The sequence below is a fragment of the Pyrus communis genome, chromosome 7 (assembly GCF_041283825.1).
Source record: "Pyrus communis isolate YQ-2024b chromosome 7, ASM4128382v1, whole genome shotgun sequence".
NCBI lineage: Eukaryota > Viridiplantae > Streptophyta > Magnoliopsida > Rosales > Rosaceae > Pyrus > Pyrus communis.
Window position 1 is genome coordinate 6,462,735 of NC_142571.1, and position 56,210 is coordinate 6,518,944.

The 56,210-nt window shown below is 37.1% G+C and overlaps 5 protein-coding genes, 1 long non-coding RNA gene and 1 pseudogene across 29 annotated transcripts in view; 3 read left to right on the top strand and 4 right to left on the bottom strand.

Annotated features, from left to right (window-relative positions):
* LOC148695529 (putative LRR receptor-like serine/threonine-protein kinase At3g47570) overlaps nucleotides 1–7,828 on the bottom strand; it is a 10,106-nt gene extending 2,278 nt beyond the window's left edge. Inside the window, exons 1-9 of one of the 21 annotated variants that reach the window (XR_015964629.1) lie at nucleotides 7,592–7,816; nucleotides 7,378–7,484; nucleotides 7,141–7,213; nucleotides 7,014–7,038; nucleotides 5,555–5,619; nucleotides 4,536–4,631; nucleotides 3,137–3,823; nucleotides 2,980–3,044; nucleotides 2,108–2,674 (exon numbers count right to left, since the gene is read on the bottom strand). The gene's annotated coding sequence lies outside the window, so the exon portion shown is untranslated. Of the gene's footprint in view, nucleotides 1–2,107; nucleotides 2,675–2,814; nucleotides 2,897–2,979; nucleotides 3,045–3,136; nucleotides 3,824–4,535; nucleotides 4,632–5,286; nucleotides 5,818–7,013; nucleotides 7,039–7,140; nucleotides 7,214–7,377 lie in introns of those variants that run through there. The other 20 variants (XR_015964631.1, XR_015964635.1, XR_015964630.1 and 17 more) reach the window with 20 other exon arrangements.
* Nucleotides 7,829–11,918: 4,090 nt separating this feature from the next.
* On the top strand, nucleotides 11,919–15,468 carry LOC148695530 (uncharacterized). The gene is made up of 5 exons (XM_088697341.1): nucleotides 11,919–12,023; nucleotides 14,275–14,543; nucleotides 15,093–15,102; nucleotides 15,224–15,307; nucleotides 15,367–15,468. Exons 1-5 carry the CDS (start codon nucleotides 11,919–11,921, stop codon nucleotides 15,466–15,468), a joined length of 570 nt encoding a protein of 189 aa, XP_088553467.1.
* A 2,053-nt stretch (nucleotides 15,469–17,521) lies between these two features.
* LOC148695531 (uncharacterized) lies at nucleotides 17,522–18,186 on the top strand. The gene is made up of 2 exons (XR_015964652.1): nucleotides 17,522–17,635; nucleotides 17,788–18,186. It is a non-coding gene; the product is annotated as an uncharacterized LOC148695531 (long non-coding RNA).
* A 425-nt stretch (nucleotides 18,187–18,611) lies between these two features.
* Nucleotides 18,612–21,909, bottom strand: LOC148695532 (putative LRR receptor-like serine/threonine-protein kinase At3g47570). The gene is made up of 2 exons (XM_088697819.1): nucleotides 19,238–21,909; nucleotides 18,612–19,095 (listed from the first exon to the last, which is right to left on the bottom strand). Exons 1-2 carry the CDS (start codon nucleotides 21,261–21,263, stop codon nucleotides 18,719–18,721), a joined length of 2,403 nt encoding a protein of 800 aa, XP_088553945.1. The 5' UTR covers nucleotides 21,264–21,909; the 3' UTR covers nucleotides 18,612–18,718.
* Nucleotides 21,910–28,294: 6,385 nt separating this feature from the next.
* Nucleotides 28,295–30,684, bottom strand: LOC148695533 (receptor kinase-like protein Xa21). Its single transcript, XM_088697707.1, has 2 exons — nucleotides 28,835–30,684; nucleotides 28,295–28,694 (listed from the first exon to the last, which is right to left on the bottom strand). Exons 1-2 carry the CDS (start codon nucleotides 30,582–30,584, stop codon nucleotides 28,318–28,320), a joined length of 2,127 nt encoding a protein of 708 aa, XP_088553833.1. The 5' UTR covers nucleotides 30,585–30,684; the 3' UTR covers nucleotides 28,295–28,317.
* A 1,433-nt stretch (nucleotides 30,685–32,117) lies between these two features.
* On the bottom strand, nucleotides 32,118–32,844 carry LOC148695534 (putative LRR receptor-like serine/threonine-protein kinase At3g47570 pseudogene; annotated as a pseudogene).
* A 9,609-nt stretch (nucleotides 32,845–42,453) lies between these two features.
* LOC148695535 (protein TRIGALACTOSYLDIACYLGLYCEROL 4, chloroplastic-like) lies at nucleotides 42,454–54,509 on the top strand. 4 transcript variants are annotated; one of them, XM_088696419.1, is made up of 9 exons: nucleotides 42,492–42,800; nucleotides 49,991–50,363; nucleotides 50,732–50,840; nucleotides 50,956–51,264; nucleotides 51,632–51,771; nucleotides 51,864–52,433; nucleotides 52,608–52,985; nucleotides 53,393–53,709; nucleotides 54,076–54,509. In XM_088696419.1, exons 7-9 carry the CDS (start codon nucleotides 52,814–52,816, stop codon nucleotides 54,229–54,231), a joined length of 645 nt encoding a protein of 214 aa, XP_088552545.1. In that variant the 5' UTR covers nucleotides 42,492–42,800; nucleotides 49,991–50,363; nucleotides 50,732–50,840; nucleotides 50,956–51,264; nucleotides 51,632–51,771; nucleotides 51,864–52,433; nucleotides 52,608–52,813; the 3' UTR covers nucleotides 54,232–54,509. The 4 variants fall into 4 exon arrangements, with proteins under 4 accessions (XP_088552546.1, XP_088552545.1, XP_088552544.1 ...); XM_088696420.1 differs by lacking the exon at nucleotides 50,732–50,840 and having other exon boundaries at nucleotides 42,454–42,800; XM_088696418.1 differs by lacking the exon at nucleotides 42,492–42,800 and adding an exon at nucleotides 43,399–43,776 and having other exon boundaries at nucleotides 49,991–51,264.
* Nucleotides 54,510–56,210: the final 1,701 nt, after the last annotated feature.

Sequence of the window (56,210 nt, forward strand, 5' to 3'; positions counted from 1 at the left end):
GCAAACAAAGCTCAAGTCATCGATTTCCCCCCTTCCAAGATTGTTGTAAGCAATATTCAAGGACTCAAGATTAACTAAACTTTTCAAAGAAGGAACTTTCCCCTGAAATTTGTTTCCTTCCATCCAAAGATAAGAGTTGAGGCATTAGATAACGAAATGGGAAGAGGTCCGGTAAATTTGTTGTGGCCGACCCCTAAATATTCTAGAGTTGGAAAGACAATACCTAGGTTTGAGGGAATTTCACCGGTAAGGGAATTATTCTCCCAAACTATATCTTGCAATCTTGAGAGACGGCCGATTTCTGGAGGAATTTTGTGGCTCAAGTTATTGTTGGTGAGAGAAAGTACTCTCAAAAAGCTCAAATTCCCAACATGTGGTGACAGAGAGCCTGAAAGATTGAAGGACTGCAGGTTCAACACCGTGACCCTCTTGTGACGACGACCACATATGACACCACGCCAATTGCAAAAATGGTTGGTTTCGTTCCATGAAGTCAAGGCTTCAACAGGGTCATAGGTTATCCTCGCCTTGATTTCAAGCAAGGCCAATCGATCTGTCTCATTTCCACTCAGTCTCAAGGCAAGGCATGAGTGAAAAATAAGGACATGAAAGCAAAAATATGAGAAAAGCAAAACTGAAAAGAACTTGTTCATCCCCACGGTGGTTGCTACTTGTTATATGCTTACAGCAGCTCTGAGGAGAATACATCTAATTTATAAGCAACCTGCCGCATAATGCAAATACGTTGAGGCATATTCATCCCCCAAAACACGCAATTACTGTCCTAGTTAATGATGCCACAGTATTGGTCACTTACTACGGTCTAGTGATATTTCTCTTTCACTTGTAAGTGAGAGGTCTCACAACAAAAAAAAAAAAGAAAAAAAAAAAAAACCACTCAGCACCAGATTATAGAATGGAATAAGCATACACCATGTGGGTCAACTATATTGTCTCTAGTGTTGGAAAATGTCATGATACACTGATATATAGTGGTTAGGAATCAAGATAAGGAGAGTGCAAAGTGCGGTAAGTAATCAAGATAAGGAGAATGCAAATTGAATCCAAGGACGACCCCTCCACGGGTCCATTAGGTTTTAGAAATTAAGATAAGGCTTGACTGGTCATTAGGAAATTATCATGGTTTGGGGGCTAGGGTTGAAGGATGGGGGGAAATTTTTTGGGAAATACTAGAAAAAATGTCTGCGTTGCTACAGGACTTGAATGCACCAGCCTTAATAAAACACATTTTAACCTGGAAAAAAATTCAACATAATCATGAACAAACAAAAGGGATAGATGAGTTAACGGTGTCGGTAAGATAAGCAGTTTGGCTTTTATATAGATTCAACCGAGCTGATTACAAAAGATATGGTTGCAAAAAATGCTTTCTTTGTTTCCCTGAGAAACAGAAGCAACATGCATTTTACACATATATTGCCCTTGAAGTTAAGATGGCAAAATATATGTCCTACAGGCCAGCCACCTATTTTAGCAGTTAAACAAAAAAACATAAAAAGTGTTTCGTTCTTGTTTTAGCAGCTAGGCAATTAAGTAGAAGAATGTTTATTCAAGTTGATGCAAAGAGAGTTCACCTTATACATCAACACTAAGCAAAATTAACTGGGTTAGTTTGTTGATATGCAACCCAAAATTAACACTAACAAAAATAGCACTTGAATCAAATGCATAAACAAAAGAATATGTTAAGCATGAGAAAAAATTACATGGAAAAGAAAACAATGTTAAATATCCTAGGTGCTCCAATTATAATTATTCTCTATTTCTATATATTTAAACTACCAATTATCAGCACAAACATTTCATTTCCTTCCAACTACCACAACCACATATAAAACATACTTGATAGAGCATGTAATTGCTTTAACTACATCTTTATTAAAAAATTCATCGGGTGGGAAATGCAGAGCGTTGCAATGGAAACATGAAGACCGAATATAGTAGTGTGAATTAAGTGTGCCGCATGATATATCAATGTCAACATTTCATTTTTACTTAAAATAGCTCCAAAGATTATATGATAATACAGAACTCGCCAAACCACTTACCCTAACAAAAAAATGCCGAGAATAAACTTGTGACAATATGTAGCCAAAGGGAGACATAAACTACAAATCAACAGTGACTAAATACAAAATCTCAGAGACCAAACATGCACAAACATGCAGCAAAAAGAAAAGGAAAAATTGTTGGAAAAACTGACCTTTAATTGTGATTCTACAGATCATGCGCAACCCTCTCCTAAAACCAAACTAAACACAAGATAAGCTAAATAACAAATGACTTCATTCAATAAATTTACAAAATTAACTGCAAATCACTAAATTAGCCTCTTGAATTCGGCCAGAGTACTCATCAGGAAACCCAACATTTTTCAGAATATGATTAGCATTTTGACCAGTCATTTTCAATGTGGATTTCACACTTGGTTTCGACTCTAGCATTGTCAACCACTTTTGTTCCAAATCTCGTATTCCAGTAACCGGTCCCAACATCTTGCACTTTAATAAAAGAGCATTGTAAGATTGTAGAGATGCATAGAACAGATAAAGTTAATGACAGAGAGCTAAGCTACTTCACCTCTTCTATAAGTCCACGTCTCCACCCAAGCCTAAACATCCCGACATTACCCCAATAGGTGTGTCGTCCTGACCTGCAAGATTTACAAAGAAGCAGAGAAATCGATGTATAAGCACAGAGCCTGTCATCCAAAATTCAACGCTGAAAACAGACAGAAGAATTAAAGAGTTGTGCCTATGAAAAAAATGAGAGAGCAGGTACCAGAACAATCTATGAAGAAAAAGAATTTTGAGGTGAATGAGTGGATAAATTGCTACATAAAAAGCTCATTTCAGATCGATGATCCCTTTCTCACCTTAATAACATTTAACAATTACAATTAGTAAAATTTTCTTAATAAGGGGAAAGGCGGAAGGAATAAGGATTAGAAATGGAAACCTTATATAGTGATTAAGACCCTTAAATTAACTTGCGAAGCTTGAATAGTCCGTCCCTTCACGCAGCTGCAAGAACCAATTGTTAATTTGGAAATTATTCAATACGTGTTAAAGCATGAATCAGAAAAGGCACAAAGCAAAAAACAAAAATCATTTACCTTAATGACAAAGCACTCTGGAGTCTAAACGGATACATTATCTTATTGTTTAAAAACTGAAAATCTACAAAGTGTTAATATTTGCAGATATATCAGAAAAAGCATTATCGCTTGGAAAACTGACAACTGTAACGTAAACTACTAAATACCAAATTAAATACTCGAACATGACAACCCCAAACATAAACAAAATTCTATATGAATTCAAAAAAAATATTAATTAGGGAAAAGAATCCCAAACATAAACAAAATCCCAAACCAATTAAATAAAACTCAGGCCAACCCATGCATTCCTCATCTTTCCCTCCTTCCCTTGTTTTTTTTTTTTTTACCCTCATGCCATTAATCTCTATCCTCTTAGAATTGTATAAACAACGGCAGAAAACATCAATACAGTAATGAAAATAAACAGAGACCTCAAGGAAAGAAAAAAAAAACCCAATTACGCATCAACTTCATGTTTCTATAAAAGAGATGAGATTATTGGAGATACAGAACCTTGGTTAGAGTGCAAGAGCAAGACTGAATGAAATGATGAATCTTAAAAGAGAGATATTACATGGATCAATCGTCATCATAGAAACATGGAAACTGGTAGTGCAGATGGATGCCTCAGGATCCTCAGCCCCACAAAAGTCGTAGAACTTGGCAGCATATGGTGGATTGTTGGGTCCCAATTCATAGTACCTTAAATTGATAAAAAAAAAAAAAAATTAAAAAAAAAAAAAAAAAAAAAAAAAAACCGTCAATCAAGTAAAGCTGTCATTTCTAATTAATCAAATACCAGACCCTAAGAAATATATAAGCATAGTTATTGAAGAGCAATTTCTCTCTCTCTCTCCCCCATCAATATTTCCAGTCGACTGGGAAATAGAAACTACAACCCAAAATGCCCAAAAAGCAGAAGCTCAAAGACAAAAATAGAAAATTAAAAAAGGCATTCGAAAAGAGAAAGTCGTTGAAATTTACCCGAAATGTACAGAGATCCAGGACTCACAGATAAATTAATTTCAGGCTCAAACACTAAAGGGATGCGAAACTTTACCCTTTTCACATTTGCAGGTACCAAAATCAATTTACAAAATTAAGGTTAGGGTTTTCATAATCTGAATTAGGTAATGAAAGTCATGTGAAAAGTTCGGAAATAACCAAACTAACATCCAATTTAGTACACACCTAATAAAAACATAAGTAAGAAACTATTTCCAATTCATCATTCATTTATCAAACACAGTAATACAATCATAGAAAAACTCTTAACTCACGTACCAAAGTTGAATTAATTAAATTGGATGTTGGGGTCAAAATTTTGTGTCCGCCTAAGGATATTTGAGTCAAAGAACTCAAATTTCAGAGATACAAAACAGAGAAGCTTGTGTAAATCATTTATAAAGGCTACCTCCTTTTGGTTGAAAAACTGAAGGGTGACGCCAATTCTTCTTCTGCTTCCACCTCCTTATGGAACTTGACCCGCTAGTCATCTTTGTACGTGAAGCTGAAATCAGCAACCAGTCAGTACCTTTGGCAAGCTCATGGGGGTATGACAACATCTATGGGAAGATTATTGCAACTCTAATTAACAAAGAAGCATTCATTTGAGGATGTCAATGAGGGAGAGAAGAAGAAGAAAAGAAGAGCTAGTTGAGGAACAAAAGAATTTTGGTGCTGTATTCGGTTTGGAGGTATGGTCTTAAGAATTTACAAACTGCCTATATGATTCACTCGCTTTCTAATTCTTTTTTACTACCTCTTCTTTCATGAAGGTATAATCATCACATTATTTTCTAACATAAAATATACAGTCAAGAGACGTTTAAAACATTGCCCATAAGTTAATTGAGATGGGTTTTGTTTGAGTAGTTGGTGACCTTCACAGTTGACCAATTACGGCTGACATGTATGGTATAGGAATATCTATTTAAAATAGTTAAAGGATTTCAAGGATGCCTCTAGACTTATTCTGTTTAGAAGATCGGATTGAATAATAGATTTTGACTCCAACGGATTTCTTGCATAGAAGACTTCACAAAATGATGTCAGATTTCAAATTTACGGCATGTTTTTAAGTGCACTAAGATATCTCGAAACGTATCCTGAAGTGATACTAAAATTTCATAGAAAGAAGAAGAAAGAATAGTCCAAAATTTTACCCGTCCAGTAACTCCATCACACTTATCTCCAATCAGAGCAATGATATCCTCAACAGACATAATTGTTTTATTTTGCGTACATATTTAAACACAAAAAGTAAACATTTTCGCATCAAATTCACATATAAAATCGTCCAAAAGTGCAGGCAATGGTCGAGTAGAAACTAGTGTTACCTTGAATTGATGACAATTAGTGCTTATCCTATCCAATTAACAAAGATGAGCACTATTTGTCGTCAATTCAACATAATATAAAAAGAAACTACACCTGAGCAGTGGTCACAGGAACCAATCTTGTGCGATCAGTCAAACAGTGTTTATCCTCTCAAAGATCTGCATATCCATTATAACCCAATCTTTAGTGTTGCAAAAAGTGATATGCTAATTCCAAATTCCCATAAAAAGCCATCTTTCTACAACTTGAAACCAAAATTTAAGTGAATGGCCCTCCAACTAAGGTTATTGAACATGATTAACTATCCACATATGACAAGTATCCGCAACCCTCTCAACCTTGTAACCTGAATCAAGCTGGTTTCACGCATACCAATAGAAAACCAAAATGTCAGTGTTTGGGGAAGTTACCTTATTTGAAATACCACTAGAAAACAGAGCACACTTTTAGGCAAATATTGTTTAAACACCCAAACATGATGTATTATCAAGAAGAAATGATGTATTATCATGAAAAAATTAGAATATCAAAGTCCTCAACAAAACATGAGGCACAATTATCACAATTAGAAAAATCACTTCTTCTGGTTATAAATATTCAATTCGAATCATTTCAAATAAAATGCACATAAATTCAAACCAGTACATGCACACAAAGGTAGGGAAAGTCATAACTGGGTCAAACATAAAAGACAAATTTAAAGAATAGCTCAAAGAAACACTTTATCGATGAAGATTCAAGAAGGAATATGGTCAAGAACGAAACTATGAGGAATACCAAATACCTCACAGGGACACAAAACTACTTGAATGTACCCAAACGAATGTAAATCCAGCATTCTCTAAAAACTATCTCCATCCTACATCATCTACCCTTAAGCACAACCACTAAAACTGTAAAAGACCTGAAAACCATGATCTACACGACAAATCATACAACTAATCCATAAACCAATCAGTCATCAAGCATAATCCTTTATCTTTTCCTAATTTGTTTGTGTATTCAATTTATTTGCAATGTTCCAAAACAGTGAAATGTACATGATTTCTCTTTTCCTCCTAATCTGGAAAAACAAATCAGTAGCAAATCCCAATTTAAATTAACAGAAAGGGGAAGAAAAAAAAGACAAATTGAATTCAAAAGATTCTACATGATGTACCACACCACCATTTAGATTCACCATTTCTCGCTTTCACCATTTAACGTATTTAGAATGGTTATTAGGGTGATTTGCTATCTAAGACTCACTTGGGAGTTGGGAGCGAAGTTATAAGTCGCAAGCTCTTGAAATGTAGTAATGAATTTGGATAATATTGGACATGGAAGAAAATATCACATGCACAGCAAGCTACAGCGACCATAAAAAAATAAAAAAAATAAAAAGAGAGAGATCTTAAGCAAAAACCATGAATCCAACTCAAAAATGAAATCTTCCAAATAACATCTCAAACCATAACCCAAATCAAATGCACCAAATCCCACATCAAAAAATAAATTATACAAATTGACATATTGGTAGAAACCCAACAGAGATTTTAGAGAGAGAGAGTACCAGAGGGAGTGAGATATGGTTGTACCTGGAAAGCAAAAAATCAATTATATAAATTGACTCTAACATTTGTTGACTCTAACAAATTGATACATAATAACAGTTGTTTGGGATATAGATATGGGTGTACCTGGAAAGATTAAAATTCACCATGCAAGCCGTATTCGTGGAGGACTTGCTCTGGTTCTTCCATAGTGATATACCTGATAATCAGAATGCATTTTGGCAACATTGTTATAAATAAGATGTTGATGATGATGAGTTATAACCTTACTCCATGCTATGTATAATTAACATTTAAGAGCATTATGTAAAAGATAAAAAAATAATAAAAATAAAAAGCCCATCTATTATGATCTCTGCATACCCTTGCTGTTTCGTAGGAGAGGCCGATGAACAGTGGCAGTAGAATTAAGCAACCAAGTTATGAAATACGAATTTAAAATGTACTTATTTACTGTGTCTGTAATGAATCTGTGAAATCAAATAGTTAAACCCTAAAAAGCACCGCTGCAAACAGCATAAGAAAATTGAAATTAACCCTAAAGAAATTGGGAGAGAAGAATATGAAATGGGAATACCTTTCGGCCCTTTGAGTTATTGGTAAAAAAAAAAAAAAAAAAACCCAACAGAGCAAAAGCCTCCAACTCCAAACACTGTTGTGGGATTTTGAAGAGAGCAAGAGAGAGAGAGAGAGAGAGAGAGAGAGAGAGAAAACATCGGAAGAAATAAAGCAAGAGAGGGGGAACCAAAAGGGGGGAGAAGAAGAAGCAGCAGCTAAAGCAAAGCAGAGGAAGAAGAAATAAGGGGAAAAAAGGACGACTGAAATGAAGTGGGTATATTTAATTGGAATTTTGAAAGATTTTACTGGATGTATAAATTTATGAAATTTTATAGAGTTTAACTGATTTTTAGAGATTTCATGTAAAATTTTGATTTAATTCTCTCTAAATCTTAATGGAAGAGTTGAGACTCGTGGATACTTAAAATAAACTATAAAATCTCTTTAATTCCCTCTAATTCCTCAACTTTTGCAAATTCTTTAAATTCTAATTCTAATTGAATACACTAGAATGTTATAAACTTCTTTAAAATTCTAATTGAATACACCCAGATATCTAAGGATTTTAATAAATTATCTTAAAATTCTGGTTGAATACACATTGAATTTCAGTTAATCAATGAAAATCCTGATTGAATACCCCTGAATTTATTAAAAAAAATTAAAATCCCTTAAAATCTCAATTGAATACACTAACTAAGTACGCAACCATATACTTATAACAACAACTAATCAAATAGAACTAAAAAAATATGGGGGATCATATCAATCGCACTTACCAAGTATTGAAAGATATCATTTCGAGCAACAAAGTCAGTCTCAAAGTCAAGTTCAATAAGACCATCTCCAATGGAACAAACCTTTTAGCCCTCTAAGATATTAATATTTTAATGAACAGTACAGGGTCATCTTTACCTTCATCTCCAACCGAAGGCCAAAGGGTCATAGGGTTCGTTTTACCCCTACCACAAAAAACCGTCTCCAACCGAGGATTAAAGGGTTATAGGGCTAAACATAATTTATTATTTAAATTTAAAAACTATAACAACTTAAATTTAAAAACTACAAACTTATGTTTAAAAACTACAAACTTATATTTAAAAACTACAACTTAGTATCTACAGCAGGATCTTGTTGCACATCTTTGGTCCAAAACAAGCATAGAGTTGGTGTTTAAGTTTTATATTGTTAAAAGTTTTTAAAAATGTTGTTTAAGTTTCATGTTGTTAAATGTTTTTTTTTATGTTGCATAATTTTTATATTGGTTAATGTTATTTAATGTTGTTTCATATTGTTTAATGTTGTTTCATGTTACTTAATTTAATTTAATATTGTATAATGGCTTAGGAAGTTATAGGAAAAAAATAGAACTTAAAAAATATATGAAACAAATTTTGTAAAATAGAAGTTATAGGAAACAAATGTTGTCAAATAGAAGTTACAGGAAGTTACAGAAAAAAATAAAATTTAAAAAATGAAGTTATAGGAAGAAAAAAAATTTGTAAAAAACAAAAAAAAACATAAAAATTAAAATTGTAAAAAAAAAAACAAATAGAAGTTACATGAACTTCTTTCGTTGCTTCGCACTAAGTGCGAGGGGGATGTCGTTCTGCGTGCTATGGCTCCCTTCACTCCCCATGTTGGAGAAGGGTGCCTGGTCAAAAGAAAGTGTACGAATGGTGGAAACCAGCTTGACAAAGCTGGAGAGAATAGGAATAAGTGTGATTCCCACAGACGGCGCAAAATGTTGATGCACAAAATCGGCGAGGACTTTGGTACAACATAAAGTGTTAAGTTTGTGACATTCGCTAGGTTGCTCTGGTCATTAGTGTGGATAGGTATGTAAATGAATGGAGATAGGGAAGCAAACAACACAAGATGTACGTGGTTCACCCAAATTGGCTACATCCACGGAGTAGAGGAGTTCTCATTAGTTGTAAAGGGTTTACACAAATACATAGGTTCAAGCTTTCTTTTAGTGAGTTGTAGTGAATAGTTTAGTACAAATGACATTAGGGGTTATTGTGGGAGAATGATCTCCTTTTATAGAAGAAAGTTTCTAGCTTTGTTCTAACATTGACACGTGTCCTGTTGTGATTGACCTCTGATATTGACACGTGTTGCGCTATGATTGGCCACTGATATCGACATGTGTCGCGTTGTAATTGGCCTCCTGGTTGGAGGAAAAGTCTTGTGGGTCCTTGACAGTATACTGTTGACCGGTGCATAGTAGTTTTGGGATTGGTCAAGTATGGTACAAACATATTATTTTATAACTTTTCGGATAATAACACGTGGCGTAACGAGAACGATTAAAAATCTTATCCGAAATTAGAAATAAAATTATTTTGTATTATTTTATAAATAAAAATAAAAATAATATTTTATTGCCTATTGTCAGGGTGCAACGGTGAAGATGCAAAAGGCGATTATTGTTCATTAAGGGCAGTTACTGTTCACTGGGTGGATAGCATAGTATATTACCTGGGGTTCCCATGTTGGAAGTGCTCTTAAGTTTTTTACTTTACCATTTCCTGATGTTTGCACCAGAGAAGACCAAATACAGAATTCTATAATTGTAAAAAATAATGGGTAGTCAACCTAGTCATTGTTAGTGATATAGTTCCCTTTTATTCGCAAAATGAAATTGTAATGCCATTTCCCACTTTTTCTTCTGGTCAATGGTGGCATTACATTTTTGGTGGAAGCTGCACTGCCTGGTTTCAGGATGGGTACAACCCAGTGGCGGTTGATATGAAGGGAGACGAGGACAATTCTAGGAGCAATAAGAAGAGAAATCCATTCAGTGCTGATTTTTTCGGCTCTCTCTGCTATACTTTCTAGCACGGGAAACTTATAGAGCTCTACGGTGATCTAACCAGGATTGATTCTCGTCTCGATATTTGTTTAGCTTCAGCTTTGGCTAAAAGGGTTATTTATGGTTTGAAAAGTTCCTCTGCTAATAGTGCAAAAGATCTGGTGTCCTCCCCTAGGATCAATATAATCTTTCAGCAGCAGGTATTTCTATTTATACCTTAATTGTCTAAATGTTGTGCACCTTAAGTTGGAAGAGAAATTTTAAATGCAGTTATGCACAATATGTTACAAAATCCACATAGTCATTTGCTAATTGGTACTTGTGGAAGCGCGTATGTAACATCCCACATCGACCAATAGAGAGAGGGTGACGTGCCTTATATGCACATGTGCACCTTCATATAGCACAAGGCCTTTTGGAAACTCACTGGCTTCGGGTTCCATTGGAACTCCGAAGTTAAGCGAGCTCGGGTGAGAGCAATCCCAGTATGGGTGACATACTTGGAAGTTCTCGTGTGAGTTCCCAAAAACAAAACCATGAAGGCGTGATCGGGGCCAAAAACGAACAATATAGTGTTACGGCGGAGTTGACACTAGGATGTGATAGTGTATGCCCTGTCTGATTTTGATAATTTGCAGTCATTTTTCTGCTGACGTATCTGTACAGTCGTTTTACTGCTCATGTGTTTTAATGTACGACTATTAGATCAGCGTAGAACTTTAAAATGAGAGGATGAAAAGCTGAGCTCCTTTATATGGCTATTAACATGCGTGGCTGGGGTGAATGTTTTGGTTACTGGGATGAAAATCCAATTGTTATTGACACATTACGTTTCCTTTGTAGATTTAAGGGCCAATTGTCTTTCGAACGGATTCCAGGATTGCACTTGACTGTGTTAGTATCGTGCCACTTTCACTTGAAGGTTGAAGAGAGTTTGAGTAGCAAAGCTTGGAGATAAAATTGCCTACTAGTTGATGAGTTTTGTAAGTCTTTTCGTCCTCATTTGTCCTGACTTGGGAGGGAGCCCGAGGATTTTCCTACGTCTATGTGTAAATTTATTTGTTTATTATGTAGGATATTTCATATGATGCGAATGTGAAATTTGAGAATCGATATTAACATTAAATTTATAAATTGGAACCTATTCACCTCCCTTAAACTAGCATCTTCCTTCATTAAAATATAACATATGAGCACTCTATCACCACTATCTCCTTTCACACCATGGTGGATTTTGCGGATTTCCCAACCATCAATCTCTTTCTTGCAAAGTACTTTTATGACAATGATACATCGCCATGGTAAAGTCTCAAGCCAATGAAACAATTATAACTCATAAGTTTTTCTCCACTTAATATCATTTCATTAGCACAAATGCGATAGAAAGGATACACCATGTTCAAACTCATTTCAAGACAGATGAGGACCCAAAGGAAGAGACAAATAAAACCTTCACAAACCCACCACTTGAACCCCAAAACCGAAACCAAAAAGAATTCGCGCTTCCTCACTCTTTCGACAGCCAACAATGGCGAACCTGAGGACGGCGATGGACTCAGCCTTCTGGGACTTGAACGTTTCTTCGCCTCAGACCCTTGAGGGCTCGGCCAAGGCCACCCCTTTCCTCTCGACGGTGCTCGAGCCAGCCGAGCCCTTATGATTCAGCAACTCTTTCTTCTGGGTGTTATACCTTCCTACAACCCCAATTCTTACAGGGACTTGGGTTCTTTCTCTCACCAGTCCCTCTGCTCAGACCAGCTACCTCTAACTGGTACACGGCTACAACTTCTTTGCTTAGCTATTGCCTATTGGGTTTTCTCAAATTTATTTTATTTTTCGTTTAATGGATATTCTTTTTCGTTTTACGTGTTTCTGTTGATTGGTTTGTGGTTTGTATGGTTACTGAGAAAATGATGGGAAATGGGTGTGATTCATTTGTTGTTTGTTTGGTTGCCGGGAAAGTTTGGAGAGAAGAACAATTGAAATTGTTGTTATGGGGTTGAATTGGGTAAAGGAAAAAGGTTAGGAAAGATAATTTGTCTCCTGTTTCCTGAGAAATGAACCTTTTTTTTGTTCTCCAAATTCGTATTTTTGTAAACAAGTTTTATGTTACTAATTGCTAAGGAGCCTCTGTTTCTAGATTTGGTTTGTTCTTTGTTTGATATTTAGGAAGATGTTGGTTTATTGTATAAACTTTGGGTTATTGGTGAATTACTTGATGTGAGAAAGAGAGATTGAGTGGAAAGCTTGACAGTCGAACAAAGCTTGTTTGCCTAGTTCTAGTGGTATAGCACATAAAACATGAATTTTTTGTTGCCTTGTTATTTTACTGATTTGCAAGCGGGTTCTTATGTTTTTCCAGAGCATCAAAGCTTTATCAGGTTTATCAGAGCACTGGTTGGGATTATCCAATTTTTTTTTTTTATGGGATTTCTTAGGTGAAAAAGTTTGTTTCGATGTTTTGAAATCTGAACAATATCGTCGCTAATGAATGTACTGTGTAAATGCATTGTATTTTTGAAATTACTGTTCCAAATGTGTTGAGTTTAATGTCCTAATTCCTTGAGCATGTTTTCTGTTGGAGGAGTGAATTAAGAGTTACTATGCTTATGCTTAGACCAAAGTCATCTCACATTAATCAAATCCGGTTAGCATTCTTAGTTGTCCGACATACTAATTCCCTTGTTACATGATCTGCGTGAAAATAGGTTAGCATTCTTAGACCAAAGTCACTTTATTCGTTTGGATTATGCAATATGCACACAGCTTCTTTTGTCTCTGTCATCATCCATAAAGTTGAGCACAGAAGGGCATGGTGAGAAAAAAGGACCGCAACAAATTGATGCTCTTTCATAAGGCATGCATTTACTTTCCTGTTTTGACCTTTAATCAAATGTTTAAACAGTCAGAATTCCTTTTGTCCCTTGTTTGCCGGGTTTTTGAAGCTAGTTTGAGGGATTTATGGGTGTCAATTTCTTCATTTTTTGTACAATTACTATGGCTAGGTGGATAATTTGTTTACTGATTGGAGTTGTTAGGTTTAAAGTTCTTTTTTGGGTTTGTTCATGCCAGGTTGTAGTATCATCCAACTGCGATTTTTTTCTTTCTTTCATATGACAAATTTCTCTTATAGGAATTGAAGTTCAAAATAAGTAATTATAGGGATGTATCACTTGAACTTTACCAGATTCTGTCAGCATGTATAATCTTAAAGTATTGTTTCCTAATTTCTTAATTGTTGAAAAGTAGGGCCTTGTTTGGTCTCTAGGATTGGAATGGAATGGACAAACTACTATATTGAGGGTATATTAAAGATAGGGGTGAATGATTTTTCATATTGAGGTGATTAGAAGAGGGATATGGAAAATAATCCCTTCTGATCCTTACCATTTTGGTGGATTGGAATGGAAAATAATCCATCTCCTACCTTCAAGTAAGCCACAATTTTTTCATTTCTTTCGTCAACATACCTTGAATATAGTGGGTTGTCCATTTCAATCCAATCTTAGAGACTAAATGAGGCCACAATTTTTTCATTTCTTTCCTGAACATACCTTGGATATAGGTTCGTATATATCAACATGCTTCAAAAATCTTAATTTACAAGTTTCTTCTGTTTACCACTTTTCTTTATAGGTTACATGACTTGATAACATTGCACATATGCACTGCAGGGAACATAGATAAAATTGGAAAGTTTCATGTCTATAAATTAAGAGCCATGTACTGACAAAGTTAATATCAGTACCTTTAACATTGCACATGTGCTGCCTAAGCTGTTTGAGTGAAAAAGTTCATGTCTGTACCTTTATTTCCTTTATTTATCTTCCTGTTTAAATTATGAGCCATGCATTAAATTTTCTCAACCTTTAAGGTGTTTGCAGCTTCCTTACCATGATATTACACTTGAGGCTGCATGGCCTGAACTGTTCGTTGACCATAAGGGAAAATACTGGGATGTGCCTGAGTCAATTTCCTTAGATATGTCATCACTTGTCTCCAAATCTGGATTGCGGTACCACATTGGTGTACATAAAAACAGTGGTCATCCCCAGGCAGTTAATTCCATAGATGATGAGGCACCTCCTTCTCTAATGCCTGGATTCTGCGCAAAGGCTGCCTTTTCTTATGAAAAAAGCCAAGATCTTTGGAGGCAAAATGAGACACGAAAAGACATCATGATAACATCATGATACAGAAAGAAAAGGGTTTGTTTTGGCGGCCATCTTATGATGCGTGTCTTAAAGAACCTCATGCTGCAGTATATGGAATTTTTGGTAATTTTACACGTTACTCATATTTTCTGTGATAACTTGTATTATCTCGTTACAGTTTTTTGGAAGTTTCCTACCAATACTCAGGTGTATATTATAATTTTTTAGTTTATACATTTGCATGTTTTTATACATGTATACGTGTTTTGGTACCTGTTAGTTTCATTTATATTGTATGTGTGTAGTTTTCTACTTTAGTATATTAAAAGCCAGTAGACTTAAGGAGTATGTCACCTCCCTTCATGGTGTTCCGTGGTGGTAGGTGTGACTGCAGTAAAAGAAAATAATAGTAATAAAAATAATTCTAGAGACAAATTCTAACAGAACAATTCTATATTTTTATTTTGTGTTTACGAGTCCAGATCTGTTGCCGACAGTATGCAGTATCTTTAGTTTTTACTTTAACTATTTCCTGATGTTTGCCCCAGGGAAGGCCGGGTACGAAATTCTTTAATTGTCAAAATTAATCATTGTTAGTGATATAGTTCCCTTTCGTTTGTAAAATTAATTTGTAATGCCATTCTCACTTCTTCTGGTCAATGGTGGCATTAAATTTTAGGTGGAGGCTGCACTGCCTGGTTTCAGGATGGGTACAACCCAGTGGCAGTTAATATTGGGGGAGACGATGGCAATTCTTGGAGCAGTAAGAAGAGAAGTCCATTCAGTGCTAATTTTTTCGGCTCTCTCTGCTATACTTTCCAGCACGGAAAATTTGGAGAGCTCTACGGTGATCTGACCTGGATTGATGCTCGCCTGGATATTTGTTCAGCGTCAGGTTTGGCTAAAAGGGTGATAATGGTTTGAAGAGTTCCTCAGCTAATAGTGCAAAAGATCCGATGTCCTCCCCTGGGATCAATCTAATCTTTCAGCAGCAGGTATTTCTATTTATTCCTTAACTTTTTAAATGTTTCACACCTTAAGTTGTAAGAGATATTTTAAATGCAGTTATGCACAATGTGTTACAAAACCTGCATCGTCCCCATCAAATCCTCAAAACAAATCTTCCTCAAAATATTCCATCTTCACCTCCAAAATACCCACAATGTTCAAAAACGTCAATCTGGGAAAGCTACGCGCTGTGCCTTCTTTTCTTCGCCGCTGTTAAACGACTTGGTAGAAAAATCTGAAATTTTGATACAATCATCTTGAAAGACTCACGACCATCCTTCAATTGAAATCTCTAAAATTCATGCGTTTGATCACTTTTTACTCAAGAGGAAGTCGAATGCCCTACATTTAAAATACATAACAAAGTATCAAAATTCTACCAAAATAACCAATAAATTATAACTAAGAATAGGGTAAAATAGATGAGATAATATGTACTCATCAAATACTCCCAAACTTAGCTTTTTGCTTGTCCTCCAGCAAAACAAAACTCAAAAACAAAAAATAAAAACTAACAAACTAAAAACTTTAACAAAACTTGACCAAGACAATTTTCACTTTCAAGTTGCAATCCATAAAAAATGTTAAAATTAGAACATCTTTTAAAAAATTCCAACCAATACCACCACAGAGTCTAAGCCATTTAGAATTAATTAGAAAAGAACTCATGAACTTCATTTGGTATAAAATGAATCAACATGGTTAAAAAGACTCGACTAAAACCCTTACCACTTGTCCATTTTAGTTAATACTTACTAACTTCAAACATAACTATTTTGAAGTTAAAAAGACTAACCCTTACCACCACAAAGTCTAGTCCATCTGAACTCCGAAGTTAAATGACTTTGGACGAGAGTAGTACTAGGATGGGTGACCGTCTAGAAAGTCCTCATGTTGCATCCCTCGCAACCGACCCCACATGGTGGGAAAAGGCTTAAGAAAAAGAAGAAGAAGATAGTAATAAAAGTGGTTGTGCAATGTTAGTTCACTTAAACTTTCGATCCAACCCATGTAATGAGTTTTAGGTCAATGACTCCCAAACCACAAGGGCTTTAGGACACTAGGTGTAGAATGCCCCTAAGGACTTACTAACTCGAGTTGAAAAGGCTACGAAACCAACTAACCACCTTGCCCCATGCCAAGACTCTACTATTTGACGCGAGATCACTACTGATTAGGCATGAATGACCTGGTTACTAAGCAAAGTCTCGGTGGAACAATTATTACTTTATTTATAACAATAACTAAACTTTATTTTTTAGAACAAAAATATAAAAAATTAACTAAAAGCAAGTGCTTCAATCTCACCCCCACAAATCATGTTGGTGTGAATGTGCTAATTGTGAAAGGATAACTCATGAATTAGTGCCAAAACAACAATAAATAGAAAAGACTCTACTGTGGAATTAATTTCCACCATGTCCATTTGTTCAAATGTTTAAAATAATCTATGAATATTAACTTAAAAAGAATGAAAAATTTTAGCATACTTAAAAATTAAAAATCTAAAAATTTTACCTTCCCACCCCCAAACTTAAATCACACATTATCCTTGTGCGGAAAAAATAAAGAAGGAAAACAAAAATATTAAAACCTTAAAAACTGAAAAATACCTAACAAAGACAAAAGAAAATAAAAGAAAGAAACAATAAAAGAAAATATAAAATAACAAAGGAAACAGGAACAGAAATAAAAGAAAAGACAATGAAACCGACACACCTAGCATTCGAAGTGGTGACCTGCTGACAAGAAAGAAACAGATGCGCTGGAAAATATTGGAAAAGGAAGCAAAATTTCAGTGCTCTGGAGAGTTGAACCCGTGCCAGGAAACATGAACTAGAGGCCCGTTTCCACATCTCTCCTAACTAGCGCCGTACCCGCGAGCCCAGAGCCGTGAAAGCTATCTCTTTCATTTCCTCTTTCCCTTCATTTCTCATGGAACTGAAACCCTAGTTTCTATCATCAACCTAGAACGTCAAAACATGAATCCATCTCCATCTCTGTCACAAACGGAACCCAGCCATGGCGATCTTTGATTCTAGCCCAGATTGTCACCATCGTGCATTCCTCTGCGAAAACCGAGGTAAAGATCTCTCATTCTCTCTGCGATTATGGTCTCCACTTGGCGATATCTGAAATAAAAATGCATCCAACCATTTCTCCCTTTCGTTTTCACAACCGAAGCTCAAATGGAAACGAAATTCTGACTCATGCATGTATGTTTTCTGTATGTAGACTTGGGGATCCGAGTAAGGCCAAGGGGAATAGGAACTGCAAGGAGCAATGGCTCACAATTGAAGGTGCTGTACACACAGCAAAGATGGCTGCAAGAACTCGGATCTACAAAATGAAAGGTAAATCAAATCCCTCCACTGCGTTAAAATTAAGCATGGTTTAATATCTCTGAAAGTATACGGATTTGTGAAATGTTTCTCTCATGCATTTATAGACCTAAAATTTCGTCAATGCTCATGTAATTTTCTGTGACATGGCTTTGATGAATGCCCACCTCTGTGTTGCCTGGACCACCCCCAAACTATATGTAAAACAATATTTTAATGAAATATGAGAGTGAGCGAGCGAAAGATAAATGTTGATGAATGGATGATGAATGCTCACATAAATGTTGATGAATGCGTATTTTTGTATCTTTATTGTTTCATTTATAGAAGAGTAAGGCTTATATCCCCTTCTTTTTCATGTATTTGTTTTCTTTTTTCTTGTATTACGAGGAGTTGGGTTTATGTTCCCTTGACTAGGTGTAACTTACTTTTTGTTATTAATAAAATTCTCCTCGTACCGTCTAGGTTTTCTAAAAAAATAAAATAACAAAAGCAATAAACTACTATGGAACGCTTCCCATTTTCAACCAGGGATAAGCCTCTCAACAGAGAGCAGGAAATCCAACATAGGTTTGAAATTTGATGAATACTTTCCAAAACTTTGTTTTTTAATTTTTAATTTTAATTCTTTCAGAGTGTTAGTCCTGTAATGTTTGGCAAAGCCAGAATGTCATTGTTCAAGCATAATTCGATGCAAATAAGTTTGTTTGGCAAGCATTGATCAACTAGCCATTTGCACTGCATTTTTTATCTAACAAATACGAGAACGCTTTCACATAACATCAATACTATTACATGCTATACCACATATTAACAATAAGCTTCTATTCGCATATACCATTTGCTCGAAGTTTGTTTCTGATCCGACACATATGTGCCACAACATCACAGATGTTCAATCTTTCTCTAGGCAACTCCGCTGAGCAAGCAACACCAATTTCTAAAACAGAGATTAAACTTTCTATGATTAGGACGCGATTCCTTGCCCTCCCTTCATTAGGATGATTGCTCTCTTGAACAAGAACGGGATCCAAAACCTCTTCCACTTGCTCAGGCAGAGCTGCCTTCACAAAGCTATAAAGGTTTGAAGTTCCCTGAAACATGTCATCGGTCGGTCTTTTTCCTGTAACTATTTCCAACAGGAGGATGCCAAAGCTGTACACATCACCTTGTGTCCACACTTCATGTCCCATGCCATATTCTGCATTCCACAATTCAGAACATTAGATTCTAATTTTCTAGTGAAATGCTAAAAGCTCATTTCATGTTTGAAAATTTTAAAATAAATACTGCACAATTTTAAAATACTAGCTAGGGAAAAATAAACCACCAAGTGTATTTACCTGGAGGAGCATAACCAATAGTTCCCTTGATCCCTAAAGAGCTTGATTGATTTCCCGAAGAATTTTCAGCAGCTTTTGGTAGGAACCTCACCATCCCGAAGTCACCTACATGTGCAACCATGTCCTCATTGAGAAGAATATTGCTGGGTTTGAGGTCGCAATGAACTATTGGCGTCTCACAATGATGATGAAGATAATCCAATGCCATAGCAACATCAATAACAATATTCAACCTCTGAGAAATTGTTAAGCTCCTTGGCCTCTCATTTGTCTCACCAATTGTATGAATTGGATACAGCCATTCCTCCAAGCTCCCGTTAACCATGAACTCATAAATTAAGGCCTTGAAGTCGTGACTGCGATAATCAAAACCAGAACATGCTGAGAGTACCTTGACAAGATTACGGTGTCTAATATTTCTGAAAGCCTCGCACTCAGCAATAAAACTTTTGTAGGCTCCGCGACGAACGAGGTTGAGTACCTTGATGGCAACTGTAGTTTCACCTTGCTCAAATACTCCTTTATAAACGGACCCAAAACTGCCCATACCGACCAAGTTGGTTGAGGAGAATCCATTTGTTGCCTTTAGCAGACTTTGGTAAGACACCTGGGGAAATTTGTCTGAATCAGTTGCAGCTTGACCCTTTTTGTCCCTCCGTGAGCAATAAAGGTACAAAAAGGTTAGTGCAAAAATGACTCCAAGAATCCCACAAACGAGGGAGAGAACCAATTTCATGGTTAAGCTCAATCCTTTCTTTTTTGCATGCTGGAGTTTGCACTTTGGCAAATGAAACTCAGGTATGCCCCCACAAAGCTTGCTATTTCCTTCAACTGATGTCGCCGTTGCATTCTTGAACACTCCTTTGATCGGCAACATGCCCTCAAAATTGTTATAAGATAGATTCAGAGATTCCAAAAATACAAAACCTTCTAAGAATTCTGGAATGGTGCCTGACAAGTTGTTGTGAGAAAGATACAATTTTGAAAGACCTCTTAGTGAACTCAAAGTTGATGGAATTGTCCCATTGAAGAAATTTCCATGCATGTCTAGGTACTTTAATTTTATACAACTAACAAGACTAGCCGGAATTTTACCGAATAACATGTTATCAGAGATATCTAAATACTCTAGATTTATTAAAATTCCTATGTTCTCTGGCAGGGAGCCTATAAACTGATTTTGTCCTAAACTCAAATTATACAAGTTTAGCAGACCAAAGATTTCTTGCGATATGATACCGCTGAAATTGTTGGCACCAAGAGATAAGATCCTCAAATTCTGACACTCTGCTAAACTCGGCGGGATATTGCCTTGAAGTTTGTTGCCGTCTAAGTATAACTCATTTAGTTGACTTAAATTTCCGAAAGAGGATGGAAGATTGCCACAAAGAGAGTTCATACTCAAATTTAATTGATATAACTTGTGCAGCTTTCCTACACCAGGGGGAACGTGACCTGATAATTGGTTCTCAGACAACAACAAAACCTCTAAGTTAGCCAGATTTACAATCTCATTCGGGATACTTCCTAATATTTTATTTTGAGCTATAATGAAGATTTGAAGAGAAGAAGACAGGTTTCCTATGCACTGAGGTAACGTGCCCCAAAAATTGTTGGTAAACATTGAGAGAATTTCTAAATGGGTGGCGTTGGTCAAATCGCAGAGAAAGGTCAAGTCATCAATTCCCCCACTTCCGAGATGGTTGTCACCAAGGTCTAATAACTCAAGCTTATGCAAATTCGTCAATGGAGGGACTTTTCCATGCAGGTGGTTACCTGCGATCCCCAATCTAAATAGATTTGAGGCATTTGATAATGAAACAGGAATAGATCCACTGAATTGGTTATGGGAAATAAAAAATGTTTGGAGACTCGGAAAGACCATACCTAAGTTTGAGGGTAGACTCCCTTGGATTTCATTTACTAATATAGAAAGGAGTGTGAGAGAAGAGAGATTAAAGATTGAGGGAGGAAGCATACCCGAAAAGCTATTTTCACCAAAAGAAAGAAAGCTAAGATTGGTCATTCGTCCAAAAATATCCCCCTGTAAGCTAAGACAGTGCCACTCAAATTATTAGAAGCTGCGGAGAACACTTCAAGAGATGATAAATTGCTAAAAGAAGTAGGGACTCCCCCTGTAAAGTGGTTATGGTGGATGGCAAAACCTCTTAACTTTGACAAGAGGCCAAGCTCCTTTGGAATCTTTCCCATCAGCACATTGAAACCAATACCGAGCCTGAGGAGCTGAGAGCAACGCGACAAGTTAGTGGGAATTTCTCCACTCAGTGAATTGTTGTTTAACCGCAGTCTTCGCAATCTGCGTAGGCGGCCGAATTCTGGAGGAATTTCGTGGCCTAAGCTGTTTCCTTGGAGATCAATGACTCTCAAAAAACTCAAGTTCCCAACATGCGGCGACATAGATCCTGCAAGTTTCAAGGACGGCAGGCTCAAGCTTGTGACCCTCTTATGACGACGACCACATGTAACGCCATGCCAAGAGCAAAAGTGGATGGTTTCATTCCATGAAGTCAGGACTTCAAAAGGGTCATGAGTTATGCTAGCTTTGATTTCAAGCAAAGCGAGTCTATCTGTCTCATTTCCCGGAAGGGCGAAACAAGGAAGGCAAGAGTGAAGAATGAAGGCATGCATAAAAAAGGATGACAAAAACACTGCAGAAATGGAGTTGTAAAACCCCATCCCCATGACGATGATATTTGTTTTGTGCGAAAGTAGAAATGGAGTTGTAAAAAAGTTGAGCTGTATTGATTGTTTGTCTAGCAGCTTTAGCAGCATCCAATTTATAATCATAATCAGAGTGCTCTGTACGTAGTGGATCAGCCACCCCAATCGCTATCGTACTCGATGAGGGATGTCCTGACAAAAAAAATATATCTTTTTCTCTTAATTTGATGAATAAATTCAATATAAATATAATTTTGTGAACTAATATTAGGAATGTTCAATTTTTGAAGTTATTGTATTCATTCTTTTAACTTAAAACAATCTCACGAGTTATAAGTTGAGTGAAATTATAACATCATATGATCGTATTCGAATAAATAAAAAATTGCTCGTTCCTGTTCATATCGATAGTACGCCAATAAAACAATAGTTAGCTTTGGTATTGTATAATGACAATTCCTAATTTTGGTGTATTATCGTGTCATTTGTTTATGCCAACAAGTAATGTTCGTCCTCACTCCTCTAGTTCCAGATTGGGCGCATGCTTGCGTCTTGTGAATGGATTGAGGATATACACAAAAGAATAGGTAATGGGAACTTAGGTATGAGCAAGGCTGAGATCGAATAAGAAACTACTTTATGTGGAAGACATGACACCCCATTTGACTATGACTAGTTGTAAAATCATTGTAGCTAGTTATGGTGTGGAAAAGCTGAATAAGTCTTCGCCATGATCTTCATTCAAAGATTTATGCCTGAAGCATGGGTCATCCTGTGGTGGTTGAAAAAGATCCAACTGAACCACCTGAAATCTAATTCTTTATGTTTGTTCGAGCAACTTGTATAGGGAAAGAAAGACACATGTGGCTATCAAAGTCTGAAATACTAGTAAATAATAACATAACCAACTTCCGTAAATAGCCAAACGAGGCATGCCCAAGTCGCCAATGCCTTAACTAAATCTTCTAAATCTTGTCACGATTCCCACTGCGTACTTGATTCACTCTGCTAGGAGCTACATCGTCGACATAATACAACCCCCTTCTCTTAGACCATCTCCAACCCTGGGCTAAATGCTATTTTTTAGGCTTTATTCTCCCCCCAAATCCAACCCAATTCATGCTAAATGTGTGGGCTAAAAGCTAAAAGCTAAACAAAAGCCAGATTTAGCCCATGATTAGTGGGGCTGGCCCACCATATATATGTATTTTATTTAGTTTTATATTTATAAATTCATTGAATCCAACGGTTAAGATCTAATTTGATGAAATTCAACAGTAAAAAAAATATTTAACGGTTCAAATTTAAATGTAACGGCTAAATAATTAAAAAAAATCTTTTATGTGTTTCATATTTTTTTCATAGCGTTTAACGAGTTTCATGGTGTCTGTTTGTGATTTTTCAATATTTATCAGAATCTAAATATTTTTAGGTTAAAATGTTCATAAAAATTAAATTATGATGGTCTACATAATTTTTTCTTTTAAAAAAGTTACTTTAAGAAAAAAAAAATAGCCTAAATTCATTATTTAATAATCTGAGGCTAAAAATTTAGGCCAGAAGTAGTGGAGCAGAAAAACTGTTTCTAGACTAAAAATTCTAGGTTTTAGCCCAAAGGTTGGTACCTTTTAAAAAATGTACTAGAAACATTAGTACGATATAACCTAATCGATCGGTAATTTGACTGACTGATAAAAAGATGATTTGATAATTCTGGAAGAAGCAAGGTATTGTGTAAGGATAAAGATGGGGTAAGTGCAATTGGATCAGGCTCTGTTACTGAGATTATAGTTCCATTGACAGTGACGACACTCTCTTTTGGAGGATAAATCATGGATGAAAGAGAGACTCGTCATGCGTCATGTAGTCACGATCTCTAGAAGCAATTTAAACTCTTCCCGAATTTCCTGAATTATCCCGATCAACAGAGAGAGATACTTGATCAAAAAAAGACAATATTGTCTTTTCTCCCATGGTTACAGTAGGCTTAGGTAGTTAGGTTTAAGATTTTCAGTGTCAATTGCCAAGAACAAGCCACACGACAAGAATTAGGATTATTGTGCTACTTAAAGTTGATGGAATCGTCCCATGGAAGAAATTTCCATGCATGTCTAGGTACTCTAATTTTATACAACTAACTACACTTTGCTGGAATTTCACTGAATAACATGTTTTCAAAGATATCTATATGCTCAAGATTTATTAAAATTCCTACATCCTTTGGTAGGGAGCCAAGAAAATGATCTTGAGGTAAACTAAATATATACAAGTTCAACAGACCAATAATTTCTTGCGATATGATACCGCTAAAACTGTTCTCACCAAGATATAAGAGCCTCAAATTCTGACACACTATTAAACTTGGCAGGATATTGCCTGGAAGTTGTTGCCTTTTAAGCTTAACTCATTTAATTGACTTAAATTTCCGAAAGAGGATGTAAGATTGCCAAAGAGAGGAGTTCCTACTCAAATTTAATAGATATAACTTGTGAAGCTTTCCTACACCAGGGGGAATGTGACCTGATAATTGGTTCTCAGCATCCCCAAAACCTCCAAGCTAGCCAAATTTACAATCTCATGCGGGATACTTCCTAATATTTTATTTTGTGCAATATGGAATATTTGAAGAGAAGAAGACAGGTTTCCTAAGCATTGAGGTAACGTACCCCCAAACTTGTCGGTAAACATTTCGAGAAATTCTTGACCCAAAAAAAAAAAAAAAAAAAAAAACATTTCGAGAAATTCTAAATGGGCGGCATTAGGGATTGGCAAATACTCATTGGTTATGAGTAATCGCGGTTACCCGCCCATTTAAATTAAACGGTTACGGTTATAGGTAACCGTTTAGATAAATAAACGGTTATGGGTATAACCGTTTACCCGCGAAATTTAAATGGGCAGTTATGGGCATTAACCGTGGTTATAAACAGGTAACTGTTTACCCATTTATTTTATATATGTAAAATTAACACAAATCATGTTCTCGATCCAATAATACTTAGCACCCAATAAATTAGCAAGGAATTCATCGGTCCTTCTCTCAATAACACTACTACAGGAATGATGATTCTCATCATCAAGGAATTCGCCAAATTAATTTAAATTCCTTGCGAGTAACCATGAAATTGACAGAAATGCTTTGACAGAAATGCCTTCTAAACAATTTGTGTAACCCAATAATGCTTACCAAATATTATATTTACCTTCATTGGTAACAGTTAAAAATATCGTCCTTAAACTATTATTTCAATTATTAGAATTGTATAAGGACTTAAAAAATTAAAATACGGAAATGTATGATGAATGTACCTATAACGGTGTTTAATTATTAAAAAAAAGAAAATTATGAAATTTTTTTTTTAATTTTCAAGTTGTTAAAAAACATGTAGACGGGGTATGTGTATAACCGTTTAGACAATTACCCAACCAGTAAACGGTTATGCACGTATGAGCATAAACAGTTATGGATAAATAACCGCGGTTACTCGCCTACCATAACCGTTGCCCACCGTGGCATTGCTCAAATCACAGAGAAAGGTCGAGTCGTCAATTCCCTCACTTTTGAGATGGTTGTTAGCAAGGATTAACCACTCAAGCTTATACAAATCTGTCAAAGGAGGGACCTTTTCACGCGATGATGGTGGGTGATTTGGTCCTGCATGTAGGATGAGTCCCCTTAACTTTATATGGTTGTTGATTTGTAGATCTTTTACGTGTGATTCACTAATTGGGTCTCATGTGAGGGAGCGTGTTGAAATGTCCTACGTTGACCTTATCAATGACAAAAGAAGAGTTTAAGTATCATTACCCCATTCTAACTAACACCGAGGTTTTTTATGATAAAGCCCAACAACTGACAAATTATGCAAATAATACTTACTAAGTTGAAAACAATACCAATGTTGTTAGAAGTGGTTATTCAATCCGTCACTCTAATAATTCTACAAGACCAACTTTAAGGTAATCAGCTTTTGTGCATCAACACTTTGGCTGTAAATTATCTGATTCCAAATTTTTAAATATTTGGACTTGACTCGCCAAATATGGGTCAAGTATATTGTCTCTAGTGTTGGAAAGTGCCACGGTAGATTGGTAGATACATAGCTCTAGCATTCATCAAATATTACTGGCCGACCGGCTTGTCGGAAAGTAGCTTCTAAACTGTCTATTTTCTAGCTTAGCTTACAAGTTAAGTTGGAGAAAGTGTGCTAGTAGACTTTGCCATGGTCAAGTTAGGGTTGGAAATTGCCCATCCATACAGATTTAGCAGACTTTTCTCTTTCTTAACAATTATTTATTTAATTCACAGTTTTAATATATATATATATATATATATATATATATATATATATATATATATATATATATATATATATATATTATGGACTTGACTAGATATATATGGGTCGACCATATTGTCTCATTGCACAGTGCCATGGTAAACTGGTAGATATATAGCTGGCATTCATAAATCATTACTGGCCGACAAGCTTTAAATAAGGGGTTGGTTTTCTTTCTATTTTCTAGCTTACCTTACAAGTTAGGTTGGAAAAAGTGCGCTCGTAGACTTTGGCAGGGTCAAGTTGGTGTTGGAAATCGGCATCTAAATAGCCCTAGGAGTCTGGATTTCAAATTAGAAATATTTTTTTTTTTTCAAAATATCAAACTTTTTCACCGACCCCTTTGCACCTAACAATTATTTGTCTAACCCACCAACTTTATCGCATTATTAAATAAATAAATAAATATATATATATATATATATATAACTTTCTAATAAACTTCTTAAGGAAAAATATAGAAAGTGAGGGTAGGAAAGGGACGGTAAGAGAGAAAGCGCTCTCAACTTTTTATAATTGCTTATTTTCTCTTGTAGCCTTACACCTTTAATTATACTAATTATGTGGGCTTTACTTGCCTTACAAGTAACACGAGTCCTCCAAATCTTATTGGAATCCTACTTCTAGATTTACAAAACCACACTCTTAAATAATATTAACTACGATACTTCCCCTTGATATGTAAAGCTTAAGAAATAATTGTATCAGGTTTTTTCGGAGGATTGTTGGAGCCTTCAATTGGCATATAGAGAGTCACACATGCAATCTAGATCAAGGTTGCTTAAAGGAAACATAAACTCACAAAACTAACAATGGTATAACAACTGACGGAGGCACATAAGGACTATAGTAGTCCAAGGCCTACCCTGACTTGAAAAAATAAGATTAGTAGTAACTTATTTCTATTGCTTTGCAACCCTTCTCAATACTTCTAAAAAAATTCAATCATTATTTATCTTTTTCATCCAACAGATCTCATCCCAAAATTAAGTATAATATTTCAAATGATCATTTATCACAAATCAATAACATTTAAATTAAAACCCATCATTCACTTTAATTAAAAAAAAATCGTCTTTCATGTATGCATTGGTAGAGCTATTCCCCCTATTCTTCTTGAATTTCATATATTTAGCCATTCTAAATTCCAAATTTATTGAATAAAGACAATAAGGTTTGTAAAACTCTATTATTCTCTATAACATATTTGTTTCTATTCTATCCTACCTCTTACTTGGGTTTTAGGATTTGCAAAATTCCAGTAATTCTCTCTATTGAATTTGATAATTCTTTCAATGGTGTAGATGACATCATGCAATGGTTCCAAAATATGAAATTCATCGAGAGTAATTATGATTACTATGAATAGATAAATTATCTATGTATACAAGATGAGACGGAAAAAATTTTCCTTACTAGGAATTGGAATCACTTCAAAAGAATGAAACTTGAAAGTGAGGACAAATTCAAAAGAGGAAAGTAAAACAAAGAAATAGTCGAAGAAAATAAATAAATAAACATCGAAAGAAACACATCTTCAAATTGTTAAGCTTCCCCTAAACAAATGCTTTCCAAAAAATAATGAAATGCAACATGCAAATGATATATATAATTTGTATGAGAAGCCAATCATTATACCAACAAGAATGATAGAGTACAAAAACACATGTAGTTTTGAATCCTTCTTCACAAACTAGCACATTCTCTAAAATATAACATGTTTGAGCAATATAGCCGAAAATTGACGTTACAAAATGTAATTAAGTCTTACATCATCAACTTAATTTTAACCCTTAACCTTACCAGACATACACAAAACATCTTTACATGAATGCTCTATCATAGACCTGCAAATTGATCCCGTCTCCACTTGTCACTTAATGTTTGGTAAAGCTAGAATTTCATCGATCAAGCATAATTCGTATGCAAATAAGTTTGTTTGGCAAGCATTGATCAACTAGCCATATGTACTGTATTTTTTTATTTAACAAATACGAGAACTCTCTTACATAAAATATATTAATATTACATGCTATACCACATACTAACAATAAGCTTCTATTCACATATACCACTTGCTCGAAGTTTGTTTCTGATCCGACACATTTGTGCCATAGCATCACTGATGTCCAATCTTTCTCTAGGCAACTCTACTGAGCAAGCAACACCAATTTCTAAAACTGACATTAAACTTTTTTCAATTTGGACGTGATTCCTTTTGCTATCCTCATCATGACAATCACTCTCTTGAACAAGAACAGGATCCAAAACCTCTTCCACTTTCTCCGGCAGAGCTGCCTTCACAAAGTTATGAAGGTTTGAAGCTCCCTCAAACATGTTATCGGTTGGTCGCTTTCCTGTAAATATTTCCAACAGGAGGATACCAAAGCTGTACACATCACCTTGTGTCCACACTTCATGTCCCATGCCATATTCTGCATTCCACAATTCAGAACATTATATTCTAATTTTCTAGTGAAGTGCTAAAAGCCCATTTCATATTTGAAAATTTTAAAATAAATACTGCACAATCTTAAAATACTAGCTAGGAAAAAATAAACAACTGTGTATTTACCTGGAGGAGCATAACCAATAGTTACCTTGATCCCTAAAGAACTTGATTGATTTCCCGAAGAATTTTCAGCAGTTTTTGGGAGGAACCTCACCAAGCCGAAGTCACCTACATGTGCAACCATGTCCTCATTGAGAAGAATATTGCTGGGTTTGAGGTCGCAATGAACTATTGGCGTCTCACAATGATGATGGAGATAATCCAGTGCCATAGAAACATCAATAGCAATATTCAACCTCTGAGAAATTGTTAAGCTCCTTGGCCTCTGACTTGTCTCACCAATTGTATGAGTTGGATGCAACCATTCCTCCAAGCTCCCGTTAACCATGAACTCATAAATTAAGGCCTTGAAGTCGTGACCGCGATAATCAAAACCAGAACATGCCGAGAGTACTTTGACAAGATTATGGTGTCTAATATTTCTTAAAGCCTCGCACTCAGCAATAAAACTTTTGACAGCAATTGTTTCACCTTGCTCAAGTACTCCTTTATAGACAGACCCAAAACTGCCCATACCAATCAAGTTGACAGAGGAAAATCCATCAGTAGCTTTGAGAAGACTTTGGTAAGAGACTGAGAGAAATTTTTCTGAATCACTTGAAGTCCGCTCTATTTTTGCCCTCTGTGGCCGACGGAGGTACAAAAAGACTAGTGCAAAAGTAACCCCAAGAATCCCACAAACCAGAGAAATTATCAATTTCATTTTTGGGCTTAATCCTCCCTTGTTGGAATGTTGGAGTTTGCACTTGGGCAAATGTAATCCAGGAATTCCCCCACAAAGCTTGCTATTTCCTTCAATCGATGTGGCAGTTGCATTCCTGAAAACCCCCTTCATTGGTACCATGCCCTCAAAGTTGTTATAAGATAGATTCAAAGATTGCAAAACTTGAAGACGCTCTAAGAATTCTGGAATCGAGCCTGACAAGTTGTTGCGAGAAAGATATAATTCTTTGATTCCTCTTAGTGAACTCAGAGATGATGGAATCGTCCCTTGAAAGAAGTTTCCTTGCAGGTCTAGAGATTCAATTTTTATGCAACTACCAAGACTTGTTGGAATTTCCCCAGACAGCATGTTTTGAGAAACACGAAATTTCTCCAGATTTATCAAATTTCCTACTTCTTTGGGAAGGAAACCAGTCAACTGATTTTTAGAGAAATCCAATTCCACATAGGAAGATGACAGACCAATGACTTGAGGGGATATGATACCGCTGAGGTTGTTATTAGCAAGAATCAAGGTAATCAATTTCTGGCACTCACCTAGACTTGAGGGAATATTGCCGTCAATTTTGTTACCGGCTAAACTCAATATGGATAGTTCACTTAAATTCCCAAATGACGACGGGATATAGCCGGAGAGATTGTTAAAACCCAAATCTAATTCGTACAACTTCCAAAGCTTTCCCACATCAGTGGGGATGCTTTCTGAAAATTGGTTCTGAGCAAACCAAATGCTCTCTAGGTTAGCCAGATTTCCAATCCCATGGGGGATGCTTCCTGATATTTTATTGTGTTCTACATGCAAGAATACAAGAGAAGAAGACAAGTTGGCCATGCATTGAGTTAAATTGCCCCCAAAATTGTTTGTATCGCACATCAGTTGTTGTAAACGGGTGGCATTAGTCAGATCGCAAACAAAGCTCAAGTCATCGATTTCCCCCCTTCCAAGATTGTTGTAAGCAATATTCAAGGACTCAAGATTAACTAAACTTTTCAAAGAAGGAACTTTCCCCTGAAATTTGTTTCCTTCCATCCAAAGACAAGTTAGAGTTGAGGCATTAGATAACGAAATAGGAAGAGGTCCAGTAAATTTGTTGTGGCCGACCCCTAAATATTCTAGACTTGGAAAGACAATACCTAGGTTTGGAGGTGAAGTGCCTTGGATTCTGTTAGCCGTAACTTCAATGATACAAATGGAAGAGAGATTATAGAGTGAGGGAGGGATCACATCTGAGAACCTATTACTACCCAAACCAAGAACTTTAAAATTGGCCATATCTGAAATAAAAATGCATCCAACCAATTTTCCCGGCGATCATGGTCTCTACTTGGCCATATCTGAATGAGGGAGGGATCTCTCATTCTGAATGAAGGAGGGATCTCTCATTCTCTCTGTGATTATGGTCTCTACTTGGCGATATCTGAAATAAAAATGCATTCAACCATTTTTCCCTTTCGTTTTCATGATGGAAGGTCAAATGAAAACGAAATTCTGACTGATGCATGTATGTTTTCTGTATCTAGACTTGGGGATCCGAGTAAGGCCAAGGGGAATAGGAACTGCATGGAGCAATGGCTCACAAATGAAGGTGCTGTACACACAGCAAAGATGGCTGCAAGAACTCGGATCTACAAAATGAGAGGTAAATCAAATCCCTCCACTGCGTTAAAATTAAGCATGGTTTAATATCTCTGAAAGTCATAGAGATATGTGAAATGTTTCTGTCATGCATTTATAGACCTAAAATTTCGTCAATGCTCATGTAATTTTCTGTGTGCTTGCATGCCTCCATGTGACAAATACTGAGACAAAAACTGTGCATGATACTGGATCTGTGACACGGGTTTGATGAATGTCCACCTCTGTGTTGCCTGGACCACCCCCATACTTATATGTAAAACAATATTTTAATGAAATATGAGAGTGAGTGAGTGAAAGATAAATGTTGATGAATGGATGACTGAACTCAGCCTCAAATTCTTTTCTGCATTCGTGTACATGATGAATGCTCAGATAAATGTTGATGAATGGATGACTGATGAATGCATATTTTTGTATCTTTATTGTTTCATATATAGAAGAGTAAGGTTTATGTCACCCTTCTTTTTCATGTATTTTTTATTCTTTTTTCATGTACCACGAGGAGTTAGGTTTATATCCCCTGATTATGTGTAACTTACTTTTTGTTATTAATAAAATTCTCCTCGTACCGTCGAGGCTTTCTGAAAAAATAAAATAAAAAAGAAGCAATAAACTACTATGGAACGCTTCCCATTTTCACCCAGGGATGAACCTCTCAACATAGAGCAGGAATTCCAATATAGGTTTGAAATTTGATGAATACTTTCCACAACTTTGTTTTTTAATTTTTATTTGTAATTCTTTCAGAGTGTTCGTCCTGTAATGTTTGGCAAAGCCAGAATGTCATTATTCAAGCATAATTCGATGCAAATAAGTTTGTTTGGCAAGCATTGATCAACTAGCCATTTGCACTGCATTTTTTTATCTAACAAATACAAGAACACTTTCACATAACATCAATACTATTACATGCTATACCACATATTAACAATAAGCTTCTATTTTCATATACCATTTGCTCGAAGTTTGTTTCTGATCCGACACATGTGCCACAGCATCACAGATGTTCAATCTTTCTCTAGGCAACTCCGCTGAGCAAGCAACACCAATTTCTAAAACAAAGATTAAACTTTCTATGATTAGGACGCAATTCCTTGCCTTCCCCTCATTAGGATGATTGCTCTCTTGAACAAGAACGGGATCCAAAACCTCTTCCACTTGCTCAGGCAGAGCTGCCTTCACAAAGCTATAAAGGTTTGAAGTTCCCTGAAACATGTCATCGGTCGGTCTTTTTCTTGTAAATATTTCCAACAGGAGGATGCCAAAGCTATACACATCACCTTGTGTCCACACTTCATGTCCCATGCCATATTCTGCATTCCACAATTCAGAACATTAGATTCTAATTTTCTAGTGAAGTGCTAAAAGCTCATTTCATGTTTGAAAATTTTAAAATAAATACTGCACAATTTTAAAATACTAGCTAGGGAAAAATAAACTACCAAGTATATTTACCTGGAGGAGCATAACCAATAGTTCCCTTGATCCCTAAAGAGCTTGATTGATTTCCCGAAGAATTTTCAGCAGCTTTTGGTAGGAACCTCACCAACCCAAAGTCCCCTACATGTGCATTGAGAAGAATATTGCTGGGTTTGAGGTCGCAATGAACTATTGGCGTCTCACAATGATGATGAAGATAATCCAATGCCATAGCAACATCCATAACAATATTCAACCTCTAAGAAATTGTTAAGCTCCTTGGCCTATCATTTGTCTCACCAATTGTATGAATTGGATACAGCCATTCCTCCAAGCTCCCGTTAACCATGAACTCATAAATTAAGGCCTTGAAGTCGTGACCACGATAATCAAAACCAGAACATGCTGAGAATACCTTGAAAAGATTACGGTGTCTAATATTTTGAAAGCCTCGCACTCAGCAATAAAACCTTTGTAAGCTCCGCGATGAACGAGGTTGAGTACCTTGATGGCAACTGTAGTTTCACCTTGCTCAAGTAGTCCTTTATAAACGGACCCAAAATTGCCCATACCGACCAAGTTGGTTGAGGAGAATCCATTTGTTGCCTTTAGAAGACTTTGGTAAGACATCTGGGGAAATTTGTCCGAATCACTTGCAGCTTGACCCTTTGTGTCCCTCCGTGAGCAATAAAGGTACAAAAAGGTTAGTGCAAAAATGACTCCAAGAATCCCACAAACGAGGGAGAGAACCAATTTCATGGTTAGCTCAATCCTTCCTTTTTTGCATGCTTGAGTTCGCACTTTGGCAAATGAAACTCAGGTATGCCCCCACAAAGCTTGCTATTTCCTTCAACTGATATCGCCGTTGCATTCTTGAACGCTCCTTTGATCGGCAACATGCCCTCAAAATTGTTATAAGATAGATTGAGAGATTCCAAAAATACAAAACGTTCTAAGAATTCTGGAATTGTGCCTGACAAGTTGTGAGAGAGAGACAATTCTGTAAGACTTCTTAGTGAACTCAAAGTTGACGGAATCGTCCCATTGAAGAAATTTCCATGCATGTCTAGGTACTCTAATTTTATACAACTAACAAGACTAGCCGGAATTTCACCGAATAACATGTTATCAGAGATATCTAAATACTCTAGATTTATTAAAATTCCTATGTTCTCTGGCAGGGAGCCTAGAAAATGATTTTGTCCTAAACTCAATCTATACAAGTTCAACAGACCAACGATTTGTTGCGATATGATACTGCTAAAAATGTTGGCACCAAGAGATAAGATCCTCAAATTCTGACACTCTATTAAACTTGGCGGGATAGTGCCTTGAAGTTTGTTGCCTTCTAAGTATAACTCATTTAATTGACTTAAATTTCCGAAAGAGGATGGAAGATTGCCAGAGAGAGAGTTCCTACTCAAATTTAATTGATATAACTTGTGAAGCTTTCCTACACCAAGGGGAATGTGACCAGAAAATTGGTTCTCAGACATCCCCAAAACCTCCAAGTAAGCCAGATTTGCAATCTCATTCGGGATACTTCCTAATATTTTATTTTGATTAATATGGAAAATTCGAAGAGAAGAAGATAGGTTTCCTATGCATTGAGGTAACGTGCCCCCAAAATTGTTGGTAAAAATTTGGAGTAATTCTAAATGGGTGGCATTGCTCAAATCGCGGAGAAAGGTCAAGTCATCAATTCCCCCACTTCCGAGATGGTTGTCAGCAAGGATTAACCACTTAAGCTTATGCAAATTCGTCAAAGGAGGTACCTTTCCATGCAGTTGGTTAATTCCATCGAAAATTCAATTAGATTTGACGCATTAGATAAGGAAACAGGAATAGATCCACTGAATTGGTTCCGGTTAATGGAAAATGTTTGGAGACGCGGTAAGACCATACCTTAGTTTGAGGGCAAACTCCCTTGTTTTTCGTTGAATACCATAGAAATAGACCTGACATTTTCAACCCGACCCGACCCAACTGGTTAAAATTAGTATTCGAGTGAGTGATAAACGGGTCGGATGGTTAACGGGTCATTTTGAGTGAACCTGCGAAACCCATTAGTACGTTTGCAATTCTCAATTCAGCTTTTGACATCCCACAGCATCTGCAATTCTTCGAAATCCCGAACACCCACTCCGCTAGCAGGGGTGAAATTTGCTGAGGGAGAAGAGGAATTGCCAAAGGTTGTTTTGTCCAGCGCCGGCGGCAATTACATTGTGCTGACTTTTTGGGTTGTGGTTGAATTTGCATTCGTCCAAGCTTATCCAAATTAATTGTTGTATGTCGATTTTGTTCCTGAATCAAAGTTTTGTTTTTGTTTGAGCTTAATTGCATTTTTTTTTTAATTTGTTTGTTTGTTAACCTGGTTAAAAAAAAAAAAAAAAAATTGTTAACAGGTGAAACGGACAATCCGTTAGCTTAACGGGTTGGGTTCAAGTGACCCGTTAGCTTAAATGGTTAAATTTGGATGATCCGTTAAATTAACGAATGGGATTGAACCCGACCTAAACTCAATAAACCCGACCTGTTTACAGGTCTGCATAGAAAGGTCTGTGAGAGAAGAGAGATTAAAGATTGAGGGAGGAAGCATGCCCGAAAAGCTATTTTCACCAAAATAAAGAAAGCTAAGAATGGTCATTCGGCCAAAAATATCCGGGACTGTGCCACTTAAATATGCGGAGAACCCTACAAGAGATGATAAATTGCTAAAAGGAGGGACTCCCCCTGTAAAGTGGTTACCGTGTATGCTAAAATATCTTAACTTTGACAAGAGGCCGAACTCACTTGGAATTTTTCCCATCAGCACATTGGAACCAAAACCGAGCCTTAGGAGGTGAGAACAACGCGACAAGTTGGTGGGAATTTCTCCACTCAGTGAATTGTTGTTTAACCGTAGGTGTTGCAATCTGTGCAGACGGCTGAATTCTGGGGAAATTTCATGGCCTAAGCTGTTTGCTCGGAGATCAATGACTCTCAAAAAACTCAAGTTCCCAACATGCGGTGGTATAGATCCTGCAAGTTTCAAGGATGGCAGGCTCAAGCTTGTGACCCTCTTATGACGACGACCACATGTAACGCCATGCCAACAGCAAAAGTGGATGGTTTCATTCCATGAAGTCAAGACTTTAAAAGGGTCATGAGTTAGGCTAGCCTTGATTTCAAGCAAAGCGAGTCTATCTGTCTCATTTCCCGGAAGGGCGAAACAAGGAAGGCAAGAGTGAAGAATGAAAGCATGCATAAAAAAGGATGACAAAAACACTGCAGAAATGGAGTTGTAAAACCCCATCCCCATGATGATGATATTTGTTTTGTGTGGAAGTTAAAACTCAATTTATAAAAGAGTATAGCAGGACTGATTGTTTGTCTAGCAGCTTTAGCAGAATCCAATTTATAATCATAACCAGAGTGCTCCGTACGCGTGCCGTGGACCTACAGCCACCGATATCGGAATCGATGAGGGATAGTTTGCATTGACCCGACCAAAAAAATATCACTATTTTCTTTTTAACTTAATTATACGAATAAATTCAATTTACATCTAATTTTGTGAACTAATATTAGGAATATTTCACTTTTTTTTTTAAATTATTGTATTCATTCTTCTTTAATTTTTTTTTTTTTAACGAACGATATGGTTCAAATTCACCTTTAGTGAAAATTGAACCTAAGACCTCTTACTTCCAGTGAAGAGGAATATTACTAGATCATAATAATAAGTGGCGTATTCATTCTTTAACTTAAAACAAATGAAAAAAAAAATAGAGATATTGGTTTTGAGTGAAATTTTCTCTTTGATTATAAACAGTATGACACAGTGACTTGCTTGATTTTATTTTTTATATTTTTATAGGACAGAGTGACTTGCTTGATGAATGTGTTTTTGTTGAGAAATTTTTATGAATACCAAAAATACAAGTTATATGGTGTATTATTCTGCGTGTTATAATAAAAGTTGGTGATAATGTTGACGTATGTTTCTTTTTAGGTATATTAATAAAATAACAAAGTTATGTTTTATAATTGAGTGAAATAATAACATCACATAATCGTGCTCGGATACATAAAAAATTGCTCATTCTTGTTCATCGATTGTGACATCCCGTCCCGGGATTTTTAAAAACGTACTAGTGAAATGACATTTTAGCCCCTAGTTCGTTTCGTTATTTGGTTTTGGTTGTTTTGTGTGGTGTTGGCAAGCTGAGGGCCACACACACACACTGTCTCACTGTCTCCCTCTGTCTCTCTCTCTCTGTGAGTTCCCCGAGCCCCATTCCCTTTCCTCCTCTTCGAAAACGTACGGACAAACCCACAACCACCCTAAACACTAACAGATCGAGGGAACCAAGGACATATTTAAGCTCGTGAGGTCGAGGGGAACACAACCGTAGCAATTTCAGGTGAGAAACATTTTGTTTTCACGTCGTTTCGAAGTGGTCCGAATTGTGTACTGTTCATGCAAAGTTTGTACATTAAGTTTTTGGGTTTTCTGAGCTTGTAGATGTGTTGGTGAGGTCCCAAGGAGCCTCGGAGTGCTTCGTTGGACAAAATTGGACGTCGGGATCGTCCTGTTCTAAGTTGGTCGGTTTTGGAGAAATTGCACAGGTATAATCTCTTAGTTTTAGCCCTTAAAACTTGTTGGGACTTGTTCTTCTAGTCTAGGGCTTTCATTTGGTCCAAAAATCACGAAAAACGGTTGAAAAATGAGTGAGAAAACCTGAGTTGCAGGTTTTCCCAGGTTCCGGCGCCGGCGACGTTGCCGGCGATCGAAGGAAGAAGGCGACGGAATATTCCGTCAATTCTGACGGAATATTCCTAACGCCGTTAACGGAACCGGTTAGTTTTAACGGAATATTCCGGGGTTTTAACGGAATATTCCTGACGGCGTCTGTTGACACCGTCAGTGTGCCTGGCACGTGGCCGCGCGTGGGGGGCGCGTAGGTCCGTGCCTGTGCTGGCGCGTAGGTCCGTGCCTGTGCTGGCGCGTGGGGGCGCGTGCGGGGTCCAAAATTTTTTTCTAAAAATATGGTTGTGACCCTGAGGTTGTGTAGAGCACGTGGGTATATTCATTTGTCCATTTTGAGCAATGTATGAGAAGTTATTACGAGAAACGGGTTATGTGCTTTAAAGTTAACGTTTTTATAGTTGTTTCGCATCTAGGTGACACGTACCCAGAGGACGAGCGTGCACATGCGAGACAGGGGGGCTACGACCCTTCTACATACCAGTGAGTGGGCTTTTGTTTTCCGTATATACCTATATACATTTATATTCCCAGAATTTGATTAAAAAGGGTTATTTACATTATGCCATGCACTTTATTATTATCGTTTATGCATCATTGCATGCATTATTTGTGGCATACCTATACATATGCATATGTCATATATATTTATATGTGGGTGCTGTGGAGGCATAGGTAAGTGCCAGGTAAGCGTTAATTAACGATTGCATTAAATAGTGGATAGAGATGCTTAGAGAGCTCATAACCTGCACCCCCGGTGTTAGTGCTCCCGCCCAGAGTAGGGCACAGTCCTTCACGTGTTGTTCACCTCCCGCACCATACGCTCAGCTGGGATCCAAGCTAGGTGCATAGGCTTGTCGTACAGACCACAGTAGGTGGTTCCGACTCGTAGGTGACCCGCGATTATTCGCACAGCCCTCACGTGATCGTAGCACTAGAGCGTATATACGTGTTACACCCAGGCCTGTCGTACAGACCCCTTTAGGTGGTTCCGACTCGTGGGCAGGTTTAGATGTGGAGTTGAGATTTGAGCTCTATATGCAGCCGTACAGGTCACGTTAGGTGACTCCGGCTGCCAGAGGATTGTGTGATTGATATGACTCATACCTGAGTACTTGCATATCATTATGAGATTTTGACATGGCATATATTGAGCATGAATGATATACCCCTGAGCATGATTGGCATATCTATACATACGTATATATGTTTATTTTCTGGGAAGTATACAGGTTTTACGGCGAGGGGTTAGATTGTATTTTGCTAAATGGTTTTAAAAGAGCTTTGTTTTTGCCCACTCACGCTTTTGTTTTGCGCCCCTCCAGGTTCTAGTTGCTTAGCCGTTGCGGTGGTTTCCCTTGAGAGCTTTTCGGCGTTCTGACAGACACTCCCCATTGTAGGGTCGCCTTCGGGCGTACTACTGTTGTTGTTTTATTTGGACTGCTATAGACCTGCTCTGAATTTGTATCGCACTAACTAGCACTTATTCTAGTACTTGTATGCTAGTTTTTAATTATTCGTACTTTTATATTGCTACTTATTAGCTTCCGCACGTGCACATGGCTACGTCACCTTTGTGTGACGGCCAGCACGCTCCGATCTCGGTCGGGGTGTGTCATCGATAGTATTCCAAAAAAAGAAAAAAAAATATTTATCATTGGTTTTGTACAATGACAATTGCTAATTTATGTGTAGTGTTGTGTCATTTATTTATGCCAACAAATAGTGTAGGTCTTCTGACTCCTCTCATTCCGGATTGGTGCGTGTTTGCGTCATGTGATTGGATTAAGGATATACACAAAAGAATACAGGTAATGCTAAGAAGAATAAATTTATAAATAAAATTTACAAACTAAATGATGTGTCACTAGTAAAAATCATCACGTTTATCAAAACTTAAATCATAATTCAATTATCAACTTTCATATCATTTAGTTTACAAGATTTTATCTACAAATTTAATTTTCCTAACGTTATCTAAAGAACAAGTAATGGAAACTTTACCACACTAGTAGAGAAAAGAAAAGAACAATTACGGTCACTTCATACCATTAGTGTATAATTTAGTAGTAATTTTATAGGTTTGTAAGTAAGATTTCTTAAATGAAATCCATCTTTAAGGGGATCAACTTTTGTGCATCAACATTTGGTTGTAAATTATCTGATTCTAGATTATGGAATATTTCGACTTGACTTGGCATATATGGGTCAACTATATTGTCTCGAGTATTGGACAGTGCCGTGGTAGACTGGTGGATACAGCTGGCATTCATCAATTATTACTGGCCTACCAGCTTCAAATAAGTGTTGGAAGATAGCTACTACATGTTTTGATTCTATTTTCTTGCTTAACATACAAGTTAAGTTGGAAAAAGTTTTTGCTACTACACTTTGAGATGGTCAAGTTAGTGTTGGAAATTGCCATCTAAATAGTTTTAGCAGTTTGGATTTCAAATTAGAAACATTTGTTCAAAATATCAAACTGATACAAGTTGTAGCAGCTAAAAACAAAATAAAACGAAAAGAAAAATTAATATACAGGGACCACACCCTAGTAATTTAATCCGGAAGATCTGCACATCGTATTTCGGATCCGTGACATCCTAAGGTCCAAATTATACTTCTAGACCAACATACTAAAATTTCATTACGATCCAACAGTCGGATCTCCGTCAATCACGAATTCATGTGGCGGTCGACGTTTTATTTTACAAATTTACAAATCTAATTCGGGAAGATCTGTACGTTGAATTCCCGATCTGTAAGTTCCAAAAGTGCTCAAATATTACAAATAATAGCTTATTAAAGTTTGATGACGATCCAATGGTCGGATCGTCGATTCATATAATGACCTAGTAGCAGTCTCTAACAAAACTATGTTCAAGCAATGAGATTTTGTCAATCAGACTTCACATATGGAATTGGGGTATCAAATTTAGCCTAGGAAGGTCAGGGGTTACCTCGGCCCACGCAACGACGCACACGGCGGCCGGCCGGCCGCCCTGACTCGTTGGAAAATTTAACTATTTCCAAAAATTACCAAATTATACAGGAATGTAGATCTCAATGAGTGGAGAAAGTTTCATACTTGTGGCCAAGTCCAATTTTTCCGGGAAACACCTCAAATTGCCCACGAACCGCCAGAAACCCTTGATTTTGGGTGTTTTTGATTTGACTCCAAAACAACTCTGACGCCCCAACCAATGCATGGGCTTTGTTCCTAAGGTTGAGGGGAGTCCATTGGTGGTGGTGGTTGATGGTAATCGTTGTCAGATTCGCCAGAAAATGGGGAAACTCGCCGAACAACCCGGAACTTTGTGGCTTCGATTTGTAAAATTGGGTTTGAAATTTAAAAATCTAACATCACAGGGACATTGGGATCACCGAGAGCTTAACATAGACACTGGAACCATTTCGAACAGATGGCGGACGGAGGAGATAGAATCGGGTCAAGGAACCAGATCGGGTGGAGAAACCGGGTTGGCCGGTTCTATCCTTCTCCCTTCCCTCATTTCCCTCCTTGCTTTCCCCTCTCATTGGCTGCTGCCTTCCTTCTAATAATCTGATTGGTCACTAAAGAAAAAAGCTGATTGGTCTTTTTCTTTCTCTTGATTTTCTGATTGGTCCCATAACCCATTAACTGATTGGGTCGAATCCAAGCCCTTGATTGGTTCTCATTCCCACCTAGTGGGAGTTTAATTAATTTAAAAACTTTAGTAAAATGACTTTAAATGTCTGTAACTATATTGTTATAATCTGGACTTGCAAACAGTTTTTGCCTATGCGCTTGTGGTTTCGAGATCTATTTGAAAACCTTAATTGTGACCCCGAAAAGTCTACGAATTTTAGATAATTAATTTCCGATGTCCTCCCCCAATAGTGCAAAAGATCCGATGTCCTCCCCTAGGATCAATCTAATCTTTCAGCAGCAAGTATTTTTATTTATTGGGAGTTTTAACGAAAAACTCGTGGTACTGTTCATTTTAACGAAAAACCATATTTTTACACTAAAAGTCAAATATAGTACTATTCACTTTATCCTTTATTTTGTCCTTATCGTTAAAACTCAAAGTTTTCAAGTCATTTTCATTAGTTTTCCTTTCTATTTATTTCTTAACTTTTTAAATGTTTCACACCTTAAGTTGTAAGAGATTTTAAATGCAGCTATGCACAATGTGCCACAAAACCTGAAATAGTCATTTGCTAATTGGTACATGTGGAAACGTGTTTGCCCTGTCTGATTTCGATAATCTGCAGTCATTTTTGTGCTGATGAATCTGTACGTCGTTTTACTGCTCACGTGTTTTACTATACGACTATTAGATCAGCGTAGAACTTTAAAATGAGAGGATGAAAAGCTGAGCTCCTCTATATGGCTATTAACATGCGTGGCTGGGGTGAATGTTTTGGTTACTGGGATGAAAATCCTATTGTTATTGACAAATTTCCTTTGCTTTGTAGATTTATGGGCCAATTGTGTTTAGAGTGGATTCTAGGGTTGCATTTGACTGCGTTAGTATCGTGCCACTTGCATTTGAAGGCTAAAGAGAGTTTGAGTAGCGAAGTGTAGAGATGAAATTGCTTACTAATTGATGAGTTTGTAAGTTTTTCCGTCCTCATTTGTCCTGGCTTGGGAGGGAGCTCGAGGATTTTCTTACGTCCACGTGTACATTTTATTTGTTTATTATGTAAAATATTTCATATGATGCAGATGTGAAAATTAATTCGAAAATCGAAATTGACATTAGTTTATAAATTGGAACCTTTTCATCTCCCTTAAACTAGTATCATCCTTCATTGAAACATAACATATAAGCACTCCATCACCACCTTCTCCTTTCACACCATGGTGGATTTTACGGATTTCTCAACCACCATTCTCTTTCTCGCAAAGTACTTTTATGACAATGATACATCGTCATGGTAGAGTCTCAAGCCAATGAAACTATTATAAATCATAAGTTTTTCTCCATTTGATATCATGTCATCAGCACGAAACGCGATGAAGAGGATACAAAATGTTCAAACTCATTTCAGGACAGAGAAGGAGTAAGGACCCAAAGGAAGAGACAAATACAACCATCACAAACCCACCACTTAAACCCCAAAACCGAAACCAAAAAGAATTCGCGCTCCCTCACTCTTTCGACAGCCAACAATGGCGAACCTGAGGACGACAATGGACTCAGCCTTCTGGGACTTGAACATTTCTTCGCCTCAGACCCTTAAGGGCTCCGCCAAGGCCGTTCCCGTCGACCCATTTCCTCTTGAAGGTACACGAGCCAACCGAGCCCTTACGATTCAGCAACTGTCTCTTCTGGGAAATGGGTTCCCTTTGGGTGTTATACCTTCCTACTCCCCCACTTCTAACAGGGACTTGGGTTCTTTCTCTCTCCAGTCCCTCTTGCTCAGACCAGCTACCTCTAAGGCTCTAACTGGTACACTGCTACAACTTCTTTGCTTAGTATTGCCTATTGGGTTTTCTCAAATTTAATTTATTTTTCGTTTAATGGATATTCTTTTTCGTTTTACGTTTTTCCGTGGATTGGTTTGTGGTTTGTATGGTTACTGAGAAAATGATGGGAAATGGGTGTGATCCGTTTGTTGTTTGTTTGGTTGCCGGGGATGTTTGGAGAGAAGAGCAATTGAAATTGTTGTTATGGGGTTGAATTGGGTAAAGAAAAAAGGTTAGGAAAGATAATTTGGCTCCTGTTTCCCGAGAAATGAACGTATTTTTTGTTCTCCAAATTCGTATTTTTGTAAACGATTTTTATGTTACTAATTGCTAAGGAGCCTTTGCTTCTAAGTTTGTTTTGGTTCTTTGTTTGATATTTAGGAAGATGTTGGTATATATTCTATAAGCTTTGGGTTATTGATGAATTACTTGATGTGAGAATGAGAGATTGAGTGGAAAGCTTGACAGCCGAACAAAGCTTGTTTGCCTTGTTCTAGTGGTATAGCACATAAAGCATGAATTTTTTTTTGTTGCCTCATTATTTTACTGATTTGCAAGGGGGTTCTTATGTTTTTCGAGAGCATGAAAGTTTCCTTTGCTTTATCACGTTTATCGGAGCACTGGTTGGGATTATTCAACTTTTCTTTTTACGGGACTTCGTAGGTGAAAAAGTTTGTTTCGATGTTTTGAAATTTGAAAAATATCGTATCTAATGAATGTACTGTGTAAATGCATTGAATTTGTGAAATTACTGATCCAAATGCATTGAGTTTTGGGCAGTTCCGCCCGAAGAAACTTTTTTCTTCTATTAAAGCTGAATTTACTAATGATGAGATGGAGGTCTCTACATTCAAAGATAGCGAAGCATGTCTTGGACAAGTCACTTTATTCATTTGGATTATGCACACAGCTTCTTTTGTCTCCGTCATCATCCATAAAGTTGAGCACAGAAGGGAATGGTGAGAAAAAAGGACGCCGCAACAAATTGATGATCTTTCACACGGCACACATTTGCTTTCCTAGTTTTGACCTTTAATCAAATTGTTTAAAGAGTCAGAATTCATGTTATCTTTTGTTTGCCGAGTTCTTGAAGCGAGTTTGAGTGATTTATGGGTGTAGGTGGATGATATGTTTACTGATTGCAGCTGTTAGGTTTAATGTTCTTCCTGGGGTTTGTTCATGCCAGGTTGATCCGTTGTAGTATAATCGTACTGTGATTTTTTATCTTTCATAGGACAAATATCTCATATAGGAATTACAGTTAAACATTTGCAATTCTAGGGATGTATCTATTGTTGGTATTCTAAAGTTCACTAACTCAATACCAAAATATGTGGGTGATAAGTTTACAAACTCTATCACACCTCTCACTTTCACTCTCAATAAAATTGGACAAAGAAATAGAGAAAGGAGGGAAGCGACAAGCTTTGAAAAAACACTTGGACTTTGATATATGAAAAGAGAGTTTACAAACTCAATAGCTTACAAGCTGAAAATGAGAATGGGAAATGGGATTTGGATGATATGCTCTAAGGCTTAGCAAGATGGTCTATTTATACAAAAACTGAAAAAATAAACAATCCAACAATACATATAATGAATGATGGTGTTCCACATCTTTACACCCTTTCAAACACATGCAGCAACTTTGATAGTTGGCATACACATGCATTGCATCATGGCAGGTTGTAATAACCACCTTACAGCAGCTCACATCTCTGCTGTCTTTCAATCTCCTTTCGGCTAACACATGGAGGAAGCAATGATCTTTGTAGTTGCTGAAAAACACCCTGGAAAGAAACTGACAGCTTGTTTTAACCATTAACAACCTGTTTTTATTTGATTTTCCAACACACCTCCTCAAATTAAAACGCCTTTATCCCTAGCATTTCACGTAGCAACTTGAATGGCTCAACTGGCAGTGGCATTGTGAATATGTCAGCCACTTGTTCCTTGGTGTGACAATAGACAAGTTCGATTGTCTTTTGCTTCACATGGTCCCTCAAAAAATGGAACCTGGTATCGATGTGCTTACTCCTTCCATGTTGGACTGAATTCCTAGCAAGCTTGATAGCTGAGATGTTATCCACATGAATCACAGTCGATTCCACTTGTGGATGACACACTGACTTCAACAGATTTCTTAACCAAATTGCCTCACACACGGTTGAGGCTACAGCAACGTACTCGGCTTCACACGATGACAAAGCAACAATTGATTGCTTCTTTGAAGTCCATGAGAAAGCTGTTGATCCTAGAAAAAACACATAGCCAGTTGTGCTTTTCCTTTCATCTTGGTCACCTCCCCAATCATTATCTGAATAACCAAATAATTTTTCATCTTCACCAAAATTATAAAATAGACCATAGTTTAGAGTACCTCTTATGTATCTCAAAATTCTCTTGGCGGCCAGCCAATGAGACTCCCTTGGTGTTTCCATGTATCGACTCACGAGTCCAACACCATAAACTATATCAGGTCTTGTGATTGTAAGGTACCTTAGGCTTTCAACCAAGCTTTTGTACACGGTTGAGTTTACAAACTCACCTTCTCCTTCCTTGGACAGCTTCAATCCAGTTGCAACTGGAGTGTTGACAATATTGCACTTGTCCATATTGAATTTCTCCAATATATCTCTCATGTACTTTTGTTGAGAGATGTAGATACAGTCACTTTCTTGCTTTACCTCTATGCCAATAAAGTATGACATTAATCCATTGTCATTCATCTCGAATTCACTGAACATGGATTGCTTGAACTCATAGAACATTGCTTCATTGTTTCCTGTAAACAACAAGTCATCTACATAGAGACAAATAATTAAGAACTCCCATTTTTCACCGTTCTTCATGTAAACTGAATGCTCGTATGGACATTTCTAAAATCCATTTTGGTGAAGGTAGTTGTCAATCCTTGAGTTCCAAGCTCGTGGTGCTTGCTTGAGGCCATACAAAGCTTTCTTCAAACGATACACCTTATCTTCTTTTCCTTGTACTTGGAAGCCTTCTGGTTGTTCCACGTACACTTCTTCCTCAAGAACTCCATTAAGGAAGGCTGACTTGACATCTAATTGATAAATTTTCCATTTGTGTTGAGCGGCAAGAGAGATTAGTAATCTTACCGTGTCAAGTCTTGCAACTGGAGCATAGACTTCATCATAGTCCACTCCATACTTCTGTTTGTAGCCCTTTGCTACAAGCCTTGATTTGTATCGATCCACACTTCCATCTGCAATGCGTTTGATCTCGTAAACCCACTGGACACCAATAGCCTTCTGATTTGGTGGGAGCTTTGTTAACTCCCAAGTGTCATTCTTCTCGATGGCATGGATCTCTTCTTCCATGGCTTTCTTCCAACAATCTTCTTCCACAGCTTCATTGAATGAGAGAGGCTCATGGTCTGCATAGAAGCAGAAAAAATTGGTTTCTTCTTCTTCTTGTCCATAAATCTCTGTGAGACTCCTTAACCTTACTGGAGTTGAGGAGCTGCTTTCCTCACTAGATGTAGGACCACTCCTTGCAATTCTGTGCACTGGAGTTGTTGTGATTGTTTGAGCAGGCTGTTGCTCAATAGGTGGTACAACTTCTGGTTCTTCAAAATCAGTGGAGACGATCTTCTCTTTACTGACTTCTTTGTTGTTCCACTTCCATGTCTCTTCCTCACTGAAGATGACATCTCTACTAACCACTAGTTTGCCAGTTAGTGGGTTGTAGAGCTTGTATGCCTTGGACTCTTCACTATAGCCCACAAACACACACTTCTCACCTCTATCATCAAGTTTCCTCCTCTTGGCTTCTGGAACTTGAGCATATGCAACACACCCAAAAATTCTTAGGTGTGTAACATTCGGCTTGTATCCACTCCAAGCCTCTTGTGGTGTCATCCTCTTGACACTCTTTGTTGGACATCGATTCAACAAATAAATCGAACAAGCTACAGCTTCTGCCCATAACTCTTTTGGCAAATTCTTCTCCTTAAGCATGGACCTTGTCATGTCAAGGATGGTTCGATTCTTTCTTTCGGCTATCCCATTTTGCTGTGGGGTATATGCAGTAGTAAGTTGATGCCTAATTCCTTGCTCCTTGCAGTATGCTTGGAAAGCATTGGAGGTGTACTCTCCACCTCTATCTGATCTCACAGCCACAAGTTTGTGGTTACTTTTAGCCTCTGTGAGTGCCTTGAACTCCTTGAAAATTTTTAGGGCAGCTGACTTCTCCTTGAGAAAATAGACCCAAGTCTTTCTACTGAAATCATCAATGAAGGTAATAAAATACCTATTACCTCCATAAGACATGGGATCCAATGGACCACATATATCTGTGTGCACCAATTGCAGTGGTGCCTTTGCTCTCCATGTATCACCAACAGGGAACGATAGTCGTGCTTGCTTGCCAAGCACACAACCTTCACATACTTGGCGTGTGGCTTCAATTTGGGGTAGACCACGAACCATTCCTCCACTTGACAGCAACTGTAGGCCATTGAAATGAAGATGGCCAAATCGAAGATGCCATTTCCATGACTCATCTTCCATTACACCGATGTTGCAGCTTCCAATCTTTGTGTTCTAATTCAACGGAAACATCCGGTTCTTTGACATTCGAACATGTGCAATAAGCTTTCTCCTTGCATTCCTGAGAGTGAGAAGCATGTTCTCCATATGTATAATGTACCCTTTCTGGAGCAGTTGACCAATGCTCAGAATGTTGCTCTTCATACCTGGTATGTAGTAGGTATCAGAGATGTATTCTTCTCTACCATGCTTCTGGATGATCTTGATCTTCCCTTTGCCTTCAACTGGCAACTTTGAGGAGTCACCAAGACTTACAGATCCATAGGCCCCATCTTTGAGTTCGGCAAAAAACTCCTTCTTTCCACACATGTGATTGCTTGCACCAGAGTCCAAATACCAAACATCTTATTGGCTACTGGAATCATGGTGTGCTAGCAAGACTGTAAGTTCCATTTTTATGTGAACATTCATTGGCATAATGTCCATATTGCTTACAGTTGTGACACTGGATATGCTCCTTTCCTCGAGTAGATCTCCACTCCTGAGACTGACCTTGATTTTGTGCATAGCCTCGACCTCTTCCTCGGGCTCGTCCTCGGCTACGGTTGGATGAACTCCCACGATGTGAGTTCCACTGCCCACGACCTCCATTTGGTTTGTCAATATTCAACTTTGACTCCAAAGCTTGCTCTAGCGTTGTGGGGCTTGCATTCTTCTGAATGTGTTGCTCGTGAACTAGGAGGGATCCTAGCAATTCCTCTGTGCTCATTGTCTCCAAATCCTTCAATTCCTCAATGACAGTCACCACATGCTCAAACTTAGATGTGAGTGACCGGAGTATCTTCTCCACAACTCGTACTTCATCGAGTCTCTCGCCATTTCTCCTCATCTGATTTACTATCGCAATGAGCCTTGTGTGATAGTCGGAGATGTTCTTTCTTTCATTCATGTGAGCAGTTTCAAAATCTGCTCGAAGTGACTGTAATCTCACTTTCTTGACCCGATCTACTCCTTTGTAGATTGTACTGAGTGTATCCCATACTTGCTTGCTCGTTGTTGCTTCTGCAACCTTCTCGAACGTTGAATCTTCCAAACCCTGGTATAGAAGATACAGCGCCTTTTGGTCTTTCTTTCGTAAGTCCTTGAGAGTGTTCCTTTGATCCGCAGTATATACGGCTTCTTGCTCGGCAGTGGGTACAACATACCCACTACTGACAACTTCCCATAGCTCCTGTGATCCAAACAATGCTTTGAATTGGATGCACCATCTTTCATAATTTTCTTTCTTCAATGTGGGAACTTGGAGTTGCACTAAGTTGGACGCCATAACTGCTGCACCTGCCAGAATGGTATTCTGGCTCTGATACCAATTGTTGGTATTCTAAAGTTTACTAACTCAATACCAAAATATGTGGGTGATAAGTTTACAAACTCTATCACACCTCTCACTTTCACTCTCAATAAAATTGGACAAAGAAATAGAGAAAGGAGGGAAGCAACAAGCTTTGAAAAAACACTTGGACTTTGATATATGAAAAGAGAGTTTACAAACTCAATAGCTTACAAGCTGAAAATGAGAATGGGAAATGGGATTTGGATGATATGCTCTAAGGCTTAGCAAGATGGCCTATTTATACAAAAACTGAAAAAATAAACAATCCAACAATACATATAATGAATGATGGTGTTCCACATCTTTACACCCTTTCAAACACATGTAGCAACTTTGATAGTTGGCATACACATGCATTGCATCATGGCAGGTTGTAATAACCACCTTACAACAGCTCACATCTCTGCTGTCTTTCAATCTCCTTTCGGCTAACACATGGAGGAAGCAATGATCTTTGTAGTTGCTGAAAAACACCCTGGAAAGAAACTGACAGCTTGTTTTAACCATTAACAACCTGTTTTTATTTGATTTTCCAACATCTATATGAGATATTAATCACTTGAACATATACCAGATTAAGTCAGTATGTATAATCTTATAAGTATTATTCCTAATTTCTTAATTGTTGAAGAATAAGGTCTCTAGGATTGGAATGGAATGGATAAACTACTATATTCAGGTTATACTAAAGATAGAGGTGAATGATTTTTCATATTGAGGGGATTAGAAGGGGGATAAGACATGATGGAAAATAATCCCTTCTGATCCTTACCAATTTGGCAGATTAGAATGGAAAATAATCCATCTCCTACCTTCAAGTAACCCACAATTATTTCATTTCTTTCGTCAACATACCTTGAATATAGTGGGTTGTCCATTTCAATCCAATCTTAGAGACCAATGAGGCCACAATTTTTTCATTTCTTTCCTGAACATACCTTGGATATAGGTCATATATATCAGCATGCTTCAAACGTCTTAATTTACAAGTTTCTTATATTTACCACTTTTAAATATAGGTTACGTGGCTTGATAACATTGCATATATGCACTGCACCGAACATAGATAAAAGTCGAAAGTTTCATGTCTGTAAATTAAGAGCCATGTACTGAAAAAGTTAATGTCTGTCCTTTAACATTGCACATGTGCTCCCTAAGCTGTGTTAGTGAAAAAGTTCATGTCTGTACCTTTATTTCCTTCATTTATCTTCCTGTTTAAATTATGAGCCATGTATTAAATTTTCTCAACCTTTAAGATGTTTGCAGCTTTCTTACCATGATATTACACTTGAGGCTGCATGACTTGAACTGTTCGTTGACCGTAAAGGAAAATACTGGGATTTGCCTGAGTCAATTTCCTTAGATATGTCATCACTTGTTTCCGAATCTGGATTGCAGTACCGCATTGGTGTACATAAAAACATCCAGGCAGTTAATTCCGTAGATGGTGAGGCACCTACTTCTCTAATGCCTGGATTCTGAGCAAAGGCTCCCTTTTGTTATGAAAAAAGTTGAGATCTTTGGAGGCGAAATGAGACACGAAAAGACATCATGATACAGAAAGAAAAGGGTTGGTTTTGGCGGCCATCTTATGATGTGCGTCTTAAAGAACCTCAATCTTCAGTATCTGGAATTTTTGGTAATTTTACACGTTACTCATATTTTCTGTGATAACTTGTATTATCTCATTACATTTTTGTTGGAAGTTTCATACCAATACTCAGGTGCAACATCGTATAACTTTTTAGCTTATACATTTGCCTGTTTTTATACATGTATACATGTTTTGGTACGTCTTAGTTTCACTTATATTGTATGTGTAGTTTTCTACTTTAATATTAAACCCAGTACATGTAATGAGTATGTCACCTCCTTTCATCTGTTCCGTGGTTGTAGATGTGCCTGCTGTAAAAGAAACATCATAAATAATAGTAATAAAATATAATTCTAGAGAGAAAAGTTCTAACAGAACAATTCAATATTTTTGTTTTGTGTTTATGAGTCCAGGTCCGTTGCCGACAGTATGCAATCTCTTAAGGTTTTTACTTTTACCATTTCCTGATGTTTGCACCAGAGAAGGCCAGATACGGAATTCTATAATTGTAAAAATTAATGGGTAGTCAACCTGGTCCTTGTTAGTGATATAGTTCCCTTTTATTTGCAAATGAAATTGTAATGCCATTTCTCACTTTTCCTTCTGGTCAATGGTGGCATTACATTTTTGGTGGAAGTTGCACTGCCTGGTTTCAGGATGAGTACAACCCAGTGGCAGTTAATATGAAGGGAGACAAGGACAATTCTAGGAGCAATACGAAGAGAAATCCATTCAGTGCTGTTTTTTTTGGCTCTCTCTGTTATACTTTCAGCACGGGAAATTTAGAGAGCTCTACGGTGATCTAACCAGGATTGATTCTCATCTGGATATTTGTTCAGCTTCATCTTTGACTAAAAGGGTTATTAATGTTTTGAAGAGTTCCTCTGCTAATAGTGTAAAAGATCCGACGTCCTCCCCTAGGATCAATCTAATCTTTCAGCAGCAGGTATTTTTATTTATACCTTACCTATTTAAATGTTGTGCACCTTAAGTTGGAAGAAAATTTTTAAATGCAGTTATGCACAATATGTTACAAAACCTGCATAGTCATTTGCTAATTGGTACTTATGGAAGTGTGTATGCCCTGTCTGATTTCGATAATCTGCAGTCATTTTTCTGCTGATGTATTTGTACAGTCGTTTTACTGCTCATGTGTTTTAATGTACGACTATTAGATCAGCGTAGAACTTTAAAATGAGAGGATGAAAAGCTGAGCTCCTTTATATGGCTATTAACATGCGTGGTTGGGGTGAATGTTTTGGTTACTAGGATGAAAATCCAATTGTTATTGACACATTGCCTTTTCCTTGTAGATTTAAGGGCCAATTGTCTTTAGAGCGGATTCCAAGGTTGCACTTGACTGCATTAGAATCATGCCACTTCCACTTGAAGGCTGAAGAGAGTTTGAGTAGCAAAGCGTGGAGATAAAATTGCCTACTAGTTGATGAGTTTTGTAAGTCTTTATGCCCTCATTTGTCCTGACTTGGGAGGGAGCCCAATGATTTTCCTACGTCTGAGTGTACATTTTCTTTGTTTATTATGTAGGATATTTCATATGATGCGGATGTAAAAATTAATTTGAGAATCGAAATTAACATTAAATTTATAAATTGGAACCCATTCACCTCCCTTAAACTAATACCATCCTTCATTGAAACATATATGAGCACTCCAACACCAACCTCTCCTTTCACACCATGGTCGATTTTGCGGATTTCTCAACCACCAATCTCTCTCACAAAGTACTTCTATGACAGTGATACATCGCCATGGTAGAGTCTCAAGCCAATGAAACAATTATAACTCATAAGTTTTTCCCCACTTAATATCATGTCATTAGCACGAAACGCGATAAAGAGGATACACCATGTTCAAACTCATTTCAAGACAGATAAGGACCCAAAGGAAGAGACAAATAAAACCATCGCAAACCCACCGCTTCAACCCCAAAACCGAAACCAAAAAGAATTCGCGCTCCCTCACTCTTTCGACCGCCAACAATGGCGAACCTGAGGACGGCAATGGACTCAGCCTTTTGGGACTTGAACGTTTCTTCGCCTCAGACCCTTGAGGGCTCCGCCAAGGCCGTTCCCGTCGACCCATTTCCTCTTGAAGGTACACGAGCCATGTACTGAAAAAGTTAATATCTGTACCTTTAACATTGCACATGTGCTGCCTAAGCTGTTTTGGTGCAAAAGTTCATGTCTGTACCTTTATTTCCTTTATTTATCTTCCTGTTTAAATTATGAGCCATGTATTAAATTTTCACAACCTTTAAGATGTTTGCAGCTTCCTTACCATAATATTACACTTGAGGCTGCATGGCCTGAACTGTTCGTTGACCATAAAGGAAAATAATGGGATGTGTCTGAGTCAATTTCCTTAGATATGTCATCACTTGTCTCCGAATCTAGATTGCGGTACCGCATTGGTGTACATAAAAACTGTGGTCATCCCCAGGCAGTTAATTCCATAGATGATGAGGCACCTACTTAATGCCTGGATTCTGCGCAAAGGTTGCCTGTTCTTATGAAAAAAGCCAAGATCTTTGGAGGCAAAATAAGACACGAAAAGACATCATGATACAGAAAGAAAGGGGTTGGTTTTGGCGGCCATCTTATGATGTGCGTCTTAAAGGACCTCATGCTGTGGTATCTGGAATTTTTGGTAATTTTAGACGTTACTCATATTTTCTGTGATAACTTGTATTATCTCGCTACAGTTTTTTGGAAGTTTCATACCAATACTCAGGCATATCTTATAATTTTTAGTTTATACATTTGCATGTTTTTATACATGTATACGTGTTTTGGTACCTCTTAGTTTCATTTATATTGTGTGTGTAGTTTTCTACTTTATTATATTAAAAGCCAGTAGACTTAAGGAGTATGTCACCTCCTTTCATGGTGTTCCGTGGTGGTAGGTGTGACTGCAGTAAAAGAAAATAATAGTAATAAAGAATAATTCTAGAGACAAATTCTAACAAAACAATTCAATATTTTTATTTTGGGTTTATGAGTCCAGATCCGTTGCTGACAGTATGCAGTATCTTCAAATGTGGCATTACATTTTAGGTGGAAGCTGCACTGCCTGGTTTCAGGATGGGTACAACCCAATGGCAGTTGATATGAGGGGAGACGAGGGCAATTCTAGGAGCAATAAGAAGAGAAGTCCATTCAGTGCTGATTTTTTCGGCTCTCTCTGCCATACTTTCCAGCACGGAAAATTCAGAGAGCTCTACAGTGATCTGACCAGGATTGATGCTCGCCTGGATATTTGTTCAGCTTCAGCTTTGGCTAAAAGGGTGATTAATGGTTTGAAGAGTTCCTCAGCTAATAGTGCAAAAGATCCGATGTCCTTCTCTAGGAACAATCTAATCTTTCAGCAGCAGGTATTTCTATTTATTCCTTAACTGTTTAAATGTTTCGCACCTTAAGTTGTAAGAGATATATTAAGTGCAGTTATGCACAATGTGTTACAAAACCTGCATCGTCATTTGCTAATTGGTACTTGTGGAAACGTGTCTGCCCTGTCTGATTTCAATAATCTGCAGTCATTTTTCTGCTGATGTATCTGTCCGTTGTTTTACTGCTCATGTGTTTTAATGTATGATTATTATATCAGCGTAGAACTTTAAAATGAGAGGATGAAAAGCTGAGCTCCTTTATATGGCTATTAACATGCGTGGCTGGGGTGAATGTTTTGGTTCCTGGGATGAAAATCCAATTGTTACTGACACATTACCTTTCCTTTGTAGATTTATGGGCCAATTGTCTTTAGAGTGGATTCCAGGGTTGCACTTGACTCTTTGAGCGGGAAACATGCCCCACGTATTGAGGATTTCATATACAGCTTGAGCTACTCCTTGAGACTTTTACAATCAGGGAAGGTCGTTGCTTGGTATTCCCCATAAAGAAAAGAAGGGATGATTGAGTTGCGCTTATTCGAGTTTTAACCTCCTGATTTTCATTTACATGTTGAAAATGTATGTTTTGATGTGTATCGCATTTAGGTAATTTAGCTTGACAGTAGAAAGTGAGAAGGCTTCGGGTTCAGAATGTAGTTACAAAGATTTTGAGTAATACTGTTTTTATTGATCGAAGGGAACATATTGTCATCTGCAAGCAAATAGTAATTCTGTGTTTATTGATCAAATAAAATACGAAGGAAAAGTTAGTTTTACATAAGAAACATTGCTAACTTGACATGCCAATGCTGCTCGGTATGCTTCTTTCTAATCCGACGCAATTGTGTCGCGTCACTAGTGTCCAACCTCTCTCTAGGCAACTCCGCAGAGCAAGCAACGCCGATTTCTAAAATCGAAACAATGATTTCTTCAAATTAGATGCCAATGCTGGTGATATTCTCGTTAATGTGATTGCTAGGATTCATCGGATCACCCTCAACATTTTCTTGAACAAGAGAGGGATTGACAATATCTACCACATCGCCTCGTGTCCAAACTTCATGTCCCATAATATATTGTGCTTTAATCCATATTTTAATTGATCACAAACGCTAGCTAGTTAGGTTTTCAAACAATTAACATACAAAGCTAAAGTTGGGGATGTCTTCAGCTTTCAAAAGAGACCTTTTGAGACTAAATCGGAGTTGATTTAGTCGGTCAAAAGTCTGATTTTCTCTGCCGTCCAAACGACTTGATAGAAAAATCTGGAATTTTGACACAATCATCTTGAAAAACTCACAAACATCCTCCAATTGGATTCACTCCAAAATTCGTCCATTTGTTCACTTTATGCTCAAGAGGGAGTTGCATATCCTACATTGAAAATACATAATAAAGTATCAAAATTCTATCAAAATAAGCAATAAAATATAACTAAGAATATCGTAAAATATATGATATAATATTGATTCATCAACTACAATGAAACATTTGCACCGGTTTAGAACATTGATAGCTTTGGCCACACAAAAGGGATGGAGTTTGTTCTAGCTAGATGTGAAGTTTGCTTTCCTGAATGAAAGAAGAGGTGTTCTGCTGTTGCCTTAACAATCCTACATAGTTCTTCCAATTACTTACGAATTACCCATGCATATTTCAAAGGTCAGGTTTTCCTAATATATGTCCAACTTGAAACCTCTAACATAGAACGTATATCTAACATGCAACCCGTCTGGACGTTCGAATCAAATATGAACATGAAAGACTCATTAAGTTTTATGAAAGCCCTTTGAAAAACCATGCAACACTTAAGATGTGGTGTTCATCCTAAGTGAAATTACAATTATTAACGACAAGAAGCATTCCTCAATTTCAGGATGACATCCAATAGAAATTGCGTCCAGTTATCTAAACATCCTAATAGTCGCGGATCATTAAGACATAAAGACAGTTTAAACACAGTAATTAATAATTCAAAGCATGTATGCATATATCATAAGCAATTAAATAAAGACTATATATTCATGCGAAGGCTTAAGGCATTGTGTGATAACCTGTCACTAATTTTACAATTTTAAAAATTTTAAGAGTGATTTGATGAAAATACCCTAGAGGTGAGATTGTTGACTTTCGTTGACCAGCGCATAGTGAGACATACGAAAGATTCTTTTTGCGTATCCTTGAAGTACTTGACGGTACGAACGCGTAGGTGCAAGGGGAACTGAATTCGGAATTACGACGAATATTTTACAAATTTCAAAGTATGAAGGGCGTTTTGGTAAATTCACATTACGGGAAATATTTTTATTTATTTATTTAATTATATTTTGTGCTTGACCCAAGGATGCTGCACGCATATCTTCGAAGTACATGACGCTATGAGTGAGTACATGAAATCTTTCTATGTTCAATTTTGATTTCAGTACAACTATTTCAAATCTACGTTATTGTATATATGTATTTTGACGTTATGTTATTATATATAT

Coding starts and splice junctions, on each gene's coding strand:
- LOC148695530 (XM_088697341.1), top strand. CDS start 11,919: ATGGCGAACCTGAGGACGGCGATGGACTCAGCCTTCTGGGACTTGAAC. Junction 12,024..14,274: donor CCACCCCTTTCCTCTCGACG/GTGCTCGAGCCA, acceptor AGGTGTTTGCAG/CTTCCTTACCATGATATTAC. Junction 15,308..15,366: donor CGATGGCAATTCTTGGAGCA/GTAAGAAGAGAA, acceptor TATACTTTCCAG/CACGGAAAATTTGGAGAGCT.
- LOC148695532 (XM_088697819.1), bottom strand. CDS start 21,263: ATGACCAATCTTAGCTTTCTTTCTTTTGGTGAAAATAGCTTTTCGGGT. Junction 19,096..19,237: donor TATTGGTTATGCTCCTCCAG/GTAAATACACTT, acceptor TGTGGAATGCAG/AATATGGCATGGGACATGAA.
- LOC148695533 (XM_088697707.1), bottom strand. CDS start 30,584: ATGGAAGGAAACAAATTTCAGGGGAAAGTTCCTTCTTTGAAAAGTTTA. Junction 28,695..28,834: donor TATTGGTTATGCTCCTCCAG/GTAAATACACAG, acceptor TGTGGAATGCAG/AATATGGCATGGGACATGAA.
- LOC148695535 (XM_088696420.1), top strand. CDS start 52,814: ATGCCTGGATTCTGCGCAAAGGTTGCCTGTTCTTATGAAAAAAGCCAA. Junction 52,986..53,392: donor TGTGGTATCTGGAATTTTTG/GTAATTTTAGAC, acceptor ATTACATTTTAG/GTGGAAGCTGCACTGCCTGG. Junction 53,710..54,075: donor ATCTAATCTTTCAGCAGCAG/GTATTTCTATTT, acceptor TTTCCTTTGTAG/ATTTATGGGCCAATTGTCTT.